Here is a 72,089-nt window from a genome sequence, read left to right as displayed (position 1 = left end):
ATTACCATGAAGGGAGAGGGTTGCTGGTCTTCAGAGGACATCGCAGGTGTAGACAATGACAGAATGCAGACTAGAGTCCTTCTCCAAGTTATCAGGGCAGCATCAACCCACCTCAGGGAGGACTTCCTCCGTTGCCTCCTAGTGATAACTAATACCTGCTGATTTCATTTCCCACGTGAGTATGGGTGTGACCCCAATTTTATTTGGTTTAGGAAAATAAAGCAATGTGATGCTTCCCACACCTGGATATATAGAACACATTTGCCTTCTAGAAATCCAAGAAAGGTTGTTATAAGGTTAGATTCACATCCGGAGCTGTCCTCAATTTTTTTTTCTTTTTCTTTTTTAAAGGTTTATTTGTTTATTTTAGAGGAAGAAAGGGGTAAGTACAGAGGGAGAAGGAGAAATAAATTTAAGTAGACTCCTCACTCAGCATAGAGTCTAACATGTGGCTTGATCTCACCACCCTGAGATCATGACCTGAGCCAAAACCAAGAGTTGGATGCTTAACCAACTACACCACCAGGTGCCCCAAGTCCCCCAAATTTTCAAAGTTACTCTGGGATGTTTGTACTAGAGGCATAAAATTAATTCAATGCTGGATTAAATTTGTGCAAATAACCTGACGATAAAATTCTAGGAGGATGGGTGATCACTCAGAAGAGCCTAAAATTTGTTGTTTCTGAACTATGTTAATATACCTTTCCTCTATATCCACCTACCATTGTGTCTCTTTTATCTACTGCATTTATTTTCTTTGTTTTTTATCGCTAATCTTTCTCTAGAGCAGTTGAAAAGTCAGATATCTAAAGCCAGAAAAGTAATATAAATTAGTGAATGGGGATGTATTGAAAGCTGATAAATGGTAATTGGCTCTTGGCTTCAGTGTTAGGGAAGAATATGAAGTTGCCTGTTTGGGGGGCGCAGCACAGTATTGAGTACAGATGCCCTGTCTAAGGAGCCTGGTCACTGGTCAGCTGTTAACCATCTGAGAATGGGGGTGTAGAATCACCAGATTTCAGTCTTTTTAAAAGAGAAATTGGAAATCTTGCCTTTTTTACTTTCAGGAAATAGCCTACATTTAAAAATGTTGGCTCTCCAAATGCAAACTATAGACACGATTCCACCTACAGATTGGCCAAAGTCAAATGGTGTGGTATAGCGAAATGGATGCTCTCATATATTGCGGATGGGAACATGAGAATATCACTATCTAGATCATTTTACCAATGCCTGTCAAAATTAAATATATACAAATACACATATCTTTGACTCAGCAATTCTACTTTTATTTATTTTTATTATTTTTAATTTTTTAAATTTATTTATGATAGTCACACACAGAGAGAGAGAGAGGCAGAGACACAGGCAGAGGGAGAAGCAGGCTCCATGCGCCTGGAGCCCAACGTGGGATTCGATCCCCGGTCTCCAGGATCGCGCCCTGGGCCAAAGGCAGGCTATTTTTATTATTTTTAAAGATTTTATTTATTCATTTGAAAAAGAGGGAGAGAGAGGGAGAGAGCACGTATGCATGGGTGCGTGCAAGAGCTAAGAGGAGGAAGAGGCAGAGAATCTCAAGCAAACTCCTATGTGGAGCCTGATAGGGGGATCGATTCCCTGCCTCTGAGATTACCACCCGAGCCAAAAGCAAGAGTCGGACACTCAACCGCCTTAGCCACCCAGGCACCCCTCAGCAATTCTACTTCTAGAAATTTGCCCTCCAGGGATGCCTGGGTGGTTCAGCGGTTGAGCATCTGTCTTTGGCTCCGGGCATGATCATGGTTCCGGGATCGAGTCCCATGTCAGGCTCCCTGCATGGAGCCTGCTTCTCCCTCTGCCTGTGTCTCTGCCTCTCTGTGTGTGTCTCTCATGAATAAATAAATAAATAAGATCTTTTTTTTTTTTTTTAAGAAATTTGCTCTACAAACATACTTGGACACTTGCAAAATGGTATGTATATAAGGATACTGCAACAATTTTCTAGTAGTAAAATATTGGAAACATCTTAAATGTCCATCAAAAGGTATCTGGTTGAGTAACTTATGGTACATTAATACAATGGAGTGTTATGTAGCCATAAGGCAGCCCATATGTACTGACATGATATGCGTTTTAAAAGAAGACAAGATGTAAAATAGTTTATACCAAATGTTACCATTTGTGTTTTTATTTTTTTAAAATAACATGTATATTCTTTAACTTAAAGAATATGTATAATATATACTACATATGCTCATATTACATATTATATATATTACATATGTACATTTATGTATATTTAAAGATTATCTGTTGGAGAATATGAGAAAACTGAAAATGAGGCTTGCCTCCGTGATGGGGAAGAGGGTGGTTGGGAGCAGAGTTGGGAAACCTACTTACTTTCACTGTACATCCTTTGCTACTTTTTGAAATTGGTTTTTTTTTCTTTAAGATTTTATATATTTATTCACGAGATACAGAGAGACAGAGAGAGGCAGAGACACAGGCAGAGGGAGAAGCAGGCTCTCTGCATGGAGCCTGAGGTGGGACTTGATCTCGGGTCTCCAGGATCATGCTCTGGGCTGAAGGCAGGCGCTAAACCACTGAGCCACCCAGGGATCCCCTTGAAACTGGTTTCATGAGCATTTATCATTTATTTGAAAGCAAATAATAGAAAAATATGGGCAACTGATTAAAAATCATAAAAACTCGTGAGCAGGCCAGCATTGAATGGGCCACTGATTTGCAACGGGTCTTTGGCCTGCAGGTCCCCAAGCTTGCCATCTCTGCTCTTGTCTGAGCTCTTTGAAGCATTTGCCTCTTACTTCCTGTGCCAAGATTTAGCACAGCACCTTCCTCAAAGTAATCAAACAACATTGTTGGGTGAATAGATCTTCACTTTATGTTTCACTTCTCTTGCTCCATTATTTTTTATTCTTGTTTTCTTCCACCACGGCCCCTAACAGGCTTCCCCCAGATCTCTGATTCTTATTAATCCACTGTCTTCCTGCCACCATCCAAGACAGGAACATGCATGCCCCAAACTGTGGCCTCTGCTTTGGTGTCTAACAGGTAGGCATGAGTTTTAGATGCTGGCTGCCACTTACAGGTGGTATAAACCTTTCCTACCTTCTGAACCTGTTTTCCCTTCTGAAAACTAGAGATAAGAATGCCTACTTGACAGAATGATTGTGAGACTTTTATTTTTTTATTTTTATTTTTATTTTTTTGATTGTGAGACTTTTAAAAAGTAACCTACCAAAAGGGCTTTGAAAAAAGTGTCCCGTCAAGGGCTTAAAACATAGTAAGTGAGCGATAAATTGTTAATTCGTTCCCAAAGTGATCAATAACAGTTAATTCACTCTCAGCGTTTTAAGCAGTCATCTATCAAAATTGCTCAGATTCTTCTATCCCAGTAGAGTCTAAATAATAATGCAAAAGGCATTTTAATTTTAGTGGAAATTAAACCATTAAGCCAAAAGAATAAAACTCAAATGAATAGCTTTCAAATATTAACTAAAAGAGAAAGTTTGTTGTGTGGGAGAGAAGCTTGGCTAGGGGTTTGGAAAGAGAAGTCGTAGTTCTGGGCAGTCCTCTGGTTCCATCTGGCTTGCCTGGGAAAAGCACAGAAAGCTGTGGCACCGTGGGACTACTTAAGTCAAATATTGTTAATTAAGGCCATGTATCCCCAGAGAGGAAAAGAAAAAAAAAAAAAAAACACAAAACAATATGGACTACAAGTGGCTGTATGTTAACAAAGCTATCTCTTGAGAATTTCTGAAATACACTGAGAGTTTCAGAATCCATCCTGAGGATAGAATCTGAGAATCCCAGAGTTTTGCGAAATCTCCTGCGCCTGCCAGTTGCTATCATTTTCATTATAGGTAGAGGATATTTAAACTGCTATTGTTTTCACTGGAGGTAAACTACCTTTAAAATACACATCTAAGGCAGCCCTGGGAGGAACAGATCATTCCAGAAGAGCCAGAGATGGCCTAACCTGAATAGAGGGAAATCTTACTTAAATATATTGAGTTGGTGGAGAGAATAGAAGAGAGGGAAGCATTTGTGTGAATAAAAAAAATGACTCATTTTAGCATAAATTGGCAGTCAAAGGCTATAGAGCTAAAACCGTTCTAACAGGTTGCATTTGGGTGACTTTTCAGAAGGAAAGGCCCAGAATACCCATCTTAAATCACTGTGCCCTGCAAATGGTTCTTGATCCATGTATCACAGAGGTGGATGGAGCAGGGTTCTAACGACGCCTTCCAAGTTGATGATTTTAGAGTGCTTGATTTTCTTCCAAGTTAATTGGAACACTTTTCAGACACTGCTTAGTATAATAAGACTTTGTACCACTTACGAAAAAGTCAGTAGTCCTATGATTTACTTCAGTTTTCCGGGTGCGAACTGAGAGGTTTGGGCTACTGGTGACCAGGGCCTGAATTATTCAAGCTGCCAGATTCCACTGAGTGAGTGTTTTGTAGAGAGGAAGACTTCAAAGCTGGAGAGGGAAAGAAAAGGGCCTAAATTTGCTTAGAAAGTGCTGATGGAGCGAGGAGTTTCACCAGCATTTCCTGTCTCAAAAACAAGTTCTCAACTTTAGCCTTCGATAAAGTAAAACAGGGATCAGAAACTGTCCCTGCTTGTTCAAAAGCAGAAGCTATAATCATTTCAAAGAAAGGGAGAGCAAAATTGAAACTGAAACTCTACTTTGTACCTACCCATAGTGCCAGGGGCTGCATCCGCCCGGGGTTTCTGCTCCCTTGTTGCGAGTGAAATTATTAACCACAGAGGTGTCTTTCACTCCAGTCCTCAATCAGGACATAGCTGACTGCTTTCAGGAGTAACTGAGGCACCTTACGGGTGTCCCAAAATAGGTTTTTGTGGCTTTATGAGAAGGCTTGCTTCTTTCCCTTTCTGCAGCGTGTAGTCACTGACATCACTGCGGAGAGCTTGGGCCTGAACTGGTAATTAGAATAATTTAGAATAATTTGCACCACTAATCAAAATGCTCTGTGAAATCACCCAAACCCCAAAGTAAGGAAGAGAACCACACAGTGGTGTGCAGTTGCTTTCTTCTTTCTTCTTCTCCTTACATAGAGAAGAAGAGGAGAGGAAAGGAGAAGCAGCAAGAAGAATACTAAGAGATCAGACTAGACTCAGGACGGAGTGAATAGGAGATCCTCAACTAAAATCCTCCCGACCTCCTCCTTCTTCTTCTTCTTTCTTCTTTCTTCTTCCTTCTCCTTCTCTTCTTCTTCTTCTTCCAAATAATACCCAAACCTTTGCATCCAGGATCAGATAGCAGGATAGTCGTTAGCCCCCCACAACGAATTCTTATCATTCTTATTCATTCTTTATGACTGTGGTAGGCCGTTTGATGTTTTAATACACTTGAAGCTTCAAAGATACTGACAGAAAAGGAATAAAAACAGAGGGAATAAAAAAAAAACAGAATCATCATGGCATCACGCATGCTAGAAAGGTCGGTCTGTGGGGAGGTGTTACAGAGGAGGCAAAGAATGCCAAGAGACTAACATGTAAAGGAATTCCATGCTTGCCTCAGCCATTTTTGCCTAAAATGTTCTTTTCTTATTTATTATTATTTTTTTAGGATTTATTTATTTATTTATTTATTTATTTATTTATTTATTTATTCATGAGAGACACAGAGGGAGAGGCAGAGACACAGGCAGAGGGAGAAGCAGGCTCCCTGTGGGGAGCCCGACGGGGTACTCGACCCCAGGACCCCAGGATCACGACCTGAGCCTAAGGCTGACGCTCAACCCCTGAGCCACCCAGGCGTCCCTCTTTTCTTATTTCTCAGTGATCTCCTCATTCCTCAAGCTCACTTCAAATATCACTTCCCGTCAGAAACTCTCTTCTATCTGTCCCCAAACCTCAGAGTTACTGGTTTTCTTATTTTTGTTTCTGTAGATATTTCTTTCTTTCTTTCTTTCTTTCTTTCTTTCTTTCTTTCTTTCTTTCTTTCTTTCTTTCTTTCGAGATTTTATTTATTTATTAGAGACAGAAAGAGAGAGAGGAGATAGACACAGGCAGAGGGAGAAGCAGGCTCCATGCAGGGAGCTGGATGTGGGTCTCAATCCCAGGTCTCCAGGATCAGGCCCTGGGCTGAAGGCGGTGCTAAACCGCTGGGCCACCCAGGCTGCCCTGTAGACATTTCTTAACACATCATATTATCGATTGCTACTTTTTTGGAGCTTTATCCCCTGATAGACGCTGAGTTCCTTGAGGAGAGAAAACATTTAACTTTGCAGTCCTTGTAGTATGTACATCCGTTAGGAGATAGATAATCACAGTCTGTTAAAGGGAACCAATTTGGGAAAAGGGAGTTAGTAGCTGAGAATGACCTAAAATGCTCTCTTCTTTCATTTTATCCCACACGTTCTTCCATTTCTCTGGATGTGTCTGTCACTGCTTCGATGATGCATGATCAAACACCCCATCTATTAAGCCATCTTTCAAATGTCAAACTTCCATTTCGAACACAGCTACACAATTGTGTTATTTTAAGCATTTTGAACCTCTTCTGCATCTTACCTTATTTAGTCTTTACAACAATTGTACAAGGTTCCGCATAAGAAAACTCAAACTTAACAAGCTTGGATGACTGGGATTAGAACTCAAGTCTTTCGAGCCCTCAGTGTATCCGATTTGATCCAGGGCTTATGTATTTACAATTTTCTTGAATAATAGTTTGAAACTCATGGAAAAATTGCAAGAATAGTGCAAAGAACACTTGTGTGCTTCACTTACATTCACCCATTATTGTCATTTAGCCATATCTGACTTCTCTCTTTCACACCTATTTATCTATTTACCTGTCTTTTTTTAAAAAAGATTTTATTTAGTATATAGAAAGTGTGACCACGAGTGGGAGGGGCACAGGGAGAGGGAGAGAATCTCAAGCAGACTCCACACTGAGTGCAGAGCATGATGCGGGGCTCCATCCCAGGACCCTGAGATCATGACCTGAGCCAAAAATCAAGAGTTGGATGTTTAATCAACTGTGCCACCCCACTATCCACCTGATTTTCTAAACTGTTTGAAAGTAAGTTGCAAACATCCTTTACCCCCAAATATATCCATGCATATTTTTTAAAAACAAGGATATTCATACCTTACATACCATAGTAAAATTACCCAAATCAGGAAGCTTAACATTGATATCATACTTTAATCAACAGACTTATTAAAAGTTTGTGAATTTTTGTAATAATGTTTCTTATGACTTTTCTCTTTTAGGATTAAACGTGATCACACATCACATTTAACTTTTTAAATCTTTTCTGTCTCCCTCACTCTATTTCATTTTTAGGTGTCCACGACATTTATTTTGTAAAATATACCTTCACTTTGGTTGGTCTGATATTTCCACATGATTAGACCCAGGTTACACCCTACATATGAGTAATAATGTTTCCTTCTGAGCACATCATACCAGGAGGCGAGATACCCAACGATGTCAGCTGGTCCCATTGTTGGTGATATCTGCTGGTTCCTTTCTCTATAAAGTTTTCTTTATAATGTGATCATTTTCCCATTTCTACTTATGCCCAGGCTTTTTAAAATTTTTAATCTCTAGCAGGGTTAATTATTGTATAGGCACCTGGAGCACCCCGACTCATAGCATTATCCCAGCCATCACCGAGGCAGCCTTCCTCAGCTGGATGGAAACCGACATCAACCTCATATTCCACCTGTGCCCCATTGCTGCTCTCCACCCAGCAACTGGGCTGCCTACAGCAAATAACCGACCTGCCTCACATGTTGTTTACAGAGAGAATTTACCTGTGCAGGGGCAACTCTTGACTTATGAAGGAAGACCCCAGTGGGTAAATGATACCCTCTTCTATCCCTTGGGTGCACAGTTCTGAGGCTCATTCTGCACGGCTCCTTAGAGTGTCCCAGTGGATCAGGCCCTAGTTGCCTGTGGTCCTGGCTAACTTGAGAATGGCTCATGTACTGCCTTCCTGTTTTATTCTCCTCAATCTTTCCATCTCTGATCCCTAGGATAATTTCTCAAATAATAGAGGTCTTTGTCTCATATTGTCTTCTCTTTCTGAATGGGCTGAGACTAAAATAATCATGCCTGTAGGTTATTAGAGTCAATGGACTGAAGAGGTTACAAGTTAGACTACAGGGATACAAATAGAGCTATGTGTCCTTTTTAAAAATATTTTATTTATTTATTCATGACACACACACACACACACACACACACAGAGGCAGAGGGAGAAGCAGGCCTCTTAACAGGAAGCCTGATGTGGGACTCCATCTGGGGACTCCAGGATCACACCCTGAGCCAAAGACAGGCGCTCAACCGCTGAGCCACCCAGACGTTCAGAGCTATGTATCCTGCTTAGGTGCTGTCCAGTCCAGACCTTCTTTCTTTTCCCCATAACAAAACACACCCTCTTCTAAATTAATGTCACTCTGTTTAGGCTCTGATTATGCCATTGACTCTCCTCCCCAGTCCAGTGTTTCTCCTCTGCCCACTTCCCCTACCAGGGCAGCACCTTCCCAGCTGTAATCGCTGAGGGCATTGCAAGAGAATGAGAAGTGAACAAATGGTTCTGTTCAACTACGCACACGTCTCCTCCTCCTTCTCAAGGTCCTGTCCTGCCATTTTGCTTTCTCTTTCCAATAATTATTTTCATTTTGCTCTTGCTCATTTCTTTCTGATAGGCCACTCATCCTCCTGTGGAAAGAAAATAAAACAGAGAAAAGTTGAGACTATTTTGTAATCCTCGTAGTGGCAAAAAAAAACCTCCCAGAATATTCTGTGTGTGTGTGTGTGTGCGCGTGTGTGTGTGTTTTCTAGAAGAAAACAGCACCATGATGAAGCACCCAGCAAATGATTTCAGATTGCTAATTAAATCAGGGTGGATCCCTTGATTGGTCTGCAGAATGAATTATTTTGAGATGTGGAGAATTCCCTTTCTGGAACATTAGAAAGACTGACAATTGTTTCAATTCCAACTCAATTCTATGACATAGATCAAAATTAAAACTTTCATAATCAATCCTCTTGTTTTTCAACTAAAGAATATAGAAGCTCTCTTTATCATAGAATTGAATAGAAATCAGGGCTAATAGGGGCACCTGGGTGGCTCAGTGGGGTTAAGCCTTTGGCTCTGGTCATGATCCCAGGATCCTGAGATCAAGTTCCGTGTTGGGCTCCCTGCTCAGCAGAGAGCCTGCTTCTCCCTCTCCCTCTGCTGCTCTCTCTGCTTTCTCTCTCTCTCTCTCTCTCTCTCTCTCTCTCTACCAGATAAATACATAAAAATCTTTAAGAAAAAAATAAAGCTGGGCCCTTAAAAAAATCAGAGATAATGAGATAGGATTTTTCCATGTTTTCAGGCAATGCAAGAATCATTCTCAATAGCATGGAAGCAACTTCTTCTCTGTCCTCAGAGTCATGCAGGCATGTGGCCTCCTTTACTTTCGCCCTGGTTGTGTATACACAACCTTAAGATACTAAGGCTGGATTGTAGGGCTGGAGCTTACTTTTGCCCGTGGATTGTTGACAAGCACCGCAACTTCATTAAGTTGATATTTTGAGCCTCAACTCTCAGCTCTCTGTGGAAGAGACCACAGAGAATCCTTTATCCAACCTTCTGCCCAGTGTAGAAAGTCTCTCCACAGCCCACCGAACAAATGGCTTTTTCAGCCTAATAGTTTCAACCGCCCGGTGTCAGTTGTGGAGAGTACACAGGTATTTTGTTGCAAAGTTATTAGGCTAACTACACTTTCTCAATTTTCTCACGCTCCATTAGAAAGTACGTGCTGTCAGTCATAAGCCAAGATGAAACTATAGACACCATGCAATACAATCTTGTGGTTGAGTTGTCCTGCCAGTCAAAGAGGTAAATATGCAGCAATGCAGCAGCACTCTCTCCTTGCAGAGATAAGGCATGTTTTTGGAAACCGTGCGAAGGGAAGAAGACTAAGTAGTGCGTGGCACATGGTGTGCTAGTAAGCTAACCAGCTCAGACACTTTCAAAGTAAAATTGAACAGGAAGTCGCCGCAGATAATGCCACTCTCGTTACCGGTAATTACTGGCCTTGCCATGTTAATACAAGGCTGCTACAGATTAAAAGCTAGGTGGCAATTTATGCAGCAGATCATTGTTTCACAGTCAGCAGTAAGGAAGGGTGGCACTAAGCAACAGAATTCTTTTTAAACCTGGGAGGTAAGTTGGTAAAGATATTATTCATAGGCTAAGGCTAAAAGAGTAATATCTTAATTATGGTCCCTTTTTCTGATTCTCTCTTAAAGATGATTTTTCCTGCCAGTGAAGGACTAGAAAGAAAGGATTAGGGTTAGGCTGATAATACAAAGAACAGTGATTGTTGAGTTAAATCAAAGAACCTTCTAAAATCTTGGTTGCTCAGAGCACCGGGGTCAGATGTTTTTCCATTGGAAGCAATAGAGAATGGATAGCTCCTAAAAATGAAAAAAAAAAAAAAAAAAAAATTACTCCTCAGTAAGTCCATCACTTTAAGGTCCTAGGCTAAACGGGCTGATATTTTCTCTGCAAGAGCCCCACCAAGTGGTCATCCACCCTGTGGGTGAAAGTCACCGAAAAACAGGTTAGGAACCCCTTTAAGGACGATTAATAGCACAGAAGACAGGAACACGGATCCTCCATCTGTAGACAGATTCAGATTCAGGCTTCATGTTTAAGCAAGACATCTGCTTCTCTCCACCATTTGTGTCTGGTAACTTTCCTGCCCTTACTTGAACTATGCTTGCTCTTTGGCCTCATGACCCCATGAGCTTTGAGTCCTCCATTTCCCCCTAATCAATCAGCCCCCCTCTGTCTTCCCATTTTCTCCTGTCCAGCCCCAGACACTGGTGCCCACTACTTAAATCATGCTTTCATTATTACTTTCAACTCTGATATAGCCATCCTGTTTCTTTGGTGCTGGAACTGAGCAGCTGAGAGTTTCTGGAGAAAAATATGTAGTGACAATTGATGTCGCTACATGTCGCTGCTTTCTAACTAAGATTGAAGTGTCAGTTATGGTCAATGTGTGTCTGATCAACTGACACTGGTTATGCTAAATCTTCCCTTTCCTCTCAAATCCCCTTCCTGCCATCAACCTTTCTCAGACTCAGCAGATGATGGATCTGCCATTTCTCTGAGAAAAGCCAAAGGCATGAAGTGAGAACTGTATCTTCCTCTCCCTGTCACTTATAAGCTTATTGGCATCTCTACTTCCCCTTTGTGATGGAAAAGGTGCCCAACTAAAGGCTCATTTCTCAACCTGGGGCTTGGACTCCATCCCCTCCTGCCTACTCAATAAATTCATTATATCAATGACCACTCTGCCCCACTCTCTGCCCTCTGTCTTTCCCTCAGGGGACAAAAAGAACAATGCTTTATCTCTCCCTCAAAAAAAACAAAAACAAAAACAAACAAAAAAACCCCCAAAAAACAAAAAAGCAAAAAACCAAAAAGCAGGACTACTTTATCACTTCGGGCTTTTTAACTGTAAGCAAAAGAAACCCAACTCCGAATAACTTAAAGAAAAAAAATGGAATTCATTGGAAAGATATGGGTGTAATTCATAGCAAAGGAGAAAATGCTAAACAACCAAGCTTCCCAAGGGCAGAAAGTACAGGATCATAGAAAGTGGAACTATGGAGCTTTATGGTCACATACACGACAAACTCAGGAACAACCACCTTCCCTCTCTGTGGGTCAAACTCAAGATTCAGCTCCCGGGAAGGAGTGATTTGATTGGCCTAGCCCAAACATGTGGAGGAGACATTCTTGATATTTTCACCATTGACCCCCATATGTTCAGTGGACCTCAGTGGCCCTTACCTTCCTTGATTTCTCTGTAGCATATGACACAGACAAATAGATTCTCCTTCCCGAGTCCTTCTTTTTCTTTAGTTTCTGTCACTCTACTCTCTCTATTTAAAAAGCTGACCATCTTTTTAGTCTCTAATGTAGGTTTCTTTTTTTTTCTGCCTAAATATTAAATATTGGCTTGACCATAGCTTTACAATTCTCAGATGCATGGCTTCAACTTCCACTACTGTTGTTATAGCACAAACTATGCCTCACGTCAAAACTTTCTTTTAAGCATGGGACTGTATTATATGCCTGAATATCCAGTAAAACTCAGGGTATCTAAAAGAAAACTTTCTTCTTTGTCCCAGATCTGCTCTTCAGTTTTTTTTTTAAGGATTTTATTAATTTATTCATGAGAGACAGAGAGACAGGCAGAGAGAGAGAAGCAGGCTCTACTCAGGGAGCCTGATGTGGGACTCGATCCCGGGTCTCCAGGATCAGGCCTTGGACTGAAGGCAATGCTAAACCACTGAGCCACCTAGGCTGCCCCTGCTCTTCATTTTTGATGAATGGCACGTGTCTTTGCAGTTTCCCAATTCATTTCCCCAGAGTCTTCCCAGATCACTCATATCTAACTAACAATCCCTAGTCAGTCACCAATCTGTCAATAAACGTTGTGGCATTTACTTCCTAAATATTTCTTGTTCTCCTCTTTTCCTTACTTATAACCACTTTTTAAAAAAAAATTATTTTTAAGATTTTATTTATTTATTTATTTATTTATTTATTTATTTATTTATGAAAGAGAAAGAGAGAGAGAGAGAGAGTGCACAAGCAGGGGGAGGAGCAAAGGCAGAGAGAGAAGCAGACTCCCCGCTGAGCAGAGAGCCTGACCTAGGGCTCCATTCCAGGACCCTGTGATTGTGACCTGAACCCAAGGCAGCTGCCCAACTGACTGAGGCACCCAAGCATCCTTATAAACCCTCTTTTGATGATGGGTTTCATCATTTCTTACTTAGGTTACCGTATTAGCCACCTCAAGACCAGCTTTTTTTCCCATAACATACCCATTTTCCACAGGGTGATCTTTCTGAAATGTTAATGTCATCTGCAAGATTGAATTCAGTCCTTTATCTTTCAGGATAAACTCAAAGCTTATCCCACTCATTCTGTCTCTGGCCACTTTCTAATCCTTGTTGGTGGCCAGTTTCTTATGCCTCTACTTAAAACAACCAGGCTTCCAGTTGGAGGACTAGAATTGTTTTGAAACCTTGCTTGAAAGTAAGAGTTTCTTGAGGGTGTTGTTAGACAGTAGATTCTTGGCCTGGCCCTAAACTTAGTGAATTAGAATCTCTGGGGATGGGGTTTAGGAATCCTGATTCTTGTGAGGGGGCCAGTTTGAATGTTTCTGTGCAGTGCTTCTACTTATGATGTTTCTTCACTTTGCAATAACCTTTCCCCTTGTCCTTCAGAAATGTACTTAGTACCACTAAGTCAGTGATCTCCATTTTTTTTAGATGTTCCTTTTCTGTGCTCTTATACTGCCTAGCCTTATCTCCGTCATAGTACATAGCACACACGAAAACACTATTTGACTGACTTTTCCTTATTACAACTGGCCTAAGAATGCATTATTTACCTTTGTTTTCCTAGCACATATGAAGCAAATAGCAGACATCTGACAAAAATTTCTTTGATGTGTAAAAATATATAAAAAGCTTAATGGAGTTTTTTGTTGTTATTGATTTTTTTCTTTGTTGCTTTACCTCTAAAGATAGGCATAAGTTGAACACTATCCAGCTACTTTTTTAAAAAAAGATTTTATTTATTTATTTAAGACACAGCATGCGTGGGACAGAGAGAGGGGCAGAAGGAGAAGCAGATTTCCTGCTGAGCAGGGAGCCATCACAGGCTCCATCATTTCAGGATCCTGGAGGTCTTGGCCTGAGCCTTAGTCAAACACTTAACCTACTGAGCCACTGAGACTCCCAGTTGTCCAGCTACCTTAAAAAATCCTTATTATTATGATTCAATATTACCATGAACAGTATTATAGGAAATTAAAAATATTATTTAAAAATCAAATAAGCACTGTCTCCCTCAATCTACTTTGAAGACGGTGTGCGCATGTGCGTGCATACAACCCCCCTACCCACCCCACAACAAACAAATGTTTGGGTCCTTGATTTGACTTTCTGTTGAAAGCCAGAAACTCTTCAGTAAAAAGATAGTACTGTACTGTCAGGAGAGCTAAGGAATACAATGAATATGTAACTATCATAAAAGATAATGGTCTATTGATTAGAGAAACGGGACAGGTATGTTTGGAGGCTTATTCATAATACACATTTCTTTGTAATTTGTGATTGGATAGGACTCAGGAAAGAGAAACTTTCCAAGGAGGATTGTTTTCTCATGGCAAATTCTGGGTGGAGACTTGAATTTCTGGAGGGTTATAAGCCAGTTAAACACATGATATTCATCCTTGGGGCAATTTAGTCAACAGTGCAATTAACTCCATTAGCTGCCAAAAGGAAGCAGTTTTCTGGAAGTAGATTAAAATAGGAAGGAAGAAGAGTCTAAAAAAAGATTCAAGTTGAACAAAGTCTATTATCAACCTTTAAGTGAGTGATCTTGGAAGACTTTACCTCCTTTTTTGTTTCTTGCAATAGTGTTTCATATTTATTAATTTTCTTTAAGTATTTCTGAAAATGTTAGAATTTGCTCTGTGGGGGAAAGAAACAATAAAATAGGGATAATTGAGTGGGCTGTGAGACACTTTTGCTCTTTCTTTGCTCTGTCAAGGACATGGTCATTTCTCAAAGCACTATCCTTCACTGGTAGAAACAGCCTGAATGGTAGTGAGATTGGATTGGAGGAAATATATCAACTTTTCTGCAGCTGGCCTAACCAACCCTTACTCTGTTATAAGAAACAAATGAGGGATATTTGGGTTGTTCATTTGGTTAAGTGTCTGCCTTCGACTTAGGTCATGATCCCAGGGTCCTGGGATGGAGCAGGACATTGGGCTCCCTGCTCAGAGGGGAGTCTGCTTCTCCCTCTCCCTCTGCCTGTTACTCCCCCTGTTTGTGCTCTTGTGTGCTTTCTCTTTCTCTCTCTCTCATTCTCTCAGGTGAATAAATAAATAAAATCTTAAAAAAAAAGAAGAAACAAATGAATGTTTACTTGTACATTTGGCTCATAAATCCAGCAATATTAATACATTTAAATTCCTCTTGTTTGGCTGGAATAACATGCCTTCAAAGCTCTGTGTCACCTTATTTAGAGTTCCAGGTGCACTTGAAATATACTCAAATCTAAAGTAACATCTAGAAGCAAATACACATTTAGTGTAAATGATTTTTCTTACTACATCAGATTTTTTCCCCCAATGTGTGTTTTAGATGCCATTATTTTAAGTGAGGGCTCCCAGTAAAGTTGAAATATATACTCCACAAATATTTGACATTCATTCGGGCAACTTTTTAGGAGTAGGCCTATTACTTGCGTATGAAATGAGGCAAAAAAAAAATGTGTATTTAAACCTCACGTAATTGGCTTCAGATTAAAATATGGGAAGTACAAACTATTGTATACACAAAGGGTTAATAATAGAAAACACTGAAAGCCACAATACTCTAACTAATTATGACTAGGGGATCTTAAAACAAGTCACCACTTCACCAGAAAGGTTTGACATTTGACCTTTCATTTTTAAAAATATGTTGCTTACTCTGCAAGAGTGTCAAGTCCTGAATGATCCAATAGTAAGCAGCTTCTTTCTCCTCTGCTTCCACAAAGCTGAGAATTATTTTGACAAGATTCTGTACCAGGAATGCTTTTTTGAACAAAAGACCTGAGGATTTTTTTTTTGGCCTCAGTTAGAGTTAACATATAAATGGCAAGCAATGATTTATGATCAATTAATTAAATGGAACCAGAAATTCTATAAAACACTCTTTGTTTTTTCACTCTGGTGGGAATTATAGGTTTCAATGGTTTTATGATTAGCTTCAAAGAACTAGCATAAATATACTTTTGATGTTAAAAAAGAATCTATTTTAAGGAGTATGATGTAGGTAAAATAAAAAAGCAAGGAATTTGTAATTTAACTAGTTGGAAGTTAAACTAAGCATTAAACTTTGGATTGAAAATAGATATCCAGGTGTTATTTCATATAAAAAAGACTAAGTAAAAGAATAATCAGTCATTTTTTGAAATTTCCTTTAATTTAAATTAAATAAAAGCAAAAGTTTTATGGTCTTGAAGTTTGTCTTTACATACTTGAAGATCTTTGAGAAAAATTCCTTGTCTGGTCAGTCATCATTTTAGCACCCAACACAGTGTTCATGGGTAGCTGAAATTATTCTTGACGGCAGTCTATCAGAGTCTCTTTTGGATTGACATAAGCTCCATTGCTCCTTCACAATTCAGTTCTTTTGGTCGATAGTTAACAACTTCCAATAGTTAGATGCAGGTGAAGACCCTAGGTCTCTTTTCCCTCAACATAGGTGTGAGGAGATACATTACAATGTGAGAAATAAGGCAAGCCTCGGACTGGATTCTGACACCCAGCAAGCACCGATGAGCATTGATTAACACCAACACAGTCACACCGGCTGTCTGTATTTACGGTAAAATCCGGCTCCCTTTCTGTTTGGTTCCTCTGCCAGACAACTCGCAGAGGTTTACTCCAGGCTGCTGCAACAATACTATAGCAACAGAATTCAGGACCCGTGTGCCTATAAAATATTTCTAGCCAATCCATGTGCATCGAACACCGATCCCTTCCCTAATGCAAAAATAATTCCTAACATCCATTATGTTTATTAATAATACTTGGTGACTGGAGATAAAGATAGCTGAGGCTAGCAGCAGCTGCTTTTGAAGAGCTTTTGAATGGTCTTCTACATGCTAACTAATTATCCCTGGTAAATGTATTCTGCTTGTAGTTTGTACAGTAAGGCTAATGTGTACAAATATATCACCCTGCCCTGCTGATGTATTTTAAGTTAAATAAATATAACTTTCTATCCCAATCCTTCAATGTTTTTTATTTATTTATTTATTTATTTATTTATTTATTTATTTATTTATTTTCAATGTTTTTAAAAAATGAAAACATTTTGTGGAGCCAAAATAACAGTATCACAGCTAATAAAGTTAATAATTCATTAATATCACCTAATAATCTGTATATAAATCTCTGCTATTGTCTCTTTGCAGGCAGGTCTATCTGAATCACGATGCAATCTGAATATACTTTGTTAAATTCCTTGAGTCTCTTTCATTCTGCCGCAGTACCTTTTGGGATGATGTTCTGACTTGCTGAGGACTTCCCAGTTGTTCTTTAGAATGTCTGATAATGTTTGATGCCCATCTCATGGTGGTGTTTTGCTTGCTCTTTTATGTCCAGTAATCTCTAATCTAGGAGTTAAATCTAACAGGCTTTATAAAACTGAAGTTAAACATTTTTGCCAAAGTTAAAATCATAGGTGATATTCAGTACTTTCCATTGGATCACCCTGGGAATCATGAATGTCTGCTAGTTCCACCAATGGTGATATTAAATCTGGCCCTAGGATTAAGAGGTTTGAAAGTCTGATTCTTCTATTGTAAAGTTATGTTTTTCAGCTTGTGACTAAATTTTTGGGGGCTAGATCTATGTAAATAGCTAGGTTAAGGTGAAAATAGCCAGGAAAGGTGAAATAAACATTGACTTTTTCCTTTGCCTCTAAAATTTGGAGGTAATTTACCGAGCAGATGTCTGCCTCCAGAACTCCACTCAATCCTGTACAAAATGGCCACTTTCTAATGCATGTTCTATTAATTCATATATATATATAATATTATATAATAATAATATACTAACACTATATATATATAAAAGCTTCCCATTGTGCCTGTGCCAAAATGACCATCTGGGAGCAATTATTGTGGTACATTGCATTTTCTATTTTTTTCTTGTTATTTTTTTCTTTATTTTTTTCTTGTTATTATGTGAAGTTCCTTGAGTATCTGAAGATGTATAATTCACTGCTCTTATTCTCTCCATGATATTTGCTTGTAAGGATAGACTTGATTTCTTTAATCTGTTCCCACCAGGATATTCCCATGGCGTTCCATGATTTCTGTTGTGTTTTGACTATTTCATTTGTAACCTTTATTTGGCGCTGGGTGGTTTCCCACAAACTGCTCCTGTTCCAGTGCTGATGTCTTGTTACTTTCCATTCTGCCATCACTGATACTCTTCTTGGGTATTCAAAGAGATCATGGAACTCTCTTGCTGGTGGTCTCAGAAACAATTTATATGGCTGATGTTTGTTGATGGATAAATACGAAAGATCTGGCACATCAGGAAGGAAATCATTTTTTGAAAATTCTGGTTAATTGTGAGACTGACTTAGATATGACAATACCTACATTTGCCATTATGGGATCCCACTGGTTTGTCTTCTGATGTGCTGAGAATTGAAATAATTTGTTACAGTAGTTAGGCCAATGTAACACATGAAATGTTGTGTAGTTTGAGAGATAAGGGCCCCTGTGAAAGAAAATTACCTTGCTTTACATGTCGAAGAATGTTAAAATAAATCACAGAAAAGAAAATATGACTATATCTCTATGAGAGCTGGTATCAGTGCTGGATCCCCAGAGTGAAGCCTCACACGTGATAGAAACTGAACAAACGCTTGTTGAATGAATTAATTTCAACTCATTCATCTCTGTGGGAATTAAAAATCTACTAAAGCAACACAATTGAGAGTTGGAAAAATCATTCTATATTTTCTTCTGTAGGAAAGAGTGTTACAGCTCTTTTGCCTTTTCTGAAGGAAAACCCTAAATGAAGATCTGTTTCTCACCCTTCAAAATCAGTTTCTTTCTAATATTATTACTAAATCTCAAGGTCACTTCAGAAATAAAGACACTACTTGAAGAAAAACATTCCTTTACCTATCATGCCCCAGGATCTCTTTTTCACGTTCACATATCTAAATACTCAAGCAACACATTTTTTCCTAATCACTAAGACATATTTAACCATGTACACCGACGGCAACTAGAAGAATCTGATGTATCGGTCAGAATGTCAAGAGAAATATATCTGCCAAGGAACAGAGCATTATTGACTAGTCAATGTGGCTCCTTTACTCCCTTCCTCCAACCAAAATCTACAGAAAAGTCTTTATGAGCAGGGAATTAGAATATTGAAATGGCTTATGCCACCATGGCTGGTACTTGATATATCCATTTCCATGATGACAGTTTAACTGTCAAATTAATACAAAGTTCTATGGCTGTCAGGCCTCTCCTTCCTACAGAGAGTGCTGAAAACAGAACCAATTAAAATGAGACCTTCAGACTTCCCTTTCATATATAATAGCCATACTATTCCATTCTTATTTTTATATTCTTTTATTTAGAAAAGGTTAATGTCCAAAGAATTGATTGGGTTTAAACTCCCCAATTATGACCATAACCTAATTATTTAATCTTTTCACCTCTGAGCTTTTATCTGAATCGCTTTATTTGAATATTAGTTCTCTACTGAAAGATGTCTGATCTTATGCTTTACTTTTTTTCTCCTGCTATATATATTGAGAGGAGGGGAGAAGGGGAATTAATTGTTTCCCGTAGCATTTTATCTTGAAAAATTTCAAAAGTGCAGTAAAGTTAAAAGAGTAGTACAATGAATTCTTGTGTACCTCTTAGATTTATCAGTTGTTAATAAGTTGGTGAAACTAGCTTTATTTCCTCTCTTTCTCTCAGTTTCTCTCTTCTTCTCTTAACATTATGGATCATGAAACTTTTCCAGTGCATAATAATTCATTAGCACTATTATTATTTTGTGGTTAAATTGCCTTAAATTTGGCCAGAGAGAGCCCCTTTATGCTTTTGACATGATCATATTCATTTATTCTATTTTAATTCTTCTTGATTTCATGTCTCAGAAAATGGGACCTTCAGGTTTGCTACTGTTTTGCTATCTGCCACATGCATCTCCTATAGATATAAATGCTTTAATAGTTTGAAGTAATTACTTGATCTAGTCAATGTCTTCAGGGAAAGATTTAAAAAATATATTTTTATGTATAGTTTGATATTCTTATATTGTGTGATAAATTATATCTTTTTAAGAAAAATTTTCTATATTAAGTTCAAAGTCTACTATTGGAGGTAGGAAAATATACCTTAGACAGACATTTGCTTCTCGGTGTAATTTCATCTGCAATATTATACTCAACATCTTTTTTTGGGGGTGGCTGACTGTTTTATGATATTATTTCTTATGGATTTTTACTGTAGATCATATGAAATGTAATATACCTTCAGAAATCTGAATCCAGATAGTGATTAAAAAAATTCAAAATACCACAGGGACTTTCAGATGAACAACCCAAATTGTTCAAAAATGATAGAATACAGGACTTCATTAAAAACTTTTCCTGGTGAAGAATACTGAACAGTGCACACACTGTCCAAGGCTTGCCATTCTTTATAGAATGGCTTCATGTGTATCACTTCTTAAGGGAACTATCACTTCTTTATAGTTCTTTCAAGTATTTTCTATATGTGTCAGTAATGTTTTCACTTCAAAATGGAGAAAAATATTTTCCAAAAGTGGATTATTCTCATGACATAAAGAATTTTTAAATTCTTTTATCCCATAAAATATTGTTTATTTCATAAAGCAAGATTTAGCTAAAATGTGCACTGTTACGCTGAAGGTTTAAGTATGATTTCTCGAGATATCCAGGCAGTCACTTGCTCCCAAATTGTGAGAGAAGTTTTCTTTCTAGTCCCAGTTCTTTTGTTTACCAACTCTATGGTGTTAGCTTAGGCAAATGATTTGCTCTCTATGGGTTTCCTTTCTCTATATGAAAAACAAGAGTTCAACTTGTTGAACTTGGTTTCTAAAACCATCTCTCATTCTAAATTTCTGTGAATCTTTGATGACTGATCTAAAACTTTATTATTTGAAGAAAGTCCTAAGAGAAACACTTCCTTTCCCTGACAGATTCCCTTTGGAACAACCTTTTGCTAGAGATGGAGGTAAGAGCCGGCCCTTGGGAACACAGAGTGGATCTAATGCATTCCTGCTAGGTCTTTCCTTAGTTAGCCTTTTTGTTTCCTTTTTTTTTTTTTTTTTTTTAAGATTTTATTTATTCATGAGAGACACAGAGAGAGAAAGAGAGGCAGAGACATAGGCAGAGGGAGAAGCAGGCTCCATGCAGGGAGCCTGACGTGGGACTCGATCCCGGGACTCCAGGATCATGCCCTGGGCCGAAGGCAGGTGCTTAACCACTGAGACACCCAGGGATCCCCTAGTTAGCCTTTTCCTACTCATATTTTGCAAACACAGAGTGTGGCATATGCACAGCATGGCTGTGTCGAAAACTATGCGTTCTCTGGTACAGATGTCAAGAAGAGGATGGATGGGAGGTCAGGCAATAGTTGTTGTTTTTTTTTCCTTCCAAACTTTAAAAATGCACTAGTGCTCTTCATACTGCTCTCCAAATAGTAGTGATATTAGGAAAAATATGTCCATTTGGGACACATCATAGTTCCTGTACCTCTAAGAATCATCTCTGCGATCCTCTCTACCCATCAAGTTTTACCACATCCAATTATTTTCTAAGACATGTAAAGGATCCAATCTACTAATGACAGCAGGCTATCTCCTTGGAGCAGGGACTCATCTACCTTCAAATAAATAACTGGAGAAAATTCATTCCCTTCAAAGGAGCAGTATTTCTTATAAACGTTCTGGAATATAGTCCTCAAAATGTTCTAACTTAGACATCTACTTATTGCTGGCTTACTGATCAAAAGGATTTAGAGAGCACAAAGCATTTTGAAACCGAAGTGATTTAAATGCCGATTCTGCTATATCCCTTGTTCTTGAATGTGTTCACTCACTTGCTGAATTTATAGAACCAATTTGGGAGAAGAACAATGTTTCTGCCTTCCCTAAGAAATTCCTCAAATTCCTTACCATGACAATCAAAAGAAAATCTGAGTTGCTCTTTGTGAGACATTTCTTACATACTCAGCAGCAGTAAAAGTCTTGATTGTTCAGGTTTCAGAAAGAAAATCACGGAATTTCCTTATTCCTTCTACCTTTAACAGCATCGTTTAGAGGGCCGCAATGGATTTTTAAAAAAATGACAAAAAACAACCAAACAAAAGACTCCACAATTCACTACAGGTAGAGTATGTATGGCAGGAGTTTTATAATCAAACAGACCTGGCTTCAAGTGTTAGCTTAGACATTTACTGGCTCTATGACTTTGCATATTCCCCTTATGAAATCTGAATCTCAGTTTTCTTCTGTAAAATAAGACCCAATGTTTAGTGTTATAAATTTTAAATAAGACAATGTATATATAATATACTTAGTACATTTCTTGGGACTTACAAAATGTCCAGTAAATATTAGCCATTAGTTGTTAACATTTTAATTTATTTCTAAAAGAAGATAATTTTAAACCCTCAACTAAAATACCTTTATAACTCCACAAAGAAATGGATTCCTTGCTGTCATTAAACACCCAGTCAGTGTTCACATTCCTCCAGCAGGTTTATTCAAATCAGGACCTAAACAACACCCACACATTAAATTTGGTTGACATTTTTCCTAACAGTCTTTCATCTATTGGCTTCTTTCCCCCTCACTTTCCTTCTTACTTTTTTCTCTTTTCTTTTCTTTCTTTTTTCTCGTGCTTTTTATTTGTTGAAGCAATCGGATCATTAGTTCTGTAGTAATACTCAATTCTTATTTGCCTGGTTACATCAGTCATAGAGTTATTGAAAATGCTGACTTGAAAAAATTCACACTTTAAAATTTAACACTAACTGAAATTAGATAGTTAATTTAGCTAGACGTGACCAAATTGTAAATTCCACGAGGTCATGCTTTATTACTCTTGTGCATCCTTGTGGGGCGATGATATGGTACTAGGTAAATAAATACTTGTTGCCTGATGAACTACTGAGAGTAACAGCCTGCATTTGACTCACTTCTGTTGACATTTATATTAGGGAAGAAGTAAGAATTGAGAATTTAAGAATTACGTGTTGCCATCCTTAGGTGTTTGACACTGAAAAAAAATCATTAAATGTTTCTGAACCTCAAAGGTGAGGGTTTCCAACAGAAGGACGTTCCGCTTTATATATTTGCCGTGGGATAAGAATGCGTGAGTAGTAATATGAATGCTGGTTGAATAATAAGTGTTATTCTTTTTGGATGAAAAGCATCAACACTGATATTTAATTTTAACAACAGCAGTTGAATAAAAGGCTGAATAGACTTACTGATTGAAAAGCCACCCTTGTATTTAAAAAATGGAAAATGATTTTTCCTACTTACCTTCCATTTCTCTCTTGGCCATTATCAACCAGTTTTACATGCCATCTTATGATTGGAGAATGCATTTTCTCCTGATCCTCTCATGAAGTGAAAACCCAATGGAAATAACGATTGGCTTAGTCGGCAAATGAGATAAGAGACTTTGGCTTTTACAACCAGAGCTCCTGATTACACCAGAGCTTCTCTGAAAGCTATGGGGACAAATCTCCTGTCCAAAAGGACAATTGAAGAATCATCAACTAATTTTTAACCAATGTCAAGTTAAAATGGAATATCTGTAGAAAGAAATATGAATGCATGGGAATACAGATGTTATTACAGAAAGGATCATTTCAGTGACTATTAGATACATTTGTAATGAGGGCTATTTAAAGTCAAAACAGTCTCCTAATTTCAGTTTTAACAAAGGCTCCGTAAGTGCCTACTTTACAAAAGAGCTTTTAAATTTTATTTATGATTTATTTATGAAAATTTGATTCACAATGAAGATACAGACTGTGGTGAGAGAACTACAACGAATGGCCAGGAAACACCAGAGCTGCAGAAGTGTAGGGACATTGAACTTACAAGGCCGACTCTGCTTATAGATTTAACTGGAGGTTTGCATCTATCTGTTCTCTTTGATTTGGATTGAAGGTGTTTTTAGTAAAGGAATTATGTGCCCCATATGCGTATACAAACAAGCCAGAGCAGCGGTTTTCATCTAAGGGACACTATTTAAAAATACTAATTACCAAAGGTTCACCCAAGATCAATGACAAATCAGAATTTCTAAAGCTGTGGCTTAGGCATTTATACTGGTGCTAAATCAAAAAGCTAGAATTGGCTCCCTTTAATTTTGTCCTCAGTTGAAAATGGGAAGCTGGTGATAAAATTAATTTTGGGAAAGTGTATAACATTTGAAAGTTACAATAGGGCAGGAAGGAAGCAAAATGAGGTAGCTGTTATATTAATGCTTTCTGTGAACACAATTACAGACCCCGGACCGACCTATTTAGGGTTTCAGCTCCTTGAAATTATTTCTGCTACTTATGTTTTCTTTTCTCATTGGGAGATGACCTCCTCCCCAAGATTACTTGACGTTAAGTATTCTAGAGACAATTTAGGTTTTCTAACAAGGTTTCTCTCTCAACAGCATTTTTATGTGTGAAATAGCTTACGAAAGTCATTTTCTCAACCAAAAAATACTGATAAAAAATTTCTTTTTTTCCATGACTCACCACAATGAATAGGTTTTCATGTAAAAAATAGTCTAGTCCAAAATATCCATATGTTTTTGACAGATTTCCTACCCCCCCCCCAATAACTGTTGAAAGAGTTTTAATGTATAATTCGCTAGAGAGGAAGTTTTGTTTGGAAAATCTGTTTAATTTTCAAGAATGATTTATATTTGGAGGTGAAAGAAAAGGAAAGGGTCTTTGTCCAACGTATTTCAAACTCCTCTAAGCTGGTATGGTTTTCTAGAAGTTAGAATGTTTTTCCATTTATCTCATAGCTTTTGTTCGTTTGACTGTTTTAAGTCCCTTATCTTACTGCCAGTTTGGAAGTGAAATCAATTGATGAGGAAAAACAATTTTTGAAGTTGCAAAATTTTTGAACTTATGAATTTTTAAAAAGACTTGCAAGTAAATATTCCATTGGTTTATTCTTTTGTGTTATTAAGTCATCATTAATCTTCAATTACTCTTTGGACATTTCTATAGCAGTTAGTCAATTTTGCTTTATATTTCATTTACATTGTGTGCCCAACAACTTTTCATTTATCGGTTTAGACTTCACACAGTCTGTTGAATGGATAATAAATAGATGAATTCCCAAGGTCCTTGTAGACTTATATTTTGATAAACCTATGACTGAAATTAATCTTAGCCTCATGAATGAGTTTACCTCTTGATCTGCATGGCAAGGCTATTTTAAGCACAATGTTGTCAATTTGAGGCTATTAAGAATAGCTGTCAAAATGAAACATTTATTGACTGCTCTGGATTCAGTCGTGTATGATCAGGTAATAGCTTGCTTCTTCTATCACCATATGTTACACGTGATTTTTTAGGCTTTCCCTATTCTAGTGTTTGCTAGCACTTTAAACCGAGCTTGTAGATTGTCGCTAACAGGTAATAAAGGGTCCATTCCAGAGCAACATTTTATTCTTTCTTCCAATGTAAAGTTTTTTCCCTTTAGTTTCAGCCCTGACCCTGTTTTAGGAATCAATGATGTGACTGTGAGGGGCAAGCATTAGGTGTCCTTTCAACCAAATTCCTTTAGGTCCTCTTCCCTTTTCCACTCCCTCTTCTGCGCCTGGCTCTTCCAGCATCCAGGTGGGGGGTGGGATGAGGAGTCAAGGGGTAAAGTAAGTCAGTCGGAGAAGGACAAACACTATATGTTCTCATTCATTTGGGGAATATAAATAATAGTGAAAGGGAATATAAGGGAAGGGAGAAGAAATGTGTGGGAAATATCAGAAAGGGAGACAGAACGTAAAGACTGCTAACTCTGGGAAACGAACTAGGGGTGGTAGAAGGGGAGGAGGGCGGGGGGTGGGAGTGAATGGGTGACGGGCACTGGGGGTTATTCTGTATGTTAGTAAATTGAACACCAATAAAAAATAAATTTAAAAAAAGGGGGTAAAAAGGGAGGCAGTAAAGAACATAGTGGTTACGAGCATGGCCTATAGAGTTAGAGACCTGGAGTTAGATCCTCTACCCACTGGCTCTGTGACCTTGGTTATAATTCTGTGGTTTCCTTATCTATGAATTATTTTAACAACTTGATTTTAATAATAATTCGTAGTTTTAAGGCCTGTTAATTTTTATAAAGCATTTCCTCAGTAATTGTTGGTTGATCTGAATATTCCTGCTGCGTTTGTTAGTGCTTGGTATTGGTCTTCCTCCTGGGGCTGTGTTTTGAATGCTGGTTGCTCTGGACCTTGGCAGGGAGGTTCTCCCCTGTGGGATGATTTGGTGGGCTCTCTGCCCTCCCTGCCCTCTACAGGGATCTCTGAACTGCAGTGTCCTGATGCTTGCAATGTACTTGCTGGCTGACACTCCGCAATCCCTGGCCTGGCTTCTCCTCTAGCACCAGACTCATGAGTTTTTGCCCTGGGCTGGGAACGGAGACTGGACATGGGAAAACTTGTGCGTCGAAGCCCAGCTGATTGCTGAAAGTGCAGGCCATTCTTCCTGCTGGTTTCTCTCTGCCCTGCCATGATGGGCTGCCCCAGCTGTCTCCAGCCTATGGATTCCTTTAGCGCCCAAGGTCTGGCCCCAGTCTGTAACTTCATGAATGCCCCAAACACCTGGAGACAGATGTCAGGGCTTTCTAAAATACTCTCATGAAAGTCCCCCCCCCCCATTTTTGCGACTGAGCACACTCAACCTGAGCAGTGAGAGATCTCCTGCAGAGAACCTTAATCTCTGAATGATTCTCCTAGGGCTCCTTTTATGTGGATTGCTTTCATGGATAGCATACCACCCCCTCCTTCCACACAGTGGGGTTAGGAGAGACTGTGGCACTGTCTTCCTGGAATTCATTTCAAAGACTCCTCTTCAGTGAGTCTCTAACTTTCTCCCTAAGTAGGGCACTGGGTGTGATAGTTATGAGGTCCCTTTGGCTCTACCCTGGGTGTGTATTTAGAAGGTAGGATATTCATCAGTTTTTCAATATTTTGTTGATGGCCATTATTAATAGTTTGAATTTAATGTTGTGATCATACCCCAAACAGAGTTAGAATAACGTAATCAAAGCATGGTCATGTTTAATTTTAGTTGTGTGAGTTTCAAAATTATGAAAGAAGCTTGGAGGGTCTAGCATCTGTGCTCAAGAGCATAGAGTAGAACCTTTCGTGAAGGTGGTAGTGTTGTGCACTGTGGCTGTTGGATCCTTGAAATGTGATGAGCTTGGCCAAGGAACCGCATTCTAAATTTATTTATTTATTTATTTATTTATTTATTTATTTATTTATTTATCTATTTATTTATAGAATATTTTATTTATTTATTCTTCAGAGATACAGGGAGAGAGGCAGAGACACAGGCAAAGGGAGAAGCAGGCTCCATACAGGGAACCTGATGCGGGACTTGATCCTGGGCCTCCAGGATCATGCCCTGGGCCAACGGCAGATGCTCAAACACTGAGCCACCTGGATGTCCCTCTAATTATTTTTAATTTTAATCAGTTTAAATTTAAATAGCCACCTGTAACCAGTGGCTACTGTATTGGAAAACTCACTTCTATCTTTACACAGACTTGGTTAATTCTAAGCTAATAATTTAAGAATACTCCTCTTTTTCCTTTTGTAGGACTGCTCTTCTTCTAGTAAAAATAAAAATAAAGTTATTGAGTAATATGGAAATAAACATAGACTTCTATGCCTTAGATTACTTATTTTATTGAATAGAATAATTTAAAGGAGAGGGTCCGCACTGTCTCTTCACTGGTAACATGATCCTAGGCGGTGACATTTTAATATTATTGACAAGGAGGCAACATTCCTTTAGGGAGCCCCTGTGACTTGCATTTTTGCAGTGATGTAGAGTTCACAGCATTTTCTTTTGTTGAATATTTTATTTATTTTATTTTTTATTTTATTTTATTTTTTATTTTTTTTATTTATTTTATTTTTAACTTTAATTTATTTATTTGAGAGAGAGAGAAAGAGAAAGCACAAGTGGGGTGAAGGGCAGAGGGAGCAACGGGCTCCCTGCTGAGCAGGGAGCCCAATGCCAGGCTCCATCCTGAGACTCCGGAACCATGACCTGAGCCAAAAACAGATGCTTAACCAACAGAGCCATCCAGGTGCCTCAACCATTTATTTGTTTGTTTATTTATTGATTGATTGATAGAGATTGCAAATGGGAGGGGTGGGGAGGGTGGAGAAGGAGAGAGAGTTCTCAAGCCAACTCCCTGCTGAGTGTAGAGTCCATGGTGGGGCTGGATCCCACAACCCTGAGATCATCACCTGAGCTGAAATCAAGAGTCAGGCGCTTAACCAACTGTGCCATGCAGGTGCCCCTAGAGTTCACAGCATATTATCTCATTTTTTTCTGCAGAAAGGATTCCTCATATTATTAGCCTTCTCCTGTTAGGAGTGAGAGGTTGAGAATCCAGGAGCTATGGTGACCTGCAAGATTTCAGGGCATGAGGGTTGGGGTGAGGACGGGGTGGGGGGTGTCGGGTTCACTTTCCACAGAACAGCATTTCCTAAGGACTCCTTATCTCTGGCAGACTCTATTCTGTGTGAAGGGTTCAGAGAGGAATACATAAAGCTCCCATGTCTTGGATATTTGGGGGCACCTTCCCCTCTGTCTTCTTGGAGGGGATTGGCAGGAGGCAGAAGCATGAGGCTGGCCGTGAAAGGTCATAGCTCCTTCCAGGGGGCTGTGAGCACTTCTCTGCAGTGTGGTGGCCATCAGCAGCCCCCCATCCCTCTGCTGAGGCTGGCGGGCAGCTCTGCTGCTCCTAGTTCCAGGGCTTGTACCTTCTCTTCAGGCTTGTCTATATCCCACCAGATCTTCAAAACTCATCTATTTTTTTATTTTATTTTATTTTATTTTATTTTATTTTATTTTATTTTATTTATTTTATATTTTATATTTTTCAAGAGAGAGAAACAGAGACAGAGCGAGCAGGGGCAGAGGGAGAGGGAAAGAATCCTCAAGCCGACTTCCCACAGAGCCTGGAGCTCAAGTGGAGGCTCCATCCCAGGACCCTGAGATCATGACCTGAACGGAAACCAAGAGTCAGGTGCTTAACCCACTGAGCCACCCAGGTGCCCTAAAACTGGTTCCTTTGCAAATAAATTCTGCTTTTTGAATATCTGGTGAGAGTCTGTTGATTCTGGTTAGGATCCAGGCTAATATAGCCCTCTCTGTAACTGTTCCATTTCTGGTGGTGTATCTCCTCCCTTTCTGGGTTGGGTGGGACATCACCACAGGTGTACTTAGAATAGCAACACTGAGGCCTGTGTTCTTGAATACTGGCTGAGACCCAGTGTGTGACAGTGTAGATTCCAGCACTCCAAATGCTCAGCATGCTTTGGGCCTCAATCCCATCACAGATGATGCCTCTGGGTTGAGCTGTGGGTTATTAGAGGCAGCATTGTTTGGCAGATCATTCTGTTATGGTATACCTAGCATAGGAAATAGTTCAATTCATCGATAATCTGATACTAAATTCAGCTGACAGGTATACATTTATTTATTGAGCAATCATGGAAGGATTTCATTTATGGAACAGGTGCTCAATAAAGGGTTTTGTGGATGATAAGGGTTGGATTTTATTAAGTTATGATGCACTATAAATATATGCCAAGAAATGAAGAGATATAGTAATTAATTAAGAGATCAACGTATCATTATTTAATACATTCTGTCTCAGATCATGCAATTCTATTTTTTTTGTGCAATTCTATTTTAAGAGAGACTTATGAATCTTTACTTAGATTATCATCAGGAGACAAATTTTAGTTCTTAAATAATATCACTGAGGTGGCTGCCCACTTCATACTAAACAATTATTAGGGTGTCTTTTACATGCCACACACCGTGGCGGGTACTGGGATTAAAGTAGTGGACAGGAGGATACTTTCTGATTTGGCAAACTTATATTTCATTAGGTAAGATGTATGTCAAAGGAATAATTTACAAATAATTTATGATTGCCGTTGTTGCATGGGAATAGGGGTTTTGTTTTCTTTCCCCCTCCTCTGTCCTACCTGGTCTTACACTGAGACCAAGAAAAAAGGGGTTTGACTAAAGAAAGAAACAGATATTTTTTAACATAATCAAAGCACAGGAGATATACTAGATGGTGTTAATCTTAATTGCATGGTATGAAGAAGCTATTGGCTCCATGCTGAGACTCTAAGACTGACCTCAGGGACGATCCCTGCTCTTCCACCTTCTCTCTTGCCGCCAGCAGTGAAATCTCTGGGACAGTATAACAATGGAGCATAAAAGAGCTGAACAAGAGGCAGCAGACAATGAGGGTATGGATGAAGGAGGTGAGAGTGAGGAGAAAAGAACACAGAGGATCTTCGAGGCTGTGGGAGGAAGAAGATAGAAGGGCCCTTGGCAGAGCTATTTTTCTGCCTACATCTAGCTTGGCCATCTGGGAATGCCACGAATGTCTAAACACTGGATGAGCTGAGTGTGGAGCCAGCTTTCAGGATACCCTCAAAGGTTTTAGCCTCCCAGTATTCATATGCTTGTGTATTCTCCTCCCATGTTGGAAAAGGCTGGCCTGGGTAACCGATAGGAGGTGATTGAGTGCGTCTTTTGAGTCTGAGTTATAACAGATTTATGGGCTCTCCATTGCTCTCTTAGGGGCCACTCAGTCTGGGAAAGCCAGCTGCCCTGTCATGAGGACTCTCAAGAATAGGTGAGGGCCATGGGTGAGACACCGAGGCCTCCTTCCAGTAGACCCCAGGGAGCAGTCCTAGAGGTGGATTTTCTAGGATGAGTCACACCTTGAGCCTAACTGATATCTTGATTCATCTTTTTTCTTATTTTTAAAAAAGATTTTAGGGCAGCCCCGGTGGCGCAGCGGTTTAGCGCCGCCTGCGGCCCAGGGCGTGATTCTGGAGACCCTGGATCAAGTCCCACGTCAGGCTCTCTGCATAGCGCCTGCTTCTCTCTCTGTCTGTGTCTCTGCCTCTCTCTCTCATTGTGTGTGTCTCAATAAAATAAATAAAGTCTTTAAAATTTTTTTTTAAAAAGATTTATTTATTTATTTATTTATGAGAGAGAGAAAGAGCACATGTGTGTGCGCACATGAGCAGGGGAAGGGCAGAGGCAGAGGGAGAAGCAGAGTCCCCACTGAGCAAGGAGCCCAACTCGGGGCTCAATCCCAGGACCCCAGGATCACGACCTGAGCCAAAGGCAGACGCTTGACCAACTGAGCCACCCAGGCGTCCCCCTTGATTCCTCTTGAGACCCGGAGCCAGAGCCACCGGTTGACCTTCTGAATTCCTGACCTAAAGAAACAGTGAGTCATAAATCCACTTGTTTTAGGTCTCTATGGGTTGGGGACTTAGTTGTGGGGCAGTAGGTAATTAACATACTAAAAGATCATTTAAATAGAATCCACTCGGAATTTCCTCTGCTGTGTGGATTCTGTAGGAGTTGAACGTGGTGCTCTAACAAGAGCTGTTTGTTTATTCCTTTGAATTCTGCGTCTCCTTGATTAGCTCGAAAGGGGACTTCAGGCCTAGGGGCTACAGGACCCTATCCTTCCATAGTAAAGGGTGTGGTGTCCGGGTTACAATCTTAAGTGCCAGAAGGAGGAACACAGGGCACAAGGAAAGAATATAACTTGTTAGTACCGTTATGGGTCCCGCCCAAGAGTAGTGGAGGCATGAGAGGCCGAGTAATCCGAATAAACCTATAAATGAGTACACCTGTTGTAAAAATCATCACCTTGATGTTTTCCTGCTGAAAGTGTCTGGGCTCTTAGTTCCTTAGTAGCCCCATTGACCTTTTCTTTTCTCTTTTCAAAAAAAAAAAAAAAAAAAAAAAAACAAGAAAACCCCACATTTATTTAAATCCATCTCTACTGCAATTTGGATCATATTTCTGCCCCTCTCTCTCTCCTCTTTTTTAAAAACAACCCTGTTGCTCTCTTTTGATAATAGAATATTCTGAAACGCTCTCTCTGTATTCTCCATTACGGCTTCATTGCAAAGCCCCAATCCTTACGGTTGGCCTCGTTTAGCAAATTAACAGTGACTTCTACCACGGTAGATACCTCATTTTGTTTTCTATTGTTTCATGTAACAATTTGGCCATTGCATAAAAAGATACGTACCAATGATTCTAAAAAGTGGAACACCGTTCTGGGCTCCCTTTTAAGTAGAGAAAAGCCTACGAAGATGAATTCATTAACAAAAATTCCCCCAGTATTCAGCAAGGCAATTCCAAGTTGAGCGATAACACTATCTCTCTTGCTCAGATGGTGCTATTTACATATTTCACATCCTGGACCACTGTGGAGGTTTCACTACTCTTTAAGCCTTAGCATAAAGCAAGCACGTGAGCCAGATACATCTATCTGCCTCTTGCTTTCAGGGATTGGAGTCCTGCCCTCTTTCAACTTGGTCATCCAGCTCCAAATTCAGGAGTTCTGCAGAGGTTACTAAGGAATGTCAGCTTCTGGCGCCCTCTTGTGGAGCACGGTTAGCCTCATTGGCAGCCCGGGTGTAGTTTGTTCAGGGAAATCTGAAAGGATGAATCATTTTTCCATTTATTTATGCAACATGATTCGAATTACCGAAACAACGTGACTCACTTCTTGCTGGGCTCTAGGATCGAGGGACTGAGATACATTTCTGTTAGAGCAAACAGGAGACCTGAAAAAAAAAATACTTCACAAAGCCGTCACATTCCCTTTTGATTTGTGTAATGGGAGCTTTTTATTCTCACTTTGCAGGGATCGTAATTAATTCTCCAAGTGCACTGGGCTGAGTGGGCCAAAAGGGAGCTTTCCCTCCGGCAGTCATCCCCTCCGGCCTGGGGCCAGGGCCCACCAGTCTTTGTCAGGAAGCGTGTCCCTGCAGGATGGGTCATCAGACACAACCCTGTAATTCATCCCAGAGCCCATTCCTTCCCTGTCTCTTCCACACAGGGGTCTCCTTTGGTCTGTCCTCCCCTGACATGTTGATTTTTCTTTCCTGGGGTGGGAGCCCTGAGCATGAGCTGGAGTCGGAGTAACAGGCATGAGGGCAGCGCAGTGCTCGTGCAACCCGTACCTAGAGCAGGCAAACTAGGAATAACATCCAGCTCACAGCCTGTGAATGACTTCTCTGACTCTGTTTACACTTGCCTCCCTGCAAACTCCAGCTGCTCCAGGTATCCCGCACCCCAACCATCTCTGGGAGTTCCCATAAGTGCTCCCACTCAGCCCCCGGCCTAGGGATGCACAGAGTGCCTGCCGTGGCCGGTTAGTGTGGGTGCAGGCCGCAGGCGATGTGTGACCGTGAGGATGCTGCCTCGGTCATGGGGAGGCCAGGCCAGGCCAGGCCACCAGGGCTTTGCCCTGCGGCCGGCAATGCGCTCGCTGCTGGGCCTTCCCTCCGCACTTTGTTTCTCTAATCTGTCCTGGCTTCATCTCCAAGTGGGGAAAATTCTTTCCCTTGTTTCATCGTCTTTCAAAAAAAACGACTTCAAAGCAGGACTGATTTGGGTGCCCTGTGTTTCCCAGACCTGAAGCCAGGCAGCTCTCCTGCATTTCTGCTGAGGCTCCACCTCTCAGGCCTTCAGGCCTGGCCCTGGAGGGAGTGAAGGCCTTGGCCTGGGACAAGGAGGCAGGGTGGGGAAACTAGGTGAGTGCCGCCCCCCCCCCCCCCCAGGAGCCCTCCTCTCACTCTTTACTTGGGACATTTTTGTTAGAAAAAAAAGTGAGTTTCACTTCTTCTTTCTTTGCCTAAAGGCTCCCCTGCTCTCAGATTCTTTGAGGCTCTGATTCATCAGTTTGCCAGAAATGCTCAGACACGTCTGAGTCTAGGAAGAATGTAACTTAGGCTCCAGTGGGGTTCTCGCATATTCATTAACGGTGATAAAAGTGATAGTGGCTGGTGGTGCCAGGCTCCAGAAAAGGAACATCTCTAAATGGAAAACGCAGGCAGTGCTCATGCTTCTAAAATATTCTAACAGTTGTTCTCGAGGGGAGACTACATCTCAGAAACTCTCCAGTGTAGTTCCCCAAGTTCTCGCACACAGCATCGCAGCATAAGGCTCAAAAGGAGACTTCTCACTTTATGGTGTCTTATAAAATACTTCCACTTTGTAATGCCTTCAGCAAATGTTATACGAATGATTGTAAAGCTTGTTGTTTGCGGGGATCCCTGGGTGGCTCAGCGGTTTAGCGCCTGCCTTTGGCCCAGGCCGTGATCCTGGAGTCCCAGGATCGAGTCCCACGTCGGGCTCCCTGCATGGAGCCTGCTTCTCCCTCCTCCTGTGTCTCTGCCTCTCTCTCTCTCTCTATGCCTATCATAAATAAATAAATAAATCTTAAAAAAAAAAAAAGAAGCTTGTTGTTTGCAAATCCTGAAGTTACAAGAGATGGAAAGAGTCAAATCCCTAAATGAGCGAAGTAGGCATTTTTTATTTTTATTTATTTATTTATTTATTTTTTATTGGAGTTCAATTTGCGAACATTTAGCATAACACCCAGTGCTCATCTCACCAAGTGCCCCCCTCAGTGCCCGTCACCCAGTCACCCCCACCCCCCGCCCACCTCCCCTTCCACTACCCCTTGTTCGTTTCCCAGAGTTAGGAGTCTCTCATGTTCTGTCTCCCTTTCTGATATTTCCCACACATTTCTTCCTCCTTCCCTTATATTCCCTTTCACTATTATTTATATTCCCCAAATGAATGAGACCATATAATGATTGTCCTTCTTCGATTGACTTATTTCACTCAGCATAATACCCCCCAGTTCCATCCATGTTGAAGCAAATGGTGGGTGTTTTAAAAGAGATTTTGTTTGTTTATTTATTTTAGAGGGAGTGTGAGCACACGTGCAGGTGGAGGGGTGAGGAGAGGGGCAAGGAGGGGAGAGGAAAGAAGCAGCAGGCCCTCACTGAGTATGGGTGGAGCCGATGGGGGGGTGGACCCCAGGACCCCCAGATCATGACCTGAGCCTGGACCAACAGTTGGAGCCTTAACCAACTGAATCACCCAGGCGCCCCAGGAAGTAGGCCTTTTTTAAAGGGAGATTAGCTTCCCGAGCCAGAAATCTAAATGAAGATTTTCTTGTTTCTTCTATTTATCCAGGTAATCATATCAAAACGATCCTAGCATTGCCTCATCTCTGCCTCTAGCATTTTGTGGCACAAAAGTACAAACCTATCTCCCCTGGATATTTATAGTTAGGTAGTCTTTTTTTTTAATTTTGAGATTTTGTTTATTTATTCATGAGAGACACAGTGAGAGAGGCAGAGACACAAGCAGAGGGAGAAGCAAGCTCCACGGGGGGAGCCTGATGTGGGACTCGATCCTGGGATCCCAGGATCATGACCTGAGCCAAAGGCAGATGCTCATCCACTGAACCACCCAGACCAGACACCACTCATTTGGATAGTCTTGAAGACGGTATTGCTCAGGGGAGGCAACCTGCCTAGTTTTGAATTTAGGTGCCCTCACTCTAATCCAATCACCCTGACAGTAATCTTTGTCTCCTTTTAAGCCTGAATTTTCTCAAAGCCTCTGTTTCCTGATGTACAAAATGAGATTAATAATACTATTGGTACCTGCCTCCTGGGTTGCAAGACTTTGCTGAGATTAATACAAACTAGGACAGGGCAGGATGTGCAGTAAAAGCGTAACAAACTTTTGTCCTTACTGTAAGAAAATATAAATTTTCTCACTGAGGTTTGAATGCCAATTATTCCGCAGGAAAGCTGTTGGTAAAAGTTAGAGAAGAAAAATTTAAATGAAAATTGTCTTACTAAAATAAAAATGCCAAGCTTGACTCCTGAAAAAGTCAGATTTTTTTTTTTTTTTTCTCAAAGGAAGATAACGTTCTGGGAAAGACAGAAGGGCTGTGCTTCCTGCAGCACTTTCTGAAAGAAGGACTGTCTGGGGACGACATGAATTAAGGTCATAAAGTGTCCTTGGTTGTGAATTTGAATCACCACCTACTTTGCTGGGTTTTATCTGGGCCGACACAACCTGAAATGTGGCCACTAGCTGCATCTGGCTATTAAACATTTGAAAGGTGGCTAATCTGAATTAAGATGTGTCAGTATAAAATATACACCAGAGACTGCAGTTAATAATACTGTATCTCATATTTGAAAGTTGCTAAGAGAGTAGGTCTAAAAGTACTCATTATAGGGGTGCCTGGGTGGCTCAGTGGATCAAGTGTGTCATAATCTCAGGGTTCTGGGATGGTACCCTGAGTAGAGCTCCACCCTCAGCCCTCAGCGGGGAATCTGCTGGAGATTCTCTTCCTCTTCCTCTGCTCCTCCCCTTCCCATCCTACACTTTCTAAAAAAAAAAAAAAAAGAATAAAAAAAATTTTTTTGGAACCGTGTGTGGTGATGGTTCAAATGATGTTGTACACTTGGAACGAATATAATGTTCTTTCAAAAAGTTATTTATGAGAGAGAGAGAGTGAGAGTGAGGGAGAAGGGGGGGGAAAGGGGAAAGGGACAGAGGGAGAGAATCTCTAGTAGGCTCTAGTAGAGTACGGACCCTGAGGTCATGACCTGAGCCGAAATCAAGAGTTGGATGCCTAACTGACTGAGCCATCCAGGCACCCTGGAACGAATATTCAATGTCGATTATACCTTGATTAAAAAAAATACACACCAGATTTTGAGGATTTAGTATAAAAAGGATGCAGTTTATTTGCTGTTTAAAAAATATTGGGGCAGCCCAGGTGGCTCAGCAGTTTAGCGCCTGCCTTCGGCCTGGGGCGTGATCCTGGGGACTCAGGATCGAGTCCCATGTCGGGCTCCTTGCAGGGAGCCTGCTTCTCCCTCTGCCTGTGTCTCTGCCTCTCTCTCTCTGTGTCTCTCATGAATAAATAAATAAAATCTTAAAAAAAGTATTGTTGACACATTGAAATAATATTTTGGATGCTTCTTAAAGGAAATATATTATGAAAATTTTTTTCACCTGTTTCTTTTCACTTTTTAAAATGTGGCTGCTAGAAACTTTACAGTCATAGATTTAGGTTCACTTAGATTACTACAGGACAGTGCTATGATCGATACATTTGTGGCTTTTCTTGGCAGCCCAGGGATACACATAAAGGGCACAGCTTCTCATAGAAATCGTAGTGAAACCGGTAATCTTTTTAATGATAATAACCCACTACATCCATGAAATCTATACGTATATATTGCTCAAAGAGTGAATGAAGTCTGGCTTCAAATCCTGACACCATCACTGAATATTTATTTGCATGATCTTGGATAAGTGTCTGATCCTCCCGAATATCAGATATGCACCCCTCAGCTCACCCTGCAAGAGGAGTGATGTAATTACCTGGGTCTACAAACTCAGATGTGTGAGAAACAGACATATATTTTTCCATAACTGAAATTAATTTCTATTGTGAATGCCCAATCCATCTATGGCTGGGCACAACCTCAGTCCTTTCAGGCTTCACTTCTCTCATAAAAGAAACATTTCCTGTCCTGTGTGTGGTGTGCAGGTAAGGGGGGGGGTGAGCATGTGATCCTGGGTGGCATCGTCCATCCCCGCTGGCATCAGCTGGACGTCCAGGCTGCTGTTTCCTCCCCATCCCAGCCGCAAGGCTCTTCACCTAGCCGTGTTCTCTCTTCCATGTCATAACCCACTCTGGAGTTTATGGAAAACAGTCATCCACTTACAAAACCTCCCTCAGAGGTGCATGAAGAGGAATAAATAAGGTGATTCATGTACAGGGCTTAGCACAAGGCCTGATACACATTCAGCACCTAATCAAGGTAATTATTACTGTTAATGTGGTTGATGCTGCTGCCCTTGCTCTCAGCCAGTGCACTCTGGGTTTCCAGAGATCTGGTTGCCAGAAAAGAGGTTATCGTTTCTTTTGCTCCTTTTTTTTTCAGTAGTTGAGAGTGAGGAGAGAAACTGTAAACACTGGAGCAGAAACAAAACAAAACAAAACATTGGTCTCTAATTACTCTTTGCTGCTGATCAAGAGATTAGTACCTAGAATTGGTGCTGGGAAGTTGTGTGTGGAGCATGTGTTGAGGGGAGAAGGTGGCTACATCTCCTAACAGTGCCATTTAATGAGAGCAATAACAGTGTCATAAATCCTTACTAAGCATTTCGGATTAAGTCAGTAATTGTGCGGAGGCTACGGAAGAAGAGGTGGTCATATGTCTATGACCTGTGCAGAACTTATCTGTTGCATTTTTAAAATGAGAGATGATGCAGGATGGAAGGCTGACTGTTTCCACGTGGTCTCATATGGCAGCTGTACTTCGGTGGGAGATGTCAAAGCTTAGGGTTAATACTAACACTTCAGAGGAAAAGACTTGTTAGTGCACTTTTAGCCACTAGGGCCTCAGAAAGTTACTCTTGCCCAAACTCAACAGAATCTAATGGGTAATCAGAATATTGCTGTATTAATGTACAGGAAGGGACATTCCTTTCAAGTGAGGAGAGGGCTTATATAAAATTTAATGATGGCTAATACCTACTAGAGGATAAAATGAATAATTTTTTCACTTTTCATTAATGTTCGTTTATTAATGCATTCATTTTGTCATCTGGCGGGTATTAGCTGACACTAAAGTTTTACCTTAGGTGCATAAAAGAAATTCTTTGGCACTGAAATTTTTACTCATTAATTACGTTTTTAATTTGGAGATTGGGGAAAGACTTCCAACATTAAGATATTAATAGTTAAAACATCTAAGTCGGCATGTAAGAAACCAGTGTTTTGTAGGAGGTTGGCTGGAAAAGCACTGCTACAGATTTTGGATGCCTTTTTATTTCAGTGTTTCTCTTTTATGCCCTCTCATTTATTAAAGGGTTAAGACCCGATCTGATCTTTGAATGAGATACTCGATTTGGATGAAAGTAAAGAAATAGCACACAGAAGTTGGAGAGTGAATAAAGTGTGGGAGGAGCAGTGAGGCAGGCCTTTGCTACAAGGCAGAGGGGAGTCAGCTGGAGTCGGGGAGGGAGCATGCCGTCTAGAGGCAAGATTTGATAGGCAATGTGACTCTGCTGTGTTGTACTGAATTGCACAGTGGCATGAAGAGCGTGATGTTTGTTGGAAGAGACCTGAACTAAAAGGCTCATAAATCTCTTAACAAGAACCCTGGAATCTGGAGTGATAATTCCCACTTAGCATTTGGGTGTTGCAAAGAAGCTAAGTATGATGTGTCATCTCATAAAATTTATTTAAAGTTTTTCTACCCCATGAACTCCATTTTCAAAATGTTGAGCTTTTGGATCATAAAGGAAGCTTATTTTGTGTTTAACTTCTGTCACTTGTTAAAAGTCACTTTCCAAGCAGTTCTTCGAAATACTGTTTAGCGAATCAGCCATTCTGAACTATGATGTGAACCATAAATGTTCTGATTTTAAACCCCTTTGCCTCTCAAAGCTGTCTTTTTGATGATAATTTAATAGGCTCTTTGAGGCAAAAGGCAGGTAGCATATGTCACTAATACATCTAATGTAGAGCTATTATCAAATCTTCTTGTTTCAATATTTCCTCCCCCATTCCCTCTAAATCTCATTTAATAACATCAAATTGAGTTATAGAATATTAGAACTGTAAGGGATGATCATGGGTCACATGGCTGAGATCTCTTGGTTTTTTTTTTTTTTTTTGAATTCTCTAAGGCATTGGAGGAAGTACAATTCAAAGTACTCTATTTTTTTCCAGGTAATCTCTAGGGACTGGGCCAACCTCACAACTTAGCCAAGATATCAACATTCTGCTCTGTATCTGCTGCCAATATGTTTTTTTTTTTTTTGACATTTCGTGTATGTGAAGCAAAACAGAATTTCTTTATCTGATCTTTTTTTTTTTTTTTTGTTAATTGGGATGCTCAGTTTCATAAAATCTATCCTTCCACAGAGGATTAGATATGGCATATATACATTTGCATGTCATGACTTACCTAAGTGTAGCGATGTTACTTTCCCATCTTTACTGTGTGTTCATCAGGTGATGGTTAACCAGATGTGTCCACTTGGCTGAGTCACAATATGCAGATATTTGATCAAACACTAGTCTAGATGTTGGTGTGAAGTTATTTTATGAGGTTGGCATGTAAGCCAGTGGACGTTTAGTAAAGCAGATTACTCTCCGTAATGTGGTTGGGCCTCAACCCCATCACAGCCAAAGGCCTTAAGATAAAGAAAACTGCCTTCTGACTTGAGCTGCAACTTCATTCCTTCCCTGAGTCTGGTCTGTAGGCCTAGATGGGCACAAAGACAAAACCCTCAGATCTTGTACTTGCCAGCCTCCATGGTGTGTGTGTGTCAATTCCCTAAAATAATTTCTCTGTCTCTGTCTCTGTGTCTCTCTTTCTACACACACACACACACACACACACACACACACACACGGTTGATTCTATTTCTCTACAGAACCCTAATACAGTCAAGATTAATGATCTACCTCTAGCCAAATGTCATTCATAATCCTACATGTTTGAGTTTAAAGTGAAAGCAAGAGATTACAGTCACATTTGAGAGATAAATGAATCAGTCTTCATGACGAAAGAGAAGAAAAATGGAAATCCAAAACCAAGGAGGCATGATTTTTTTTTTTTATTGGCCAATAGCTAACCCCTCAAATTAGAGATTTCACCGTACTAGAGATCAGTTGCTGTTAGGAGCAGATCCAGGTTTTGCTTGTCCAGTTTGGTACGCTTTCTTAAAAAGAATATAAAAGTATTACTACTAAATTAGTTATGAAAGCGAATATTTGTTTAGGTTGAGAAGAAGAATCACAACAATTTACAAGAGTTTAAAAGCTGACAAATACTATAAACATAACAAAATCCACAAAGAAAACCTACTTTTTATTAATGAATTGCCTGATAGACCTGCACAGTACTCCCCTTCATAGTTTTTTTTTTAAATTTTTATTTGTGATAGTCACATAGAGAGAGAGAGAGAGAGAGACAGAGACATAGGCAGAGGGAGAAGCAGGCTCCATGCACCGGGAGCCCGACGTGGGATTCGATCCCGGGTCTCCAGGATCGCGCCCCGGGCCAAACGCAGGTGCCAAACCGCTGCGCCACCCAGGGATCCCACCTTCATAGTTTTTTTTGTTTTTTTTTTTTTGATGTATTTTTATTATGATCAATTCAGAAAAGAAAGACAATTTAGTCTGTAGATTTCAAACTCTGTTTCTTCTCTACTACCAACACACTTCTGTGGCAGACACCATACCATGCGTTCATGTGGAAATAAGACCCTGACCTGTGCCTTCCTGGCACAATGTGTGAGTGTGCGCAGCACTTATTGGAGAGATGCATTTTTAAAGCTTTTCCTATAGTGGGATGACTGTTATCACATAACTTAACTATATACATCAGTGAGTCCAAAAACTAGATAGTTATATCCCACAAAACCTGAACTAAATGGCTCCCTGACTTGACTTTTCCTTACCAGAGTCTAAAAATGCCACAGCACTCCAATGCCGCCCTATGTGAGTGGACAGGTGATAGAAGGGAATTCATAATGGAAAGAGACACAGGTCCTAAGATAAGATAAAATATCCTCATTTTGTAAATGTTACAAAAACATATGATTATGTGAACTGGGTAAAGGAGAGGCCTGAAAGCTTAAGCCTTTGGCTACCGTAGTTGTATGTATGTCATTCTTCTCTTTTCCAACTTCTAAATAATTTTTCAAAGAATCACTTATTAATGTAAATTTATTAATATATTTTCATGCTACTGGGATAATGTGAGAAATTTTCCATAATTAAGTGTAAATATTTATACTGTGAGTATGGGAACTACACATGAATAGGAAATGAAATATCTTTAAATCATAAATTTGCAATGAATATTTTAGAGCAATGTAATTGAATCTTGCTTATAATTATGGCAGGCGTACAATAATAGCTGGGTGTTTTTTATTTTATTTTTTTGGAAATAACTTTTTCTTTGTCACCCCCAGAAGGGCAGAGGAAAAGAACAAGAAAAAAGTGAAACAGGCCAGCTTTTATCAGGGGAGGCAAACTTCAGAAATAAAATATGTACTGGAGCCATTCACAGAACTGATTTCAAAATGAAATTACCATTGGCTTTCAAATGGAAATTTCAGGGAGAAAATGTTAATAAAAATGTAATGGTTATAATGGCAACCGTAATGATGATGATGTTATGTGTGTGTTGTTAGATGAATGATTATCATAATCTCTGACACTTTTTTTTTTAGTCCATAAAGAGGTAGATTAAAATTGGTACTTACAGGGATCATAATTTATTCACTTTTCCCTAGCTCATTAAAATGACTTTGCCATTATTTCTAGATTCTCATCGTACGATGGGGCCACGCACATATGGCGCAGACAATCAGACTGACAAGAAATTTTAGTCAGTTCCAATTCTGCTTTCATTATTCACAGGACTCAAGACGCTCTTTATAACATCAGTTACTTGGCATTTTCTCATCGATTCTGAAAGAGGTTTATGCATGAATATGCATAGGAATCTGTGGCTGGCTGGTGTATTTGTGCTCCCCCTGCCCCCCCCCCCCCCCCCCCCCCCGGGGAAAAAGAGACAGCTCTACCTCTCAATCCCAATGCCCTTGTGTAGCCCCCTTCCACAGAACCATGGGCTTGACTGGGTACTTGCTGTGGCCGGTGGACGTTAGCCAATGTGACCCGAGCAGGTTTGTTGAGGGCTCACACACAACTCAAGTTGTCCTGTTGGAAACTTCATCTTGGAACTCAGAGACCATTCTACAGGGAAGTCTTTAGGCTATATTGCTAGAGAGGGATAACATACAGAATGGCCCAGGAGGATGAGACACCAGGAGAGGGAGGCCACTTGGAAGGACACCAAGGTCCTCCAGCCACGTCCCTAGTCACCTCTGTGAGCAACCTCAGCTGGCATTACATGGAATTGAACTACCCAGTCGGCCCACAGGAATGGATAAATAGTACGTTATTGTGGTTTTACACTGGTAAATGTTGGTTTGTAAAGTAGCAATAGATGATGGAAACAAGATTATAGGGAGATTTTTTTTTTTAAACACCATATCACCTGTGTTTGAAAGTCGTAAAATGATTTAAGTGAAATTGTAGAGTCTTATTAAGTTGAATGCCCATAAAATAGCTTATTCAGTACTTTACGGGTACAGCATTATGATTTTTTTTCTTCTAAGATTTTATTTGTTTATTCATGAGAGACACACAGAGAGGCAGAGCAACAGGCAGTGGGAGAAGCAGGCTCCCCACGGGGAGTCTGGTGTTGGACTCGATCCCAGGACCCCGGGATCATGTCCTGAGCCGAAGGTAGATGCTCAGCCACTGAGCCACCCTGGCGTCCCCAGCATTATGATTTTGAAAGCCAACATTTTTCAAGTACTTTCTGTATGTTAATCATTATACTAAACAGTTTACATTTATTAATTAAAAAAATCTATATGACAGTCTACGTAGATGCTTTATTTGTCCCCATCCTACAGATGAGGCAACCAAGACCTAAAGGCAGTGAATATTTTGCTTAAAGTCACACAGCTGCTGTACAGGGTGGGGCAGATATACCAAAGACTGAGAAACGGTGGTCTGCACAAGCAGTGGAACCTACACTTTTTAGAAAGGTCCATATCCACGAAATTATTGTAGGAAGAGATGATACTCTCGTACCACGTTAAACAGTGTGGTGTTAGTGAAAAGATCATAGTCTTTTCAATCAGAAGGATAACACCGGTTTAAAGGGTGGCTCTGCCACCAGCTTTGTGATGTTTAACAATTCATTTATACTCTCTGAACCCCAGTTTCCTTATCTATCCGAGAGGTTTAAACCTATCTGTTCCATGGTTGTTGAGAGAGTAACCTGGGCCATGGTGCCAGCTTATATCTAATCCTACTTCTGCTGATTGTTCTCATCCCAAACCACATCACACGAGTAGTTTAAAATCAACCTTATGGGGAATCTTAACACTTTGAAAATATTAGAGCCCCACCAGCCAAAGACTTCCAGCCTGGAGGCTCACAAAATCTGATTTACTGACTGACTCAGCCCAGGAGTTCAGTGTCACCCTGACAAAAGGGAGGAGACCATCGGTGTCCATGGGGGTTGGGCTCCTGCCAGAGGATTCTGAGGAGAATCTGAGGGAAGAGGTGATCCGGGCCCAGGTGGTTGCTGTCTCTGGGATGGGTTATGAGAGGTGGGGACTGCCAGGGGGGTAGAAAGGTCTAACAATTGGCCACACAATCGGGACTAGCAAAGGACATCCTGGAGTGTCCTTGACAAGAAAGTAGTGATCCCTCATAAAGGGAATCACTAGACATTTGACGACCATATAAAGAAACAGTTTGTCCTGTCAGCTTTGTAGCTCACTCTGTGTGCCTGTGCCTGTCCTTCCGGCCTGATGAACTTTATTGTTCTTCAAGCTGATTCTGTACTCTTACCATCTCAGAATATCTTTCAGAGATTGGCAAACACTATACATCAGAGTCTTAGAATGTCCTTCCTTGAAACCCTGTTAAACATTCACCAGGATATCGCTACTTGTATGTTTTCATATTTCTGCGTCTCAGCAGAGACTCCTTTTAAGACTCAGTCAACACCGTCAGGGCCCATATGCATAACTAATAAATGTCTAATGTCCTCCTTAGTTATTTCTTAAAATCCCCAGGGAATGCTTATGTTGCACAGATCCAGTCTCAAGTGCCTGTCTTTGAGTCACTTACCCATTTCAGGATTTCTCTGAGAATGTGTGAAGATTCTGTTATAACTACCTGACTAAAAAAAATATGTTAAAAAGAACACTTCTTCTCAGAACACAGGAAGCCTTTCCCCTAAGAAAAAGAAGTTCTATTTTCCACCTTAGTCTATAAAAGTTTCTTAAAATCGCTAAAAAGAAATCCAGATTTTTCAGCGTCAACAAATTGGCACAATGACTATATACCTGAAAACAGGAATGGTTGGGTTATGCTTGTTCGCTTGTCCAGAACTCCTCTACTGGAGAGGATGACTATTGTTGAGGTAATATTGTTGGGGCAATGACCATGCATTTACCCATCCAATGCATTTGTTCAAAGATGCAGATGCAATTGTTAGGCAAAGGACAAAGGCCCACCAGGGAACTTTTCAAGCATGATGTTTCCAAATGTGGAATTATTATTATTTTTTTGAAAATATTCTACATTTTGAGGGCACCTGGGTGGCTCAGGCAAACGGTTGGACATCTGACTCTTGATTTCGGCTCAGGTCATGATCTCAGGGCTGTGGGATTGAGCCCCATATTGGGCTCTATGCTGGATGTGGAGCCTGCTTAAGATACTCCCCCTCCTTAAAAACAAAACAAAAGCAAAACAAAAAACAAAATAGTTAAAAATATTATACATTTGGAAAGGAAAACAAGTTGCTCGATAATCAATAGAAATTAAGGTAAGGGAGAGCTACGACTCAGAATGAGAGATGAACCAACTATTTGAGTTGAAAGGGAACATCTGATTATAGACCTGCTTGAGAATCTGAAGCCATGGATCTTCTTTCCAGAAAAATGCATGTGCCTTGGCAAGTGCACACGTACATAGCACCGTTACAGAATTTCGGTGCTCTCTGATCTCTGCAAGCTCATTAACACGTTCCCATCTCAGGGCAAAATCTGGATCTTGGCTGTTTATTTTCCTTCACTTTACTTCCGAAGTCATCAAACCAAGGTGACATAGTGAAGTGGTGGTGGGTCTAGTTTTACAAGTGACAACTCTTACCTTGATAGACTGCTGCCACCCATGTCTTCTCTCATCAACTGCATTTTTCCCCTACCACCCATGAGACGGCTAACCTGGTAGGTCCCACGGCTCGTGACAGGAAATGGTTTCGAATAAGCCCCACGGTGCGATGGTTCAAGGCATAGGCTCTCAAGTTGGGCCGGCGTAGGCTCGAGACCTGGCCTTGCTTCAAATTTGAATTGCTGTTCAAATGTTCTAAGCTTCACTGTTGTTGTTGTAATGTGGGGAGAATGATGGAATTGAAAATTATTGTAAGATTACAGGAGAATAATATGTACAAAGGACTTAGTGCTTGGGTCCTCCAAAATGGGAGAGCCCCACAGGCAGACACAGAGATCATAACTTACTGGTGCACAAACCCATGAGTAGAAACCTCCGTGGGAATCAGTATCAGGGTAAGAAATCCTGAAGTGTAATTGGGAAATTGCTGGAGGCTCAGGGTGGACAATTATGGGAGTTAGGACTTCCAGGGAGGCCAGCTTAAGGGGAGACGTGCTCGCACTCTGGTGAGTCTACCATCGGGAGCTCTGCCAAGTTTCCACAGTGAAGATTGGAGAAAAATCCCATTTGAACCATTTTGAAGCACAGTAGAACATTCTGCTCTTCTTTACAAGGCCTGGCCTCTGACCTCAGTTCTCTGATGGATCTAAGAAGGGTTGCTGATTTTCAGTTCAGATTCGTATTTGTTACGACAGGGTGACAATTTCTAAGTTCTTTATATGCTGGACTAGAAACCAGAGCCTGAGCAAGTCTTTTCAAGGACATGTGTTGGCTTCTCTTGGGTAAATTGCTTACTGGAGATTTTCAGTGTCCCCTTTTGTGGGCAATGCAGAATTGTGACTTTATTTAAGTGCTATATTTTGAAATTCACCAAGTACATATACATTTGGGCACTAGTTCTTTAGAAACTACATTATCATACCATTGTTTTGCTGTCAGCTTTAAGATATGCTGCTGCAAATTTAATATCGCAAACACAAGGTCTCACCAAAAAAAAAAAAAAATTACTGAAAGTTTTTATTTTCTTACACTTTATCAAAAAACACCTGCCTATCCTTTGGTGAGGGCTAAGTCATTAGTGAGGGCTGGAACGTTTTCCTTTCTTATCTGCTCCCCCATGTCTATCTTTCCAAGGAGCATAGAGAGGTCGTGGGGGTTTTAAGGTATGCACATTGATTGTGGAGTATCAAAGAGGCTGCCAGGAGTAGAGTCGGGACCCATCTAGTTAGTGCCTCAGTCCAAGGCTGAGGTCTGGGTACGCCATCACATGGGTATGAGTACGGCTGCTTCTTCTTCCTTTTTTTTTTTTTTTTTTAAAGATTTTATTTATTTATTTGAGAGAGAGTAAAAGAGCACAAGCAGGGGGGTTCAAAGGGAGAGGGAGGAGCAGGCTCCCCATTGAGAAGACAGCCTGATGAGGGGCTCGATCTCAAGACTGGGAGATCATGATCTGAGCCTAAGGCAGATGCTTAACTGACTGAGCCACCCAGGTGCCCATGAGTGCTACTTCTTGCCTAAATACCACATGGGGATAATCCTGGGACCCTGGTAAAGCTCTAGGGAATAACTAAAAACTGATAAGGTGGGAAAGGCCTAATCATTCATGTTTTAGGGATAGGGCTGGAGCTTCTCTGCATACCAAGCTGGTGACAAGGATATTATATAACTAGTCACTATAAATGAAACAAGTGTAGCAGATTATTTTCATTAGAAAAGTTAACCTTATGTCAATATTATTTTTATATCACTCACTTTTCCTTATTTTTATTCTACTATTTTTATGAGAAGAAGAGGTACAGACTCAGTGTCTTTGGGGAAAATTTTAAATATTTATTAATGAGAACTTTTGTATCTTGCAGTTTGGTTTATAAAATAATCTAAAATTTTAATATAAGCAGAAGTAAGTGTATAATGGATCATCTGATAGAACATTTATAACTGAGAATCGTCCCATGACTTCATGTTTATGACTTATTTGTTACATGGTAAAGGCCAAATGACATCATGGTGTGCTGTTATGGATTAGATTTTCACAGTAATTTGAATTCCAAAAAGTGATTGGGGAATTGAATCCTCTTTTGGTATGTGATAGTATCATATTAACATTGCAAAAAGTCATATAGCAAAAATCTCAATTCACCTCCCAACTTGGGGAATTCTTAGTACTAAGAGTAACAGTAAATATACAAAAGACTTTTTAATTTAAATAGGAATTTTTACTTTTCAGTGTTGGATATTAGCAGTAGGTAATTGATTCATCAAAAGATGATTGATAATTTAAAAGAAATACATCAATTAAAAATAATGACAGAGCACAGAAGATTTTTAGGGCAGTGAAAATAATCCATATGATATTAAAATGATGGGTATATGTTTTTAGGCATCTATCTAAACCCATAAAATATACAATACCAATGTGAAGTTAATGTAGGTTCATCCTGGTAATAACTGTACCATTTTGGTGAGTGATGGTGATAAGGGGAGAGGCTACGCAGGTGTGGGGGCAGGAGGTATAGGATAAATTTCTATATCTCCCTCTCAGTTTTGTTATAAACCTAAAACTAATCTAAAAAAATAAGTCTTTAAACAGAAGTTTAAAAAATCTCCCCCCACCAAATGACAATCATAACAATTCAAAGGAGATCATCATACTTGAAAGGAAAAAAAATCAAGCTGAACATTAGTTATCTATTGCTACAGAGCAAATTACCACGAACTTAGTAGCTTTAAACAATCCACATTTATTATCCCATAGCTTCTGTAGGTCAGGAATCTGAGCATATCTTCTTTTGTGTCCTCTGCTTAGGATTTCACAAGGTTTTAGTTAAAGCTTCTGCTTGCCCATGTTCTCATCTGGAGTCCTGTCCGGGGAAGAGTCCATTTCCAGGCTCACTCAGATTGTTCAGAGTTCGTTTATTTACAGCTGTAGGATTCGTGGCAACTTGCTTCTCCAAGGCCAGCAGGAGAGAGAGTCTCTAGCAAGATGGAATCCTATATGGCCTACTGTAATTGTGAGAGTGATGTCTTATCACCTTTGCCATCATATGTTGGTTAGAATGAGGGACAGGTCCCACAATACCCAAGGGGAGGGGATAATGCAAGGGTAAACATAGTAGGAGGCAGATATCTAAAGCTACGTACAACTCTGTCCACCCCACGATAAATGAAGTGTAAAACTTGCAAATAGTGTCCTGTTAACCCCAAGAATTGTCATTTATGTTCAAGAAGGCAATATCATCCAGTGCATAAAATTAATATAATTAATAATGCAAGTAGTTAACCCTGGTAATACATGAGTATTTTTTTTTTCTTTAAAGAAGGATCTATAGATTAGCCAGCCTAATCTAATTGTTTTCTTCAGAAGAAAAAAGTTCTGTTATTGGGATGATCTATAGAAGTGTTCTTTAAATGAACACCCATTTTAAAGTATTAGTTTCCTAGGGCTTGCTATATAACAAAGTATGACAAACGTGATGGCTTGAAACAAGAAAAATGTATTGTCTCCAAGTTCTGGAGGCTAAACGTATGAAATTAACATGTTGGAAGGGCCATACTCTCTTTGAAAGCCCTAAGGTGGGATACTTTTTTGTGTCTTTCTAGATTCAGGTGCTTACTGAAAATCCTCGGTATCCCTTAGCTTGTAGATGAATTGCCCCAAGTTTTGCATCTGTTATAACTTGGCATTCTCCTATTTCTGTATGTCTTTTTCTTTCTTTCTTTTTTTCTTTTTCTTTTTCTCTTTCTTTCTTTCTTTCTTTCTTTCTTTCTTTCTTTCTTTCTTTCTTTCTTTATATGGACACTAGTCATGTTGGAATAAGGGACTGCTGTAATCAGGTGTGATCTAAGTTTAACCTAACTAATTACATCTGCAATGATCTTGTTTTCCAGATAAGGTCACATTCTGAGGTGCCGAGATGGACATGAATATTGGGGGAACACTATTCAACTCAGACAATCCCCAAAGTTCAGTAGTAGTAGCATCACATGGGAGGCTGTTTTTGAGATAACTCTAAATGATTCCCACCTCCTGCTGTTCACCTCTTGTATCATCCCCTTGTCTTTGGTGGGTGCTGGGTCTAGTGGCTTTCTTCTAATAAGTAGAATAGGCATAAGAGATGGGATGCCATTTTGAGATGAAGCTGTGAAAGTCTGTGATTTTAGTTTTGCCTGCAGACTCTGTCTTTGGCTCTTCTTACCTGCTTGCACTGATGAAACAGGCTGTCATGTTGTGTGCTGCACTATGGAGATGCCCACATGGTAGAGAAGTGAGGGCAGCATCTGGCCAGCATTCAGTGAGAAACTGAGGTCCTTAATTCAACAGCCGGAGAGTAACTGAACCCTGCCAACAGCCAATGGAGTGAGCTTGGGAAGAGATCCACTACCAGTCATGTTTTAATATGACTGCAGACCCAGCTGACAGGTTGATTGCAGCCTTCCAAGGTCCTTGTGAGAGATCCCAGAGCTAGAGGATCCAGCCATTGTGCCTATGAAAACAGTGAGATAATAGTGTTGTTTTATGGCACTCAATTTGCTACACTTCAATAGATAACTAACGTTCACTATTTCTCCTGTATCATTCTTACCAAATATTATGCAACTTGAGAATATGTTTCACATTTTCCTTTTATTTAAGAAAAGTCAAGCAAGTACAGTCTAGTGTAGCTCACTATAGCATAGCTTCTCACAGTGTCACTTTAAACTTCTATGGATGATTTAATAATGTCAGGTGAAATTCTTGCCTCTCATGAACTCTGAAGAAAATTCCAGAGATTTAATCATTAACATTTAATTAGAGTTGATGGGATTAATTATATAGTCATATCAACAACATAATTATGCTGTGTATTTGCTTTTAACTGAAGCACTTGATGTTTGCGTCCTGGACATTGGGAATAAAAAGAAATTTATTTTGGTTTGGCAGTTTAGATTAGTTGGGTATGGTTTTATTATTGTCTTCTGAAGGTTCAGTTTATAATGGTGAAATAATTAGCCATTTGACATACCATTGTTCTATTTCTGTTTATTCTCAAAGAACTAGAAAAGCTAATTTTTTAAAGTCAAGAACAAATCATTTTTCTGGTTTCTATCCAAAGGCTATGTAAACCTGCAACACAAGGCCTTGGAAAAGGAGAATTGGGTATAAGTGATTCCATTTTGATTGTTTTTAATTAGTCCATTGATATTATTAATACCTTTTAAAGTAAAGACAGTGGTACTGAGTCTGGTGGTACACTAGGATGTTGAAAACAATTTGAAAGAAATTGCTTTATAATTTTCCATCAGTTGAATCATTAAGAACCCTTCTTGTGCTATTAATTTTCCCTTGAAAAAATGAAACACTGATTGTTTCATTTTGAAAATAAAAAAAAAAGCATTTCTTTGGCAAATTAACTCAGATTTTTCTGAATAGTTTATTTTGAACATCTCTTTAAGTAAGTCTCTGTGACATTATTAGTTGACTTACCTGGTTTAATATTAAAGTTAAATAGATTCTCAACCCATGGTTGGGGCCATATGTGAATGAGTTTAGGAGATGTCCTACAGAATTGAGAGGAGAAAACTGAGACTGATTCCTTGAACTTATATGTTTAGGTTTTTTTTTTTTTTAATTCAAAAATTATTTTCCTATCTAATTTTCTGTGAAGCAGTTATTAATATAGAACTGGTTTGTTATTACATCTGTTTAACATAAGAAGTGGAACTGAATGCTGACATTACATAGCTCAAAATTGCTTTGGCCCATGGTAGCAGTTATCACAGTTTTCATCCCCTTCACCAGAGCTCCTAAGACCTTCAGCATCACATTTCGATTTTGTACCCATTACAACAAAATAAATAAAATGTTGTTCCGCTGATATTTGTATCTTCTTTAAGATTGAATATCCTGGTATTTTAATTTCAACATAATGGAAATTTCAGGGATAATAAGATACAGAAATAAGCCAATATTACACAATTTTTAAAAAATATTTTATTTATTTATTCATGAGAGACACAGAGAGAGAGAGAGAGAGAGAGAGAGAGAGAGGCTGAGACAAAGGCAGAGAGAGAAGCAGACTCTATGCAGGGACCCCGATGTGGGACTCGATCCCCGGACTCCAGGGTAATGCCTTGGGTCGAAGGCAGGCACTAAACCACTGAGCCAACCAGGGATTCCCGCCAATATTACATAATTTCAAAACACTTAATTTCCCATTAAGTGTAATGCTCAAATAGTAGTTACCTGTGTTGCTTTTGTGACCAAAGACAGGCCTCTTCTACTTGTGTAAGAGGTGGTGGGTCTATGGTAATGTTGGTGCTAGTGGGTGTGTGTGCTTTGTGTCTGGTGTCCACAGCCTCCAACTGAACCTCTTTTGAGAATTTTTGGATTAGTGATCCAGTGAGGAAAGGAATGTTTTTTTCCCACGTTACTCTCACCTAATGCAGAAGCTTTAGCTCTACACTAAATTTAACTGAAATCTCAGCTTGTGACCTATCAGAGCTGAATATATGAATTACCAAATTATATGTTCAGTTGGGTGAGCCAGCGGGATCTCTAAAGAGAAGGTAATTCAATCAAAGGACTGGCATATGTTATTGTGGTCGCTGGCTTGCAAGATGACCCACCACGATCCTTACCTCCTAGAATCCATGTTCTTATATAGTTTCTTCCAATATGATTCAGAGCTGGTCTGTGTGAATAATAGAAATCAGTGGAGGTGACAATGTGTGACTCCCAGATCTGGGTCACATAAGGCATTGAAGCTTCTGCCTTGATATTTTTGGTCTCGCATTCTGAGGAAAGCCAAGTGTAAGGAGGGACACACAGGCAGCCCCGTGAGGAGGCCCATAGAGAGAACAACTGAAGTCTTCTGCGACTTGCCAGATAAATGAGTGAGACCCTGTAGTCCTCATCAAACCTTCTAATGATCAAAGCATCAGTTAAAACCTGATTGTGCACTCATAAAAGACCCTGAGATGGAACTACCCAATCAAACTACTTCAAAATTGCTGACCCACAGAAACCATGAAATATAGTTGCTTTGAGCCTCCAAGTTTAGGGATGATTTTTCACAAAGCATCAGACACTTACCATAGTTACCTATTCCCCTTCAATATGATGATGCAGATATCTGACTTGAAAATGTGACCTTTGGTGTACCTAGCTTATAGTAGGTACTAAAAAAAGATTTTTTTAATTTTTTTAAAGATTTTGTTTATTTATTCACGAAAGACACAGAGGAGAGAGAGAGGCAGAGACACAGGCAGAGGGAGAAGCAGGCTCCATGTAGGGAGCCTGATGTGGGACTTGATCCCAGGTCTCCAGGATCATGCCCTGGGCCAAAGGCAGGCACTGAACCACCAAGCCACCCAAGGATTCCCAGGTACTAAAAAAGATTAATTGAATGTATTAATAAATATATAAATGGAAAGTTAAAAATATAGCACTGGAACTTAGCTTAAAGAAATGAACTAGCATTCTAGTGACCAGAAAAATATTTTTATATTGTTAAAACATTTAGCTTCATGGCATTGGAGAACCTGCATAGAATATGTTGAATGGGACATGACTATAACCTCCCAACACATAGCGGAGATGTTTATTTCTATTAGAATATTATAAAAAGAAAATTATAAGAGCATTTAATCTGTGGCAGAGATAGTGTGATGTGAATAATATGGGTCAACTTGGCTAGGCTACAGCATATGGTATTTAATCAAACACTAATCAAGTGTTTCTATGAAGATATTTTGTATTCTACGAGTAACATCTATAATTGGTTGACTTAAGTAATATAGGTAGGCCTCATCCAATTAATTAAAGGCTTTCAAAGAAAAAACTGAGGTTTTCTAAAGAATTTGTGCTTCAAGACTATAATATCAACTTCTGCCTGTTTCCAGCCTGTTGGTCTATGGATTTCAAATTTACTGGACCCTACAATTGTGAGAGACAATTTCTTAAAATACATATCTCTCTCCACACACACAGACACAAACACGCCCTACTTGTTCTTTTTCTCTAGAAAACAACTGACACAGATAGTTGTTCCCAGTTAGTACGGTTATACTCCCTTACATTTTCTGTCTTCCTTAGTTAATTTGATGCCAAGTGGTCAGATTAGACAATAGCCTATGAGCAGTAGAGACCTGTATCAGATTTAGTACAAGCCACTAAAGAGCCAAGATACTTTCTCCTTCTTTGTCTTGCAGTCAGGAGGTGCCTTGGAAACTGTGTGCTCCCTAAAATACCATTGCCATAAAAAAAAAAAAAAAAACAAAACAAAGCAGCCCAGCTAGTAGTGGACTGTGTTGAGAATAAAATAAATACTTTGTTGTATTGAGTAACTGAGATTTCAAATTTTATTATTTACCAGTTTATCCTGTCTTAAATAATACACTATCTAAATGGAAAACAATCAGATCATAGGCTTATTAATCAGAGGTCTTTTGGTTTTAAGCATATGAAAAGCCATCTCAATCCATTTTTTTTCCAAATAGAATAGTTTACATAAATTGAGTAGTCTAAGAGTAGATCTTGTATTTATTCATAGCTGAATCCAGAAAATCAAAATACTCTCAAGATTTGGTCTCATTCGTACAATTTTTTTGTACCGACAAGATCATAGGGAATGATTCTGATTCGCTTGACTAGGTTTTATGTCCTTATAATTCTGAACCATTCACTGTGGCTGGGTAATGAACTAAACTCTTAGGCCAACTTTGTTCAGAGGCCTATTCTTAGAGATGGGGCAGTTGGGGGAGTGGTAAGATCAGCTCCGCCACATCATAAAGGTTGAATGTGGGCTAGGGGGGATGGTCCAAAAGAAAATTGGGTTGCTCTGACCAGAACGACAAAGAAAGTCAGGCAGGCAGAAGCAATACATTTCTACTTCAGGGGAGCAGAGCTCGTATGTCTTTTATATCAGGAGAAAAGAAACTGGATTGCATATATAGAAACACAAACGTATTTGCCAAACATGCTTTTTAAAATTGAAACGTTGTGGTGAGTGAGTGGTGAGCTGGCTGTGCCACTGACAATTGGAGAGTAGCTGTTGCGATGTAGTAATTCATTTTAATCAAAGATAAAAGAACTTGCCACATCAAGAGCACGTGTATCAATAATACATCTATCAATGTACAGAAGATGTCACAGCTGATTGAAGGCAATTGGAGGGACATTACATCTCTCAAGAAATAAAAGCCAAGGGCAAGTTATTCCATATTGAAATCATAATCATAATTATTCATTATTTAGATAGTACTGACACATTAAGAACTTGTTCAGAGAGCAATTAACAAGCTGATTATTCAGCCACATTCTAATCTATTTTATATAATCTGAATAGTCAAATCCAGTCAAATAGAAAAACTGATTCAAATGGAAAGCTCCTTGTTTCTCAGTTATAGGATTTATATGAGTAAGTTGCTAAGAGGTTAGAAAGCACATATGTGGATGTGTCTATGTGTACCCATTATGGGTCTAGTTTTGTGGCATCCATCTCCATAACTAATAAAGTTAAATGAAACTAACTAATAGCACAATTATAAATCTTCCATTTATGTAATAGGGCCCTGAATATTTGCTGACGATTTTAAAACTTTACAAGAAGTGACTTTTCTCACTTAAAAGGTTTAAAGAATAGCTGAATCAGCAACTTGGATTGGTTGGGTGCCATTAAGAAGAAAAAAATATTCAAATAACCCTTTCTCTTTCTCTTTTCTTTTACTTTTTTCTAAGAGAAAAAGTATTGACTGCAAGTATAGAAATGAAGCATCTACTGGAAGATGGGGAGGACAGTAACATTTGGAACATTCTAATTTCGTGCCAAATTGCAGGAATCCGTTCCTGAATTTTAATGGGCATGACAAAACCGGAGCTGGTAAGGTCAAAGTTTCACAGAAGCTTGGAAGTCGACGGAAATTTGGTAAATATTGTGATACATAACATATATAGATACATAAAGACAAAAATTGTAAGCAACAGTTTAAAAAGCATCTGCTTTTAGAACAAACCACAGGTCAAAGCCAAGAGAGCTGCACCTATAGATAATTCTTATCCTGACTCTCTTTCTTCAAGAAATTTGCTGTGATATTTTGATCTGTTGTAGCAGATTCTTTGGTGAGTTTTGGAATTAGGCTCACTGCACCTCTATTCGAAGTATGTTCATGTGGTACCTACCCTGTCCTGAGCACATTATATGCATTTCTCAAAGAAATGAGAATAATTCAGTTCTACCTAACTCTAAATCCCATCTGCAGTTTCTCAGTGTGCCGCAGTGTCTTGCCTATCACACATGCTGGGGGTGTTATGGTTGTGTCACCCTGTTCCGGATGGTTCTCTCGCTCCTCCCTGGTATGCATTGGGGCCCCATAGAGTACTTTCAGTCACCTGATCTCTGGTCCCTCACACAATTCCAAAACTGCAGCATGCATCATGCTTCCTAACACTGAATCACCTTGGCTCTGAAGTCTCATAGGAAGCAGAGGGCTTTGTGTTAGTATTTTCGCTCTCTTACACTAGCCTTGGGATCTTGGACAAATGCCTTACCCTGTAAGCGCCTCAATCTTCTTTCTTTCTTCCTCTCATTTACCCATGAGATCCGCTGACCTCTTTGCCCAACTCTGTGGAGTTTCTAGTGATGCCAACGAATTTGACCCTATTTTAAATTAGCTCATATTTTTCTGTTCTTTTATAATTCTCATGTATTAGGTATGATTTTGATTTGGAATTTGGGGGGGAGCAATATACAATATTTTTTCCCAAACTGAATGTGGATTTTAGCTCCCCTACTTTTTTTTTTTTAAGATTTTATTTATTTATTTTTGATAGACACACAGAGAAAGGCAGAGACATAGGCAGAGGGAGAAGCAGGTCCCCGCTAGGGAGCCTGATGCAGGACTCAATCTTGGGACTCCGGGATCATGACCTGGGCCAAAGGTGGACGTTCAACCACTGAGCCACCCAGGCGTCCCAGCCCCCCTACTTTCAGTGTACTCTTTTTTGTGTGTTTGGAGGGGTGACAGATTATGACTTCTCTGTAGGGTTTGTGCAAACATTCAAGTGTGTAAAAAATGAGTGAAGATCCCTGTCCTTCATCCATTGTATTGGTTGCCATTCAATATTCCTATTTTCAAGTGATGCTGCTGAGAAGAGTGGCTTCTCTACTATTCTGAGGTACTCCTGCTCCAGAAGGACTCAGGTGGCTTCACACAGGTTTTCTGTGCTCACCTCAGGCTTTATCACAGACACTGTTGTCTGTGATGAAGAGTCTTGGGTCTTTGAGGGTAGGTGTCTGGAAGCCTTCTCACCTCTTTAGTCCCAGGCAGTGGGCACAAGGGATTGTGAATGTGCACCACAGATGAAACCATAAAGTCTTCCATTGTCTTCACCAGTATCCTAGAAGCTATTCTTTCTTCTCTAGGATGAGCCATTTTCTAAAATTACTCCAAGCACAGATCTGTCCTCTCTCCCCACTGGGATTACCCAACCTAACCACAGGTGCTTTGAGTCCAAAACAGAGGCCTACAGATTCTTGATACCCAGCAGCCTCTTTCTGCCTCTGAAACCCAAAGCTGTTAACAAGCTCTAGAAGTAAAAGAAATCAGAGTACAATGTGGGAAGTTCCTATTTCTAAGGATTTGGGTAACAGTAATGAAGTTAAAATTGCATTTCTTCCGAGAGTCTCATAGAGAAGTGGGGATAAGACAGAAATTATTATCTCAATAAATTATTCTGCAACATTGTTCTTCATGTATATTTTAAAAGGATGTCAAAAAATCTAAAGCAGGGATGGTGAGTGCTTAACTTTCACAGCCACTGCTTTCTACCTCACCCAGGGCAGATATAGCTAATTAATCATTTCTGTCAGTGGTCTACCCTTGCTTGTTAATTCTCAACATAATGGATAAGACAGCCAGTACTAATGAATTTGACTCAGGAATTGAAATTAGAATACGCTTACCATCTGTTCCCTAAATATTATATAATGTGGAAAATTCTGAAATTTAGAGATGTTGCCAAAGGGGTGGGGCAGAGGGGAAAGGTGTAGGGATGATTGTTTGAAGTTCTATGTTTCAGAAAGGTCGTATAGAATGTGTACCCACCTGGAATCTAGAATTTGCTCTGAGCACTTTTATATTGTGAGTCCATCCAAGAAAAAACAGGTTTCGGGAGACAGATAAATTCTAAAGAAACATTTAATAATCTTGAGAATTTCTTGGTTAAAAAGGATATTTCTAGATAAGAAGCTGGAAAATGGTAGACCATTTTTAGTGGTCTACCTATTTCTCTACCAGTGACGAAGACCCTATGAAACCAAATTAACATTGTAAATTTAGTAAAACAATTTAAAGAATGTAGAGAAGAGTTGGGTGTTCCTAAAGCATGCTACCTTCCAGATAACGTAGTATCGTGGACCCTTCTCTAAAACAGAAGTGCATGTGATGAACAGACCAGTGAGATAATGTTGTGAATGGGCTGGTGTGTTAGGGTTCTCCATCGAAACAGAACCAATAGGAGGTATAGATCTATGTAAGCATTCCAAGATTCTTGACTTTTCTTCCACATATTTATTGTAAGGAATTGGCTTGTGTGATTATAGAGGCTGAGACGTCCCAAGACCTGCAGGGTGAGTCAGCAAGTTGGAGACCCAGGAGAGCTGATGGTGTGGTTCCAGTCTGAGACTGTCAGGCTTTAGACCTGGGAAGAGCCAATGTTTCAGTCTGAGTCTGAAGGCAGGAAAAAGTTGGTGTCCCAGCTGGAAGATAGTCAGGTAGAAGGAACTCTGTCTTCCTGGGGGATGGGCCTTTGTGTTGTTGTTCTTAGGCTTTCAACAGATCGGATGAACCCCGCCAACTCCCATTAGAGAGGGCAATCTGCTTTACTCAGAGTATTGAGAGACACAGAAAGAGAGGCAGAGACACAGGCAGAGGGAGAAGCAGGCTCCCCACAGGGAGCCTGATGCGGGACTTGATCTCAGGACCCTGGAATCAAGACCTGAGCCAAAGGCAGATGCTCAACCGCTGAGCCATGCAGGTGCCTCCAGAGTATCAATTTAAATGTTAATCTCACCCAAAACACTCTCAGGGAAACACCCAGAATTATGTTTGACCAAATACCTGGGCATCCTGTGGCCCATTCCCTTTGGCACACAAAGTTAGCCATCAGGGAACTCTTTCTCCTGAAAGAAGGGAATTCATGAACTAAAGACAAAGGGGTTTTTACCCTTTGGGTCTAGTTTTTAAAAACATCATGCAGACTGCCCCTTATTATTATTATTATTTTTTTAGCCCCTTATTTTTTATTAGTATCTATCTGTCTATCTATCTGGTTTCCCTGAAAGGATTTTATTTATTTGTTTAAGATCTTATTTATTTTTTCTAGACAGAGGAAGAGAGAGAGAGAGAGAGAGAGAGAGAGAGAGAGAGAGAGAGAGAGCTTGCTTGAAGGAGAGTGCACGCAGCGGGAAGAGCACAGGGAAAGGGACAAGCAGACTCGTGCTGAGCCCAGAGCCCTAGGTGGGGCTCGATTCCATGACCCTAAAATCATGACCTGAGCCAAAATCAAGAGAAGGCTTAACTGACTCAGCCACCCAGGCGCCCCCCACCCAGAGGATTTTAGCAGACCATCCAGATTCACTAGCATTACAATTACCAGTGTTAGTTCAGGGTGTTACCCATAACTGGTGCTTGTTCACTAAAAGCATATCTAATTCCAGTTCTGAAGATGACATTATCCGACCTAATTCCAAGAGGCCAGCCTATCCAAAGACTAACAACACCGCTGCAGTGTTCATCTGTTTGCAACTTATTTAATTTAAGGTCTCACGTACATCTCACTTGTACTATTTAATGTGTGTCAGAAATCCACACACAGGCACACTTACGTACACACTTAAACCATGCGGTGAATTTTAAAGGAAAATTTCCCTATAGAGCTTTCCACGTATGCCTTTATACCCCTTTTTCTTTCCCCCAATTTATCTAAATGGAATTTGAAAACTAGCTTCAGATACTTGGTAAGCATTCCTGAGATTGTTGGCTATTCTTTCCTTTATTTTCTAATGTAAAAGACAAGCAGCTGAGAGAAAACAGAACCAAATTTGGCTGGCTCCGATACAAATTTCAACTATTTATATTCCACAGCTACCAACCAAACTTGCAAACTTGCTGTTAACAAAATATTAACCTTAGCCACCATCTCAATTTTATCATAGTCAAACCTTAGAAACTTTGAAATCAAAATAATTACCCCAAGAGTTAAATCTAGTTTAGTGGGCATGTGAATTTATAAAAATAACAAAGTCACAGGATAATCCTCACTTTTCCAATTCATTTCTGGAAAATGCATTATAAACACACTGTATTTTCCCACAGGAACCTAAAATTGCGAATGCATTCCTGCTCAGTTACTCACCCTCAAATAAGTCATGGTTGGGACTAGCAACACATGATAGAAGCAAAGATAAAATGATAAACCTTACAATAAACTTATTAATGAGATTATTTTAGAAATGCTATAGGATTCGAAAAATGCCTTTTCAATATTTTTTGAGATTTTTACTAAAAAAAATTTCTACTCTAAAATGTTGGCAAGTAATTTAAAATATTAAAAAACCCTCCAAAACCCAGCCATAAACAACATGATGTCGGGCACGGAAAACATGTTTTGGGCCCTATAGGGCATCAGTCCCTCCCTAAGCTTCCTTCCAGTTCAACCTGGGTCTTGAACAAGCCAACTGACACAGAGAGAAATTAAAGAGCTTGTCCCAGCACACACAGCAAGTCAGAATAAGACTTGGGAAAAACTGTGTGGAGGTTCCTCAGAGAGTTAAAAATAGACCTGCCCTACGACCCAGCAATTGCACTGCTGGGGATTTACCCCAGAGATACAGATGCAGTGAAACGCCGGGACACCTGCACCCCAATGTTCACAGCAGCAATGTCCACAATAGCCAAACTGTGGAAGGAGCCTCGGTGTCCATCAAAAGATGAGTGGATAAAGAAGATGTGGTCTATGTATACAATGGAATATTCCTCAGCCATTAGAAATGACAAATACCTGGGATCCCTGGGTGGCGCAGCGGTTTGGCGCCTGCCTTTGGCCCAGGGCACGATCCTGGAGACCCGGGATCGAATCCCACATCAGGCTCCCAGTGCATGGAGCCTGCTTCTCCCTCTGCCTATGTCTCTGCTTCTCTCTCTCTCTCTCTCTCTCTGTGACTATCATAAATAAATAAAAAATTAAAAAAAAAAAAGAAATGACAAATACCCACCATTTGCTTCAACGTGGATGGAACTGGAGGGTATTATGCTGAGTGAAATGAGTCAGTCGGAGAAGGACAACATATATGTCTCATTCATTTGGGGAATATAAATAATAGTGAAAGGGAATATAAAGGAAGGGAGAAGAAATGAGTGGGAAATATCAGAAAGGGAGACAGAAGATGAGAGACTCCTAACTCTGGGAAACAAACAAGGGGTGGTAGAAAGGGAGGTAGGCGGAGGGTGGGGTGACTGGGTGACGGGCACTGAGGGGGGCACTTGACGGGATGAGCACTGGGTGTTATGCTATATGTTGGCAAATTGAACTCCAATTAAAAAAAAAAGACTTGGGACTAAAAATCAGTCTTTTAGAATTTAGCCAATGTTCTTTCTGTGTCAGGGAAAGATGCACTCAAAAATGGGCAAGACTGTGGGAAGAAAGGGGGCATCCTGGGCTAAGGGGCCCCCAGGAGCAGTGTGCCCCAAGTGTCCTGCAATCAGCGAAACCAGGCGGTTCCCAGTGTGAGCAGGAAAAGAGTGGGGACAGCAAGCAAGGAGAGCTTGCCTCGCTCTCTCTTCCACCGAAGGGGGGCACGCAGGGTAAGGGCAATGAATGCCTATCTCTGCTCCAGACTCCTGCCCTGTGGCCTTTTAAGTTCATTTATGCAAACATCTTTGTTTAATAGCTGCTATAGCTGCATTCTATGGGAATTATAAATATAACAACATATTTTCGGACATCCAGAGGTGGAAAAAATGTAAAACATAAAACGAACATACATTTGAGTAGATAAAATGAAGATGCTGACTGCACTGCAGCAAAACAGTTGGACAGTAAGGCTGATTGCCTTAGAATTGATCTCAGCTTTGGGACTGATTGGAATGAGCCCGGCAGCTTAAAAACTACCCAGGGAAGTTTTAGTGAAGACTTGGTCCTGATCAATTTTCTTGTAGCCAGCGGAGATGTTTAAAATTATGCGGTTAACCTTACTCTCTGCTCAATATTTTTACCTGTTTAAAATGTAGACATTGCAGCATTTAAATATTTGAAATCATCATTAAGCAGTTTAGAGGTTGAAGAGAAGTGCCTTCTTACTCATCTCTTTGTTCTGTCTCTAGGCCTTTCCTTCTTTTCTACATCAGCTTCACACATAAGGGACAGCTTTATTTATTTTTTTAAAATTAATTAATTAATTAATTAATTAATTAATTTATGAGAGACAGAGACATAGGCAGAGGGAGAAGCAGGCTCCATGCAGGGAGCCTGATGTGAGACTGGATCCCAGGACTCCAGGATCATGCCCAGGGCCAAAGGCAGGCACTAAACCACTGAGCCACCCAGGGATCCCCAAGGGACAGCTTTAAAAGAAAATAATTCAAGACGGAGTTATTCAAGCAGAGACAGGGGGGGTCCCCAAATCATTTACAAATTGTTGGGTAACATAGACTTTCTTTAGCTGGGAGGTCGGCCCCCTTTTGCCTACCCTTTTAAGCCTGGAGAAGATTTGTTAGATTAGCCTTCTCTGGACATTGTAGACCAAGCAGGTCTTGAAGGTGGTGAGACATGAAGTTCAAGGGTCAATCAAGCAGACCTGAATGGGCAAGAATACCCAAAATATTAATAAAAAAAAAAGAAAATTTTGTCTGGTACTGTTTTCTAGCTGATAACTAAAATTATTCAGATTTCCCACTATATACTCCAAACACCTTCTATTTTTTTAAAATTTAAATTCAATTAAGTTAACATATAATGTGTTACTGGTTTCAGAAGTAGAGGTCAGTGATTCGTCAGTCTTCTATCACACCCAGTGCTCATTACATCATGTGCCCTACCTAACACCCATCACCCCGTGACCCCATCTCCCCTACCCCCCCTACTCTCCAGTGACCCTCTGTTTGTTTCCTATGATTAAGAGTCTCTTATGCTTTGTCTCCCTCTCTGATTTCATCTGGTTTTATTTTTTCCTCTCTTTCCCTATGATCCTCTGTTTTGTTTCTTAAATTCCACATATGAATGAGATCATATGATAATTGTCTTTCTCTGTTTTATTTTGCTTAGCATAATATTTTCTAGTTCCATCCACATTGTTGAAAATGGCAAGATTTCATTTTTTTGATGGCTGAGTAATATCCCATTTATCTATCTATCTATCTATCTATCTATCTATCTATCTATCTATCTCACATCTTCTTTATCCATTCCTCTGTCGATGGACATCTTGGCTCCTTCCAAGGTTTGGCTATTCTGGACATTGTTGCTATAAACATTGGGGTGCAGGTGGCCCTTCGGATCACTACATTTGTATCTTTGGGATAAATCCCCAGTACTGCAACTGCTGGGTCATAGGGTAGCTCTATTTTCAACTTTTTTTTTTATTCTTTTTTTTGTTTGTTTATTAGAGACACACACAGAGAGAGAGAGAGAGAGAGAGAGAGAGAGAGAGAGAGAGAGGCAGAGACACAGGCAGAGGGAGAAGCGGGCTCCATGCAGGGAGCCCGACCTGGGACTCGATCCCAGGTCTCCAGGACCACACCCTGGGCTGAAGGCGGCGCTAAACCGCTGAGCCACCGGGGCTGCCCTATTTTCAACTTTTTAAGGAACCTCCCCGCTGTTTTCCAGAGTGGCTGCGCGAGGATTCCCCTTTCTCTACATCCTTGCCAACCTCTGTCTTTTCCTGACTTGTTTATTTTAGCCTTTCTGACTGGAGTGAGGTGGTATCTCTTTATAGTTTTGATTCGTATTTCTCTGATGATGAGAGATGTGGAACATTTTTTCATGTGTCTGTTGGCCATTTATATGCCTTCTTTGGGGAAATGTCTGTTCATGTTTTGTACCCTTTTCTTGATTGGATTATTTTTTCTTTGGGAAACTCTCTATTTTTAACCAGAAAAGAAACCAACCAAACAAACAAAAAACCAATTTTAACAGACTTGCTTTAACAGGAAAATTTTTCTTTTTCTATTTTTAACAGAGTTTTCTACTCTAATACATCATACTTCATAATTACTGAGTTGGTGCTACAATCGACTCATGTGTTGGTTTTAGATAAACATAGACATACAGCGATTTTCTTTTTTAGATGAATGACTTATAATGTCACTTATATTTTTCTGATAGTTGAGGAATATCCAGTTTATCTAATGTAAATCTTAGGTTTGCATATGAATTAACAACCTGCCATATCCTATAATATATACATAACCCTGAAATGTTTCTCTGTGTGGTATTCTAATATAACATGGTGATTTGGATCCTCCTCTGCCACTTGCTAGCTGTGTGACCTTAGTTTAGGCCAGTTACTTAACCTCCATGTGCCTCAGTTTCTTCAGCTGAAAATGAGAATGATAGCAATAACCCCTTCTTGTAAATTGTTGTAAGAATCAAATGAATTACATTATAAAACATATAAACAGTGCCAGACACATAGTAAGTGCTACATACATGTTTGTTAAATGAATAAAATACTCTTCTCTCATCTAAATATATATGTAAACACCTATGCAACCTCAGACTTGTTTTTACCTCAGAGAATAACTTTCTTTCTTCTCTGGTTCTCATTTTTCTTCTTCTCCCTCTTCTCCTATTAGGCTTTAGAAAAACAAAATAAGAAATCATCTGAGAAGGCTGACTTTGTATACGATCTTTTCAAACCTGAGATTACAAACTGTATCGGGTAGCATTCTTTGGAAGCAAGTAATAGAAAATTCAGTTCCATTCCACTGATTTAAATTGGCTCGCAAAGTAACGCACAAAAGCAGAATGGGTGTCAGGACTGGCTTAAATCGGGGTGAGTGTAACTCCCTTTTTCTGCATTTTTCTCGACTTTGTTCCCTTTAGTATAATGGGCTTTTAAAAAAAATTTTTTTTAGGCTGAGTTGTCTCATGGTGGCAAAATGCCTTTTGGAGGCTCTAGGCTCTCTATAATGGAGCATATAGAAGATGAGGGGTATTCTATTTTGCTTTTAAAAGCAAAGAAGTTACTTACCAGAAACATCCAGAAAACCTTCCTTTGTGACTTCTTGACCCATATTAGATTACAAGCTCATTCCTGACTCAATGTTCGAGGCTAGGGGACTACCATGAATTAATTGGATTGACTGAACTGATCTTTAGGGTGGAGGATAGGATTTCTTTTAGATAAATGAGGTCCAATTCTGGTGCTAGGGTCCATCAACTTCCTTTTAAACACATTGGTACTGGTGTGAGAGTACATGCCTGAACAAGAGCAGAATCGTGTTAGGAAGATAGAGGAATAGATGCTAGTAGACAACCGTTGATGTCTACTACATAGGCTACATTCTCTATAGCAGAAGACAGAAAATGCATCACTGTCAGTAACAGATGTCTGCAAGAAGAGACAGTTATGGCCACTGTAACTTCAAATTCCAAAAGTGGTATTTTAAATTATATACATCATTTATAAGATTTTTTCTTTTTTCTTTTCTTTTCTTTTTTTTTTTTTTTTAGGATTTATTAAGACCAGGTGTAGTTAAAAATATGGAGGCAACCTGGTCTGTCCATGGTACTGACTCTGGCACCAGGGTTACACAAATCTTACTGCAGTCTCTGGGCTTTTTTTTTTTTTTTTAAGTTAACATAGTATTAAATGTTTTTATTTTTATTTTGAAATAATTTGAAGTTTATAGAAAATTTGCAGCAGTAGTGCAATGAACTGTATTCTCTGAACCATTTGAAAATAAATTACTGACATGATGCCTGTTACACTCCAGTGCTTCATGTGTAATTCCAAAACCAGGGGCGATATACCACTACCCACCCATCAGATAATCATCAGAGTTAGGAAATTAATATTCTTCTATTACTTCTAACTTGTTGCTGACCCCATTCATGTTCTGACAATTGTCCCAATGGTATAGTTTATATTAAAAAAAAATGAATCAAGGCTCTTGTGTTGCACTTAGTTGTTTCTCTTCAGTCTCCTTCAGCCTTGAACCTGAGTCATCTATGATCTTTATGGGCCAGTTATTTGGTAGAATACCCCCAATTGGGGTATGTCTTATGTTTCCTCATGATTCGATTCAGATTTGGTATATGTGGCAGGAATGTCACAGAATCACCCAAGTGACAGTGTGTTCTTTTTATTGCATCTTATTAGGTGGTCCATGATTTTAATTTGTTCCATTATTGGCGAAAGTTACTTTGAATCCTTGGTTAAAGTGTCTGGCAGGTTTCTTCACTGTTAAGTATTCAATGCTTTTTATAGTTAATAGAATTTGGAAGAGTCAGTGTGCAGAGGTTGACTGGACTTCAGGCCTACCTTAATGTGAGGTGTATTTTTTTCTTTTTGTAATTTCTTTGGTTCTTTCAATATGCAATTATGCAAACATCCCGTTCTTTGTAAAACTTTCACCCATTAGTTTCAGTATTCATTGACTGTATTTTGGCTGAATTCATTGTGCTATAATGGTAACGGTTGCCAAGTATTTGGTTTTCCTAATTTAAGCATTCCTTCTATATTTATTAGGTGCCTTCTAGTGTAAGATTCTTATTTACTTATTCATTTGTTTGTTTATCTCTTTATGTTGATATGAGCTCACAAATTCATATTTTATAAAATGGACTGTAATGTGTTATGATTAATTTTTTTGATGTTCATATTGTTGTTCTTCATATGGTCAATTCCTTCATACTGGCTTCTGTGTCAGTGAAGCATATCCTTTTCTTGTCATTCATTGAGTACTTTACTACTCTTCAACACAAACAGATGTTCCAGACTCATTTGGTACTTTCGAACTCCAGCCCCAGAATCACGCATTTCTCTAATGGGCCCGACTTTTAATAGAAAATGGTACTTAGAAACCAAGATTTAGGTGCTGGTTATGCTCCTTGTTATTGGGTGTCCCTCTTCCCAGAATCTCTCAAAGTCAGAGGTAGGAAAAATATTTGAGTTCAATATTCTCTCAATTCAGTGTATCCCAAATCTAATTTAGCCTTGTTGGAGGGATACTTCTCTTAATCATGTAGAAGATATTGGATTATACAAAATACTTCCATGAAATGTCCCCTATGTTAGTTTCCAATGCTGCTGTAACAAATTGGTAGCTTAAAGGAACATAAATGTGTTCTTGTGCCATAATAAAGTTCAGAAATCTGAAATCAGTTTCACAGGACTGAAGCCAAGATGTTGGGAGGGCTGGTTTCTTCTTGAAGCTCTGGGGCAGAGTTCTTTGCCATTTTCCAGAGCCTATCTATCTATATTCCCTGGCTTGGAAGCCCTTCTTCCATCTTCAAAGCTCATCTCTCTAATCTCTGCTTTTCTCTTCCAGTCTCTGCACTTGGCTTTCTCTCTTTTTGACTCTGACTCCTGCTTCACTCTTTATGACCCTTGTGATTATCCTGGATTTACCTAGATAACTACCTCATCGCAAAATTCTTTTTTTTTTTTCAAGATTTTATTTATTTATTCATGAGAGACATAGAGAGAGAGGAAGGCAGAGACATAGGCAGAGGGAGAGGCAGGCTCCCAGCGGGGAGCCTAATGCAGGACTTGATCCCAGGACTCCGGGCTCACGCCCTGGGCTGAAGGTAGACTCAACCACTGAACCACTCAGGCATCCCTCATCTCAAAATTCTTAATTTAATTCCACCTGCAAAGTCCTTTTTTCCATGTAAAGTGACATAGTTACAAGTTCCAGGATTGGGACACGAACATTTTTGGAGCTACTACTGCACCAACATTCAGCTAGTCTCTTTCTATTTTCTATTTGTTTAGCATAAATTTGACTTTTCAATTATATTAATTAGGACACTTGCATTTGCAAGTGTTCTAAAACAACAACAACAATTTGATGTGGGCAAAAAAAAAAAATAAGGGAGGGGGTGTTTATTGGCTTCTATATATGAAAGTTGCAGGCCTATGTTCTACCCTGATGAATCCAAGGAGTCACAGATGTTGATAACATCTTTCTCTCTATCCTTCATCTCTGCTTTCTCTTGTGTGTCTTCTCAGCTTGGCCCTCATCTCCTATTAACTAGATGGCCCCTAGCTCCAGGATTTATTCTCCCATTTTGGAACTTCAGGACATAGACAGATTTTTTTTCCCCGTAGTGTCAATAAGATCTAATTAGTGAGTTTCATTGATCTAGCTTTAATGGGACTCTGCAGATCAAAATGTTTACTGCTGTTACTGAAACCACAACCATTTTATATATTTTTAGTTTATTTGCCACTTGATATATTATGAATTTGCTTATCCATTTGCTTCTTTCAACTTCTTCTATCTCCCTGCTTCTTTTTTCCTTCCTTTCCTTTTAAATATTATTATTTCAAAAAGAATCAGATAGTGTATCTATCATTCTTATTAAGTGTCTCAACTTTTTTTACTTGTTTTTAGAGATAGAAACACTTTAGTAAGAAAATATAATCTTAAGATTTTTTTGTGCTTGATAAGTTATTATTTAACAATTATTGACTAATTTAATTATTTATCTCATTTAAAAAATTTGTTTTTCTTAAAATTATTTTTATGACAATGTATTTAAATTGTTTGAGGTTCCTTTCTTATGTGTTAGTGAGCCCTGAGGTATGAACAGAATGTATGATGTTAAAGACATTTAGACATATAAAAATATATAAAAAATATATTTATATTGAAGAGATTAAATCTTCATATGCTCATAACATTTTCTGTGGTGTTAATTTTTTTGGGGGGGTTTCATGTTGATGCTTTCTTTTGTTTCTATAATTGAAAGTTTTATGAAGTGTAAATAGATTTGGACCACTTACCGATTTGAATAGGTAGTGTGTACTATCTTTACTGGTAGCTCTTTTTCAGAACTTTTTGGTATCAAATATCCTATTTATTTCTAGGAATAAGCACATGTCAAACTCAAACAAAACCAAGCTTACTTGAATATTAAGATACACTTTAAAAAAACCAAAGTTTTTATAAAGCAAATTTTACTGACTCCTAATATATGTTTTTAAAATTTCAAACTCTTGCTGTATTTAAAGATGGAACTAGACCTTATAGTGTTTTAATGCCTGTTTAATCAGAATTCATACTCCTTTGAGGGAGGGAGAAGGAGAAATGGGCACAAAAGTGGAGCTTGATCAATACTTTTAGACTGATTGATATTCATATTATAAAGCTGGAGTTTGTTACTTAACAATGCATCTTTAATTGAAGCACCATAATAAAAACTTGTCTTTTCATATTATGCATTTCCAATTGCTATTTTACAGACTATGACTATCAAATACTTGTAGCCTATAGATGCTATTATACTTTGCATAATGAAAATCATTCTTTTGATTTAGTGTAGAAGCATTATATTGAGATAGTGGGACACAGCGAGAGTATACAATCATGGAGCAAATTAGTTTTTAACTCTAGTATTTTAAAAAGCTTTTCTATGGAGTCAATTCTCCTCCTGCTCTGTGGATAAAATAAACTTAAAGCTAGTCCCATGACTTTTCAGGTTCCACAGACAATCTCAGCTCATTCAAATACTTGTTTTCATGAAATAGAATTTTCAAGTTCACTGAAGTTAAAGATTCTCTCCTTCCTTAGATTTTGATACCAGCTGTAGAAAGAGGGGGCCAGTTAGCTTTCTTTCTTTCTTTTTTTTTTTTTTTTTTTCTTCAGAGAGTACTTCTTCTCCTTTCTCACTCTGGAGACTGCTCCTCCTCTAGAGTTGAAAGAGATATGGTGAGGGCACAACTATTTATTGACACTACTTGTCTGACACAGATCTTTGTCGGTTTCCTTTAGCCATGTCAGATATGTAAGGTCACGTCTTACTGGCATAAGTGTTTTTTGTGTGTTTTGTGTGTTCTTTGAAGAATATCACACCTTCCTTCCCACATTGTTGGAGATCCCACACCTATATTTCCTTGATGCTAGTGAATGCATTTTGTGACTATTTATAGTTTCTCCATCAGCTCTTAGGGATCTAAAAGGTTTACTCTCTTCTGGGTTATCTCATGTGGGAAGGCAATCTTCTTGGGCAGGACAACACACAGGCCATTTGTCTCTTGTGTCACGAGTACATCAAGTTCAGTGGAACAATCTCTCTTGACTGCCTTCAGAGAGAGCTCAGCCATAGTCCGCAATCAGGCAGGTTTATCAGGTGTGGTTCTGATGTCAGGCAGCTAAGGTACCCAGAGTCCAGAGAAAATATGTCAAGGTTTCTGATTATGTTATCAATGCCCCTTTTCACAATGGACCTTCCAAAGTAGCTACAAAATATTTGTAGGAGAGGAGAAAGTTGAGCTTTACCCATACAAGTAAATATTTTTTATGTCAAGTAGTCTAAGTTTCAAGACATTTGCAGAATGAGTGCTTGATCAAGTTCATTCAACTCAACAACTAGCCCTTATTGGTACTGTAGTTTCATTCATCAACAGTTTGTAAATAACAACAGCTCATTCATAAATATTATGCAAATCATAAAATACTCACTTATTATCAGTATTTTGTTAATGAACTACTAAGAAGCCATAAAAATTGTCATTTCAACAATTACTTCAATAAAAGGGACAAATTATAAATATTATAAGCATACAAGTATTAATGTATGCTTGACTCCAAAATCAAGACAATAGCTTTCCCTTTAAAAAAAAAATCCTTAGTTTGGTATGCTATGAGATTTGTACATTATTTATAGAATTTATCATTATACAGAATCCATATGTACATTACTTTTAAGTCAGCCATTCTACCTGTAGAAATTTAGTCTTTTTTTTTTTAGAAATTTTTTCTTAAAAGATAAGTATGCTCTGTGTATGTGTATGTCATTTATTGCTTTTTTTTTTTTTTTAGTACAGAAGATCTTAAAATACCTAAATGTTCATTGGTAGACATTGGTTAAACAAACCAAGATAAACTTATATGATGCTTTAAAACCACTGACAATTGATATATATCTTTATTTATTTAAACTTAAGTAACTTCCCAAAATATTGCTATTGGGGAAATATAGTCTACAAATGGGTATGGAGAGTATTATTCCATTATTATAAGAATGAAGATAAATGTTTATATATATCTGGAAAATTCTGGAAGGATATGCATTAAAGTTTTTTAGTGGTTGTTTCTGAGTGGTGGGATTCATATATTCATATATATTTCTTTAATTGGCCTGAGCATTATGCTAGAAACTGGGGATACAAAGAAGAAAAAAGATGAGATTGTTGCCCTCATATAGCTTGTATTCTAGACGTTAAATGAATAGACATAAATTAAATAAAGTTAGGCAATAGCTAGATCTCATAATTTTTGAAATGCTATATTTTTATTTTCATTATTTCAATGTACTTTATTGTTTCCTCTTTGAATATTCTTTGACCCAGGGGTTATTTAGAACTGTGCTATTATTTCCAAATAATTGGAGACTTCTGTTATTGAATCAAATTGAATTCCACTGTGGTCATAGAACTTACTTTGTATAACTCGATTTACAGCTTTTTAAAATGAGAAGTAATAGATTGGAATTAATCTTATTGATTCAGCTTATTTCCCCCTAAAAACCTTCCTTAACCCTACTGACCTTCCTGACACCCTACTTTCTTCTCTTAAAACATCAGTAAATATTTGTTTTTGTTTTTTTGTTTTTTTTCTCAGTGCACAGTCATCAAGCTAATGGCTGTATGTCCCATTGGGGGAAGGACTAGGGGAATCATCATGGTATATAATGCAGGACCTTATTTCTAGGGATCTGGTTGTCTTTTCAGGCCAGTGGGTTCCAATTCTAGATCTGCAAATCAGTTCAGGTCCAGGAACTAATAAAGAATTATATATTTTTATTGGGGTGATCACCTTCAGTATAATGGCTTGCTCCTCACTCTTGCTCCCCCGGCCCCCTGGTTACAGGTTAAGCAGCACCTAGGTTGGCTAGCTGTCAATATTGCTTCCTGGGACACTGAGTTCTCTAAAACTAACTCAACTCATTACAAGTCCAGAGGCCTTGGTTGCCTCTCTGACTTTACTGGTTCTCATAGTAATTATCGCTGCCTGAACATCACACTGCCTGACCTCAACTACTTCAGGATCCCATCATCACATAAGATATTAAGGAGTCCAGTTCTGTGAATGTCTTTCCTGCCATCATACCTGGTATGCCAGAGAGAGCTACCACTGAACTTCTCAGTGGTGCTGGTTACCTCTCTCCAGCACATCCTTTAAGAGTCTTTCTGGCTTCACATATTTTTCCTCTTCTACTAGTCTCTCCATTCCATTGTCTATTTTTTGCTAGGAGAAATCAGGCATTTCTACATTAGTGACAGTGGCCATAATTTTTT

Source organism: Canis lupus, chromosome 3 (genome assembly GCF_011100685.1).
Source record: "Canis lupus familiaris isolate Mischka breed German Shepherd chromosome 3, alternate assembly UU_Cfam_GSD_1.0, whole genome shotgun sequence".
NCBI lineage: Eukaryota > Metazoa > Chordata > Mammalia > Carnivora > Canidae > Canis > Canis lupus.
The sequence above is the reverse complement of the archived record's forward strand: the minus strand, read 5'-3'. Positions refer to the sequence as shown.